The sequence below is a fragment of the Xenopus laevis genome, chromosome 5S (genome assembly GCF_017654675.1).
Source record: "Xenopus laevis strain J_2021 chromosome 5S, Xenopus_laevis_v10.1, whole genome shotgun sequence".
NCBI classification, from domain to species: domain Eukaryota; kingdom Metazoa; phylum Chordata; class Amphibia; order Anura; family Pipidae; genus Xenopus; species Xenopus laevis.
Genome location: NC_054380.1, coordinates 111477232 through 111549320, shown reverse-complemented (window position 1 = coordinate 111549320; position 72089 = coordinate 111477232). Strand labels below are relative to the sequence as shown.

The 72089-nt window shown below is 41.1% G+C and overlaps 1 protein-coding gene across 7 annotated transcripts; it reads right to left on the bottom strand.

Moving 5' to 3' along the window:
- Positions 1 to 22765: 22765 nt before the first annotated feature.
- On the bottom strand, positions 22766 to 59142 carry serpine2.S (serpin peptidase inhibitor, clade E (nexin, plasminogen activator inhibitor type 1), member 2 S homeolog). 7 transcript variants are annotated; one of them, XM_018264481.1, is made up of 10 exons: positions 59122 to 59138; positions 47446 to 47532; positions 41447 to 41736; positions 40264 to 40491; positions 37223 to 37420; positions 35511 to 35706; positions 34503 to 34603; positions 32769 to 32855; positions 32591 to 32674; positions 22766 to 23656 (listed from the first exon to the last, which is right to left on the bottom strand). In XM_018264481.1, exons 3-10 carry the CDS (start codon positions 41700 to 41702, stop codon positions 23619 to 23621), a joined length of 1188 nt encoding a protein of 395 aa, XP_018119970.1. In that variant the 5' UTR covers positions 41703 to 41736; positions 47446 to 47532; positions 59122 to 59138; the 3' UTR covers positions 22766 to 23618.
- Positions 59143 to 72089: the final 12947 nt, after the last annotated feature.

The window sequence follows — 72089 nt, the reverse complement described above, 5'->3', positions numbered from 1 at the left end:
TCTCTTGCTGAGTCCTCCAAGTTTTTACAAGACATCAATAAATATGTGTAATTGTGGAAAATACTTCAAAACACGTTTAGATGTCCCATTGGCCTCAGCTCTAAAGCAGTCTGAGCCGCCCCAGCTTTTTTATTACCACTCGAATAAATCAAAGAAAGAAACCTGCTGTTGCAAAATCAGACTTGTTCTTCAGCAACTTGCCTCCTGACAGTTGAAAAGCATGTAGTGAAAAAATTATTCTCTCTTAACATCTCCTCTCTGACAGCCACAAAGGCAGCCTGACAGGCCTGATGTCTTTGTTTTACACTGGTGCATTTATCATGGAAGAGAGAGAAATGCTTCTTCAGCTTTTGGGCCCTCCTCAGACACCTATTTAAAAGCTGCATTAATTGGAGATGCAGAGGATACAGTGTTCTCATTAGGTAAAGTCTGCAGTGAAAGCTGAATACACTTTGTTTTACCCAGCATTGTTTTCCGACATGCTGAGCAGACAGAGCTTGGTTTTTAACAAGATGCTCACGTTTTTTAACGCTTCCAAGGTATTGTCTGTACTACCGTGGGCTTCTTTTTAACTTAGAAACTAGCCAGAAAAAGGTAATAAAAGGTAATAATGCAGAAGTATGAATATATATATACTATAGAGTCTGAAAATACCAGCATTGGTTAAATTCCCACACATTGATTTGCTCATGTAACTCTGTAGATACAAAGGGCTACTTCCTAAGGTAGAGCATTCCTTTAGCTGGGCCCTTGAAGGTAAATGGAAGAAAGGAGCTGAATTATAATTCTCACATATAACCTTTCACAAAGAATCTTGGCTGCCAGTGGTTCGTGAAAGGAACAATAGATTTATTGAAGAATAACACAGATCAGGGATCCCCAACCTTTTTTACCTGTGAGCGACATGAAGATGTAAAAAGAGTTGGGGAGTACAAAAAAAGTGCCAAATAAGGCTCTTCCCTTGTACACAGAATATTCATGGCAAGGTCACCACAAAGTTCCACAAGGGTATTACCAGCATACCTGGATCTAACAGTGTGCCTCAATGGATTTCAAGGTGGCTTACCAATTTTATGATCACAACAATGTAACTTAAAAAAAAACCTGTTTTTAAAAATACAAGCACTTGCAAAGATACTAAATTATTAAAGGAACAGGACACCAAGCATGTAGCTAATTTGGCCACTCCCTTCCATTGTATTTATATATTTTTTACTAAGCCTTGGAGTGCTCCCATGATCCCCTCTTTTTGTATTTCAGTCACTCTCCCTGAGTCCTACCAGCTTGACTCTCTACAGTCTGGTGTGTGTCACCTGGGAAACAGAATGGTCTTATGCCTAAAAATGGGTCTGAGCAATCTCTCTCTCTCTCTCTTAAAAGCTGCAGGGGGGAGGTATTAAAGCCTGTAGAACCAATGCTGTGGTCTTGGCAATCTCTGTCCTATAAATGCTAAGGAAGGGGAGGACTAAGCCCTCTGAATGAAACCAATGCCCATGTCAGGAGACACTTATCCCAAGAAATGCTACCATGCAGGGAAGTGCCAGCCTTTGAATACTATGACTATTAACTGCTCTTACCTGTCTGCCTCTTGCCCCTATGCCCATAAAGGGGTTGTTCACCTTCCACACCAGAAATAAATAACTTTCATTTTTTTTACCCTTTCTCCAATATTGAAGTATAAAGTTCCTGTTTCTGGTGTTTCATTTCTGGAATATTAGCACCTATTGTATCAATTCCAACAGTTGTATTTAATGAAACTCAGAGATTCAGCTCAGCAGGGACAAAGGTAAGACATATATCAGCTAACATCTCAGTTTAGAACAGTTACAGAGTCAGAGACTGCTCCCAGAGCTGTTTAGAAAGACATAAGAGAGTGAAGAATGAAACTTTAAACTTCAATATTAGAAAAAGAAATAAAAACGGATAGAAAATAAAAATATATTGAAAACAAATTAATAATCACAGTAATAGGAGTCACTACCAATCACTACCTGAAGTCCTTATTTACATGGTTCTCTTTCCCAATTTCTACCTTAGGTTCCTGGCTTCTTCTTACTGAGGCTTCCAACCTCAGGCCTTCCAGCACATCCCCCACACCCTACTAAGCCCCTGCATTTTTCTAGACCAGGGTACAGGAACTTCCCATACTACCCCATGGCCAACTGGGAACACCTTCTTCACAGGGGATATATATGGGGAAGGATAATTCTCTTAAAATTACAAAAGTCTACTGTAAGTATATGTGCACATTTCTACCTAAATGAGTCATGTGGCAGTTTTGCCACATTTTGCCGGACAAGAACTCTACAGCTCTAAAGTGTAAGATTTTAGAATCCTCCTCTTGAGAACTGGTTTCTCACCCATAGTGAATTAACCCCAAAGTAAAGATGAAAGCCAGGGAAGAAACATATATTGATAATGTCAGATATTTGCTCTCAAACAGCAGACTAGATTTCTAAGGATTACAAACATTTGCTCCAGTAATTACATTACTCCCATACATTTACCATTATATTTATTTTTTTGTCAGTTGGCTGTTATTAATGTGTAGAAAACGCTTTTTCTAAGCGCGTCCACTTAATCCCTATATATGACCAATATTTTGCTTTTATTAGTAGGGATGTAGCGAACTGCCGATTTGGTGTTCGCGAACGCCGTTCGCGAACACCGGCAAAAAATGCGAACGTTCGCGAACAGTTCGCGAAGTTGAACACCCGCTAAAATCGTTAGATTCGAACGATCGAAGGATTTTAATCGTTCGATCGAAGGATTTTCATTTGAATCGAACGATCGAAGCCATTCAATCGAATGATTTTCATTCGATCGAATGCTTACAATCGTTCGAACGAATGGAAATCGTTCGATTTTTAGCGGTCGAAGGAATTCGAATGGTCGAATGGTCGAACGATCGAACGCGAACTCAAAATGCGAACGGTCCCAAACGTTCGCGAACATTCGGCGGACGCGAACGGTCGAAGTTCGCGCGAACTAGTTCGCGGGCGAACAGTTCGCTACATCCCTATTTATTAGCTCTGATTAAAATGTTCCACAAGTATACAAATACATGCATTAAGATAATTTTTATCTTTTCATTAAATTATGAAAAATACATGAAAAGCTGTCATTGCCAGATTATTTAAGAGAGGTTGATGGCTAGTACCTGGAGATCACATGTCAGTAAGATCAAAGCAGGATATGTATCAGACAAGACAACTGCCTCCTTTCACATGGAACACAGAATTTGTTCTAGACTGAATAGTTCTCACGACAGATTCCTGCAGGTTTTTTAATTGACTTTTCGCTGCTTAAAATCGCAGGCGTCACGTTCGGATGCTACGGAAACAAGGTAAGTAATTCAATTGTCGCATTGTGTCGCATTGTTGATGCAACACGACTGTTGGATGCAGATGCTGCACGCTGCATCTGCATCCAACAGTCGTGTCGGGTTGCATCAACAATGCAACACGATCCGACACTGCCATTACTAACCTTGTTTCCGTTGCATCCGACGTGACACCTGCGATTTTGCGCAGCGCGTCCGATCACTGTGAAATCAGCCGTGTAGCCGAAGTAATGTTTGTTCCTGCCCAATGTGTGTTGCTGGAGGGAAACCAAATAGTTGGTCCCCAACAGCACAGTGTTGTGAGAAAGCCTACCGTCTTCTACAGGGTTGTGTAGAGTTCGGTAGGGGATCCCTAGGGTTTGAAGTGAATATACTTTATTACCGACGACACAGGAATGGAGTGATCAAGAACCTGACCCACCAATCACAGTGATGGGATAGTCCATGAGACCTTACTTTCTTCCATTATTTGCATCTCAACCTGACTTTGAGGCTGGTTCTAGAAATTAATATAACAGGCAAAATCACTTTAAATATGCGTATTCTTTAAGGACAGTAAAATAACACAAAACAAAAACTGTGGTACCATGCTAGCCAGTAGCAAAAATAACAAATAAAAATAAAAATAAAATAATAATTCATTTTAGTATCTGTACAATTAATCTCTATCTATCTGTAACATCCTACCGAAGGGGTCTTGGTGCTCCGAAAGCTTGCAATGTATTTTTATTGTTAGCCAATATAGGTATCACTTCTACAATACTTTTTGTATTTGTTAGTTTTTTTTATTTATTTTTAGTAAAATAACAAAAACTATTAGCCTGGGGAACCTGCTTAAACAGACAGTATCCCAATCAACCGGTTTATGAAATAAATAATTTCAATGACAGCTGACAATTTTGATAATGGCTGTGAAAATAATACAAAAATTGCCTTATGAATGATACCTTAGACTTTAGCCTAAGATAACAATGATTTTGCCATGGAGACTGGGAAATAGATATAAGGGGGTTCTATGTGCACTGCTATGATCACTGCTATGATCTTCAAGAACATGATTATGTATTCATGAATAAAGTTCCTTTGCAATATATTTTTGGGGCATTGGATGCAGTTTTTGCATGGGGTCCTTTGTATTGCTCCCCAGTAAATCCTACATTATAGTTTATAGCTTAACAATCATAGAAGTGCATAAAGGGATAGGCACACCGACAATCCACAAAAGTCAGGTCATCAAAAAGAATCAGTTAAAGGTAAAAATATTTAATCATACCATCATTATTGCAGCCTTACGTGTTTCAGACCTACAGGTCACTTAATCATAAGCTTACGTGGGGCTGGGGCTGGAGAACCTGGACCAAATTATGATACTGGTGAGTCAAGTAACTACTGAATGTATCATGGTTAGTGCTTTCCTTTTTATTTTCTGAATTTGAGATTCTGCAATCACACAATTAACAAAAGCAGCAATACAGAAGTATAAATACTAGATCTGACAATATACTTTGTGGGTTTCTACGTGTCAGCTAAACATCTAGGCTATGACTAAGTGTCCTAGTGACACGAAACGCGTTAGGCATCAGATGTTTATATAAATACAATTTCTTATTTTTACCTACTATCAGTCTGATCCATGCGTGACCTACTAGAGTGCCTTGCTTCAATATTTGTTTATCTACATAGGGATTGTCCGCTCTCTTGAGCTGAGGGCCTGGGGCAGGAGCACCTGGGCCACCCATTTAATTTGGTGGGTTACTCTACTGGTGAAGTGTTATGCTTAAATATATTCGGTTTGCAGTATTTCTAGGGGTCAGCTGCCATAGCAACCAGGGAGCACGTCAACAGGGTTAGCCTTTGGCAGCCAACATAAACCAGATAAAATGGTATGTAAAAGGGAAATAGAGCAAAAATAAATAAAAAGAAAGATGACATGAAATAAGCTCTGTATTATTGACTGAGGATGTGGAAATTACATACAGACTGAACAGTAGGGTTTATTGTGCCAGCGCCATGGTATATAAACACCACTTTAGTAATAATGGTACAGGGCCCATATGATCCAAACTACACAATCATGACTAATTAGCCACCATCATGAGGAAAACTGAATCATCTGTACATTCCAGGATCATAATTATGGCTCTTTTGAATGAAATTAGAAAAGAACGCTGAACTTTAACTTATCACGTCTAGAAAATCTAGCGAAGCTCTTCATAACAAACAATGCCCATAAAAGATATAAACAGAGAATCTCCCTGAGTAATTGTATGGGTGTGAGCTTGAATTAGATTGGTCAAACACCTTGTTGCTCATCGTTTGGTTTATTAGCGTAAAAGGGATGCTTTACAGAGACTAAACCAGCTGTCTAGACTTGTAGTATCATTACATTGTATTGAGATGCTTAGCTTTGTACATCGAGTTCACAAGGGCCACCAACATACAATAACCATGACTTATTTAAATGATCAAATATATGAACTCATAAGAACTTTGCTTGCTTATTAGAGCAGCCTAGGAATGGTTCAAGGGAGAATTTGGGTACTTCCACAAGCCCCCTACAAGGCATACAGTAGGTACCAGGCTGGAGTATGCCACCATATTTTCCAAGATTTTTTTCTTATAAATTTGAGTTTGAAAAACCCATTTTAATAAACTTGCTCCTACTTCTTACAAATAAATAGTGATATCTATAACTCAACACTCAAGGCAAGGTATGGAATCCATTACCTGGAAATCTGTTATACAGAAAACCCCAAATTACAGAAAGGCTGTCTCCCATAGATATTTTATTTTAATCAAATAATTCAGATTTTTTTCAAATTATTTCCCCTTTTCTGTAATAATAAAATAGTATCTTGTACTTGGTCTCAACTCTGATTTTAATGCTTCTTGGAAGCAAAACAAAACTATTTAGTTTATTTATTTTGTAGTGATTTTAGTAGACTTAAGGCATGGAGATGCAAATTACAGAAAGATCCCTTAACTTGAAAGCCCAGGTCCCGAGCATTCTGGAAAACACCAATAATAATACATGTACAAGCGCACTGTCTTACTGTATATGAAGAATACAACAGATTTGTGATATGTATATTTGGTCTCTCTATACTTATCTGATATTATTGTGTAAAGAGGTTTTTGTACACATCCAGATGTTACAGAAAGTCTTGTTAGTGGCGCTTTGTATCCAATTCATTCTAAACAAAAATAACAGCTCTGTGTTTTGTGAATTTTATTTTGGGGAGTTTGGGCTTAGAGAATAATTCTGCAGCCAGCAGCTGTTAGATACATGAACAGGGTTTTATTGCATTTTTATTGTTTCTGTCTTTCAGGGTTGAAGTTCGCTCATTCAGCTGTTTATCTTGAGGTGTAAACTGTAAAAAACAGAAGTTCTTTAATTTCCTAAGCTTCTTTATTTCCTTAATTATCATATGTTGCCAAAAGCAATGGAAAATATCTGCTGTGGTTTTGCACATTTGAGGCCTGTAACCCGGAGTATGAGAGCTGCAGCAGTCACAGGTTATTATTTGATGTGGCTCACAGCTTCCACGGCTACTGCACCTTATGGTTCCAAGAAAGTTTCAAGTTTAGCCCCAAAAATGTTGTTGTATGGGGCCCCACGATTTCTGAAGCTGGCACTGTCCTTACCACCAAAAGAGCTTTTACAACAGACCAAAAGTATCTGCCAGAGGTGTTTAGCTTTTATACTTGACTTTGAGTAGCTACTTAGAATCAATAATACCACTGGTTGGCTCTAGTATAGAAGGAATATCACCAAGGAAATCACCACAATCAAAAGTACATATATTTGTGGAAAGCTGCATTGTCAGGACCACTGTGTCATTCTGTCTGAGTGTGCATGTTCTTGGTTGTAACTCGGTTTCTGTAATTTGGATCTCCATACCTTAAGTCTACCAAAAATCCTTTAAACATTAAATAAACCCAGTAGGATTGTTTTGCCACCAATATGGATTCATGCAGCTTAATTAGCATCAAGTACAAGGTACTGTTTTTTTATTACAGAGAAAAGGGAAATCATTTTTAAAAACTATAATTAATTGTTTAAAATGGACTCTATGGGAGATGGCCTTCCTGTTATCCAGAACTGTCTGGATAAGGGATCTCATAGACACTAAATCCAAAAGGAAGAATGTGAGGATCTCCAATAATCAAGAGCTAAATATTTTTTAGAAAAAGTAGAAAATTTATTAGGACATAAAGCAGGTTTTATGTCCTAATAAATTTTCTACTTTTTTTAAAAAAAATATTAAGCTCTTGATTATTGGAGATCCTCACATTCTTCCTTTTGGATTTAGTGTCTTGGATTTTGCACCTTGGGACTGAGGTGAACTGTGAGGGGATCTCCTTGCTATTTACTTAAAAACGACATTTTTTGGTTTATTAGAGTGGGACCATTTACATTATATATTTTTTCTTGTGGCAGCACACACTTTATTTTTCTCATAAGGCATCTCATACCTTAATTCAGTTAATTTACTAATACCTGTAAAGCATATATAGGTATAATTTTTCTCCATTTAGACTCACTAATAAGCACTGGTCTAAAATCACAACCTACGCACTACAATTTTTGGCATATTTTACATCTTATTTTACATAAAATAACATAACAATATAACAATATTGTTATACATTTATATATATATCAACTTAGTTAGTAACATTGTATTTATCCAATTGTTACGTGTCCTAGATAGTTTAGATGGTAATATGTTTACATTTATCTGCAATATTTTGTAGGTATTTTAGATGGTAACACTGTATGCACTTGAAAGAGACACCATGTATACAAATGTTTTTTTAACCTTTACACTAGTCTTTCCAGCTTTTCTACACTCAAGATTTTAAGATGTTTAGGCACTAAATGCCGCACAGATGGATATTTGATATATGTCAGTGAATAGTGGTTATTTAACCTGTGTTAAACGATTATAATCACTTGTAGAAATATACCCGAATGGTCCACCTATATGTGATTAGGGATTTACCCTGATTGGTTGAGGGGGTTATTTAATGATGTGTTGCACTTCCTGTCATTATCCTGAAAGCCAAAACGCGTTGATATACCATGCACCAATAAATGACTATTTGATACACGCTTGATGGCGACTGCTGTGAATGCTTTCGTGGACTGATATATATGTATATATATATATTTATATACCCGCCACCAGGTATTTATTCCCTTTGTTTGATCCGTTTTTCACTTTGAGAAAGGCTGTTGTTTCAGCGGAAACGTCAGCGATTGTCATCCTGTGAATAAAAATATAAGGATATAATACATCAAAATATGTATAAGGTGTATTCCGGGGGAGGTGGTAGAGGCTGACATTGGGTGAGATGGAAGGTGGCGGGAGCCCCAGGGGTTGCAGCCCTGGTGTTCCTTGCATACCCCAGTCTGACCCTGGCTGTTAGTAAATACTTGGGACACCACCTGAAAGTCAGGATTGGAAAACTCACACTGCCAGGGCTGATCCTATCAAATGTGGGGCCCAATTGGGACCATGTTGGCGGGGCCCCTAGACAAAGTGTTGCTGGCTACTGACACACCAAGTATTTAGGAAAATAAGGGCATACAGGCACAAAATAGAAAGGGGTAGACAAGGTAAGAGAGTGAGAGGGATGAAATAGGGGCACATAATAGGGGCACACAGGGTAAGAGAGAGAGGGAGGAAATAGGAGAGTGGACTGGGCCAATTAGTTTGGCACAGGCTGGGCCGATTCAGCTTGGGAGCAGGCTTGGTTGGATTGGGGGCAGGCAGGGCCTATCAAGGTTGGAGGAAAGCTGGGCCTATGAGAGTTGGGGGCAGGCTAGACCTATGGAGTTGGGGGATAGGCTGGCTTATCAAAGTTGGGGGTTGGCTGGACCTATGGATTTGGGGATGGGCTGGACTCTCAAAGTTGGGGGCAGGCCAGGCAGCATCATGTGCTGAGGGAAATATTATCTGTGCTGCCCTGTGGTGCGGGGCCCCCAGAGGTGCGGGGCCCTATTGGGCCCAATTGGTCCAATAGGCCTAAGGCCGGCCCTGCACACTGCGAGTCAATTGGGATAAACTTAGGGTGATAAATCATTAGCATTCCTTGACACTAGTAACTATTTTCTTCCAACTTTGTCCAGTTAGCTAAAAGGAAGAACGGGTGGTCCTTGTGTTCAAAATGAATTATATAAGCAGTGCATAAAACTGCTAATATCTTGAACACAAAAATAATTTTAATTGCAAATGCGCTGAGAAGAGCACTATGAACAGTTTCCCATCCATTTGTTGTAAGGGTTTACATTTCCTTTAAAAATGATTTTGGTAAGAATAACAAGACAAATGTACAGACAGGCGTGCCTTAAAAGCATGTACTGCATTTGTCCACCATGATAAATGGTAACCCCAGCTTTTGGGAAATGTGCCATTATTGATCTTTCAAGGTTTCATAAAACGATAAAATATTAGGTATTCGCCGAATCCACTATTTTGGATTCGGCCAAACCCTCGAATACGAACCGAATCTGAATCCCAATTTGCATTTTTTACTTCCTTGTTTTGTGACAAAAAGTCATGCGATTTCCCTCCCCGCCACTAATTTGCATATGCAAATTCAGATTCGGTTTGGCCAGAAGAAGGATTTGGCCGAATCCTGGTCGAATCCAGAACCAAATCCTGGATTCGGTGCATCCCTATAAAATATACTGTAATTCCCTCTTCCTCATGCATATATACCCACCCATAAGTACAGGGATATCTCGACTGAATGTAATCATTTACAGAATTATGCAAATGGTCATCTATATGAACCGAGGGAAGGGGATTTAAACAAGATCACTAAACTTGAAGAATTCTGAGTTGCTTGATGTGCATATTTAATGCCAATTATTTACTGCCGATAATTTAATGGATTATATAATTAAGTTTAGCAAAGAAGGGGGAGGTTTATGAAGCAGGAAATCTGATTGCTTTGTTAGAATATAAATGTTATTTATTCTTCAACTTAGGGCACGAGTTGCTACAGTTCCAGAGGTGAAGTTTGTCCTTTAGATCATTATAACATGGACTAAACTAAGGATGGAGGCACAATCGTTTTTGTAGTCCCTTATGCTGTTTTACTATGTAACTAGGGATGCAGAATGAATGCAGGCAATGAAATATTAGAGAGAGAACTGCTCTGTAGCCTCATAGAAAGTGAGTCGATATATTTCATTCTTATAGTTATAGAATGTTAAGCATTAACAAAAAAACACACACATTATTTCTGACCATAGAAATGATATTTCTGCCACAAACACCTGTGAAGAGTTACTCCTGCCTGTTTGATTCAAAACACAAATATCTGCTTTTAATTGACAAAAAGAAATATGGAAAAACCTAATGCACATAAAGTACCTTCATAAGGAGGTTTGTAAGTATTCATTTAAGGCGTTTCATCAATTTTCTTTACATTTCATCTCTGGAATGTGAAGTGGGGCCTTTATAGATGAATTGCAATTAATCCCGTCCATATGGAATGTGGGAATGCGCCGGCCGTGATCATTTAACACAGGGTGTGGCTGGACTAAGTGTGAGCAGGATCATATTGTATATTCCTAGTTTCACTCTGATTGTGTGGGGCAAATTCCCATTTCTGTTACTGAAGAAATATTTCCAAAAGGATGAAACCTCTGATCCTATTCTGCCACCTAGTGGGACATTTATGGGACTACATACAAGGATCTTATTCTATGATAAACTACAGTTCTTAGTACCTTTAGCCTAAGAGCATTAAATATTATTATATAAGCACTGGGCAGATAATTGTGATTTTTATTCCTTTTTTACCCTTATTGTTCAATCATAGCTGCATGACTTTTACTTTTTTGTTGTTGGATAGAATGAATCATCTTCTATCATTGCAATCAAATTTCACTTATCAATTACACCTTTTTGTATAAACTGTCAGAAATTTTTATATTTTACATATGTTAATCCAAAGGCTCAGTTTGCCAATTTATTAAACTACATTTATTATTTAGTGTATGTACCTACATCCCACTCATGTGCCGCCCCGTCTGCATGTTGCCCTGACAGTTGCAAGCATATTATTATTATTAATATATTAGCTCAGGTGGTGCCTAATAGTGATGTGACGGTAGAGATTTTACCTGACCAGCAGCCGCCAGCCATCCGCCCTCCCTCCACACGGTCCCGCCCGAGCCCGACTTCCCGTGCCGACCCGCCGATGACGTTACATAAGGGGGGCACGCGTCTATGAAAGTTCAACACGGAAGTCGGAAGCCAGCATTTCGAGGAAAGAGGGATGAGAGGTCGAGAGGGGTGAGAGGTAAACCCATGGGTCCCGCAGGTATCGGGCCGGCCCACACATCACTAGTGCCTAATATTCAAAAGGGGGGAACAATGAGAACATTTAGAGGACTGCATCCAAAATTGGTTGAAGGGCCTACCCTGAATGCTATGTGGGGTAGAATGTAGCGAACATATTAATTTGCTCACTTAAATAGTCATGGACGGACGCCTATATTGAAGGGAGGCTTGATTCTTTGTTGGGCCTCAAAGATGGGTTTTAAAGGACAAGGAAAGGCAAAAAAACAAAATCCCATTTTTACTTTCTTTAATGAAAAAGAAACCTATTTCCAATATACTTTAATTAAAAAATGTGTACCATTTTTATAAGAAACCTGACTGTATGCAGTGAAATTCTCCCTTCATTTACTACTGTGGATAGGAATTGTCAGATGGTCCCTAACTGCTGAGCCGGGAAACAATCATACTTATGAACAGCAGGGGGAGCCCCCGCCTTACTTCCCAGCCATGCAGAACTCAAGCAGCTTTGTTTATGATGATCCCTAAGCAGCCCAGACCACACTGAGCATGTGCAGGGTCAGGGTCAGGCAAAGACGTTTAACAAAGTTACAAGATGACAGCCCCCTGTGGCCAACTTTGAAAGCATAAATCATTTGTTTGATTAGTCTTTGTGGTGCAGTAAGTTCATGCTTATGTTTAGTATACAACATACAGCATTTCTAGCCTTATTCTATTTTAGATTTTCCTTGTCCTTTAACAAGTCTGAAAATCACAGTTTTCAAGAGTAGTACCCTATCTAGAGATATTGTCAGGAATACTTTAGGGCATCACTTTTTATAATGTTGGAAACCATGTAGTGATTGGTTGGTGAGTTTCGAACTGCAAATTGTCCGTGCATATATCCACATGCCAGAGGTAGCATTAACTTAATCGTTAGGAAGCTTAATGATGGATGCTGCCACTTTGCAGAGTGATTTGTCTTAGTTGGAAAACTGGGCAGCAAACTGGAAAATGAGGTTCAATGTTGATAAATGCAGGTTATGCACTTTGGCAAAAATAACATAAATGCAAGTTATACACTAAATGGCAGTGTGTTGGGAGTTTCCTTAAATGAGAAGGATCTAGGGGTTTTTGTAGATAACAAGTTGTCTAATTCTGGGCAGTGTCATTCTGTGGCTACTAAAGCAAATAAAGTTCTGTCTTGCATAAAAAAGGGCATTAACTCAAGGGATGAAAACATAATTCTGCCTCTTTATAGGTCCCTGGTGAGGCCTCATCTGGAGTATGCAGTGCAGCTTTGGACTCCAGTCCTTAAGAGGGATATAAATGAGCTGGAGAGAGTGCAGAGACGTGCAACTAAATTGGTTAGAGGGACGGAAGACTTAAATTATGAGGGTAGACTGTCAAGGTTGGGGTTGTTTTCTCTGGAAAAAAGGCGCTTGCGAGGGGACATGATTACACTTTACAAGTACATTAGAGGACATTATAGACAAATAGCAGGGGACCTTTTTACCCATAAAGTGGATCACCGTACCAGAGGCCACCCCTTTAGACTAGAAGAAAAGAACTTTCATTTGAAGCAACGTAGGGGGTTCTTCACAGTCAGGACAGAGAGGTTGTGGAATGCACTGCCGGGTGATGTTGTGATGGCTGATTCAGTTAATGCCTTTAAGAATGGCTTGGATGATTTCTTGGACAACCATAATATCCAAGGCTATTGTGATACTAAAATCTACAATTAATATAGATATGGGAATATATTGTTTATATGAGTGTATGGAGAGGTCAGTGTGAGTGTATGTATTTATGTGCACTGGGTTTCATTTGAAGGGGTTGAACTTGATGGACATTAGTCTTTTTTCAATTTTCAAGATCAGTGTCAGCACAGTACTCCCTGGTATATTGGTGCATGTTCTGTTGTGGCCACCGTTCACTGCAAGACATCCAATAGCGCAACAAAATGCACCTTTTAGTGAAATTAAAAAGTCTTTATTTGTACATGGCTCAGACCAAACACAGCAAAGTTTCAAGCCGTTCCCCGGCTTTTTTTCAAGCTCAACACACACGGCCTCTTGGACTTGCTTTTAAATCTATTAAAACTGCGCCATCTATTGAACATACAAACACAAAGTATCAAAATAGCAATAACCATTTATATATACATAAACTTGTATCCGTTTAGGAAGTAAATATGGCCACTTGAGAAAGTAACTTATTACCTTTTCTTCATTATTGTGCGCTTGTCAATTTTATCTGTAAAAACATAATACTTAATATCAGAGTAAAACCCAGATCAATTAAAAAATAGTGTGTAAATCATACTCTCTGTTCAGGCCATTTGGGACTAGGGTTTCCAGGCGGCGGATCCAAAAGGCTTCCTTTTTAAGAGCCTCTTCACTCTGTCTCCTCCCCACCAGGAAAGAGGGAACTGGTCCACCACCTGGAATTTGAGTTGTTGCACTCCATACAATGAATAAATAATGTAGTGTTGCCTTGCACTGGTAAAACTGGTGCATTTGCTTCATCTGCTGTGTAGCCATGGGGATATCCATTCAAGCACAGGACACTTGATAGATAATAGCTAAGCTATATAGAACCCCACTGTATACTACATGATTTATGTGTTATCTGCTGTGTATCCTGTGCCTTTTTCAGCTTTAAATGCTTGTCCCCACAGCTACCCAGCTGCTTGGTTATTTAAACCGTAGTAGAGTTTCTGAATCAAACAAACCAGTTTTGCCATTGCAGGGCAACAGTACATTATATTATAATGACTTTAAAACACTCTCATTTTTTGGAGTTTCTGTTCCTTTAACTATGTAACTATGTAGATTCCTCAGATGGTGTTTAAGAAAGCCACTTCTGTCTCATTGCATGTGTGACACCTCTTAAAGGGGACCCGTCACCCAAAAAAATTATTCAAAATCCTATTTTATCACATTAGTCAAGCAAAATGAACTTTAATTACACTGTATAAATTATTTGAATCTTGTTTCCTTCAGTCTGGGAATTCATAATCATAGCAAGCAGGCAGCAGCCATTTTGTGGACACTGTTATTAAGACAAGTCTTGTATCATCTCAGAATCTTGTTAGTGCACCAGAATGGGGGACCTGATGTCCATCCCCATGCCCTGGCTACACAATTAATTGATAAAAAGAACGGGGGAATGTGGGGAGAGGAGTGACATGTAGGAAGTGCTGAATGGAAAGTGAAAGTAATTGTCTGCCCCGCCTCTATGCCCATGGCATGGCAGACAATATTTGATTGACATCTGAGATTTTTAAATGAGCCTACAACAGCTATAAATCCTTTAATAAAAAATAGAAATTGGATTTCATGTTTAATTTGAAAAGGACTTTTATTATACAGATTTTTGTGTCTGGGTGACAGGTCCACTTTAAGGTGTATAAAATGAATTATATTCCATTCTATAACCAACTAAAAATAACTCCTATTTCAAGAGAACAGAACATTTCTCAAAAAAGTAAAAATCAAAGCTAACCGAGGATACGGGAGAAAAAAACTGTACGGTCAGTAATTTAGTCTGGCACATTATATGCATTCCTTTATTAAGACTTTCTTTTATAGGTTGGTGAAGGAATTACATTAAATGAAAATTCCCACTGATTTTGAAGAAAATGCTGCGCCTTAAAAAGAAAAATGAAAAGCTATCCATTATTGTTGAGAAAATGGTAAGAAAAATGAAATATTTGAGATCAAAGCAAATGGGATTAGGTATTATTCAGCATCAAAGCTCACTGTACGTAATAGCACAGGAGACATTGCGGTAACGTGCTGTCGGTAACAGTATAAGGACACGATGGAACAGAGTAATATACAAACACATAAGCAGGCCTGGACTGGGAGTCAAAATAGGCCTTGCCATTCCAAGTACGCAGAGGCCCAAACAGCCCCCAACCAGCCCACTCGATGGTAACTTTCTATGGGACCATACAGCAGCCACTCTGGCATTTGCCAGAACCCACAGATTGCCAGTCTGGGCCTGCACATAAGAAATCCAACGTGGGTATAATAACTTGTACTGAGCGCCAGGCTACTTCTAACACACACGGTCGTGCAACTGCAACAATGGCATGAACTACCCTTTAAAAACAACATATAGGGGGAAAAGGGAAGCACTAGGGAACTGAGAAGTTAACCACTAAAAGACACACTTTTATGAAGCATTGGTAAAGCTAAAGCATTCGTATTTTAGCCTCCCACCATAGTCCTGTTTGAGCTCTACCAGCCAACCTCCTGTCCATCATGACTCTAGCTTCTCTTCATATTCTTAAATGTTTTGTAAACAAAAGTTACCAATCAGGTATTTGTATGAACTGTAGCAGGATTATCAAAGAAAACTGCTGACTGGTTACTACTCTATTTCAAACTGGCACCTTAGAAGGCCTATTGCTCACGGAAATGGTAGAATTGAGTTGATGAGGTCACTCTGTACCTCCCTGATACTGGGAGGAGGAACAACTGTTAGGGCTTTATGGCCTGTTGTATATTTTAATGCTTTTTTTAGTTGTTCCCATTCCCCACTGGATAAAAACCCCAAAACAACCCCAAGACTTTTTCTGGAACAATGGCTCAAGCAAGCCAATCAAATTGCTACAATAGAAGGAAGAACTACTGCAGAAGCCCTTGAAATTAATTTAATTTACCCCAAAAGGAATGCACGTGGTCCAAAGACAGTTTTTTTGCAGGTTCTCACATTCTTCTCACTATAGGGCAGACTAACTGAAGGGTGAAGTGGCCATCAATAGCGAAAATTTGCCAGAAATCCAATATGCAGGAACGTCGGCAATTTACTAAAAGGCGTAGAGGACAATTAGCTAGCGGAAGAGACTGTCGGTAGCGCAGTTTCGAACCCTATCGCCAGGCGAATTCTCTCTCAGGCGATCGTTAAGCAAATTCACTTAAGTCCGAATTTTACAGAACGTTGCCTCTTTCGCAGGAGTTTCCTCCACCACCTTAGACGTGACGAACTGATAAGACGAAGCTACATCCTCCTCAAGCTTATGTCAGTGACATCATATCCTGTATGCAGAAAAGTCATAAAAAATCTAAAAAAAAAAATGCTGGCGGTTTTTGATATTTTAAAGCGGGATTGCCTTAAGAAGTTCGAACTATTAAAAATGTTTGTGTTAACATTTTTTTCAACCATTTGAGGGGACATGCCACATTTGTTTTACGGTGGGCTCATGTCTAGGACATTAGAGGATCTCTTTTGTCTTTATTTTGCTTCCATGGACATTGGTGATAATAAGTGGCCACTTCAAGCATTTTAACCAACATCACTAATAAAGACGTATATTTGACCTATATGTATCTGCCCTATTCAAATTACTAGTGTACTAACGAAGTTTCATTATCCAGAAATGAATGTTAGCTATGAAATGCTCGCCCTGACGAATTAACACTAGCGAAACTTCACCAGCAGTCGGCTGCTGAGATGCAAATGTGCATCTTAATGAATTAGCGTAGTGGTAACGAATTTACTCGCGGATGTGGGTGAAGCCTTCTAAGGCGAAAATGTGCCCGTATATGTTTAGAATTATATGCTTACATTATTGGTTTCTTATAGGGGATCTACTGCAAAAATGAACATTTATCATAAGCTTCATTTCACTGCAATAAGACACTTACTAAATATGCTGTACCGTTATAATCAAGTTGCTCTTCAGTATCTCACTCTCCGCAACATGTCACTCTTCATGCTGAGGTCTGGGTCCGATTTTGATTGACAGGGAGGACGAATGTCTTTTAGGGGGGCTCCATTTCTTAGCTAGAGCTAACCCAAATAACCAACTCCAGCACAAACAAATGTAGGGACCTATAGGTTCTGCTAGTCCCTGTAGAGTTAATCCCCTACCTTTCCTTGTAGTTTCTCTTATCCTTTGTTATTGGGCAAAGCCCTTGCGACCGGTTAATTGTAAGAGCTACACCTATTGGACAAAGAGTGTAATGACACTCCCCTGTCACACTGCTATATAGTGTTGTGTAGGGAGTGGCCTCTTCCTCTTTGGCTCCAGGTCTCTGTGCTGCTATGTGTTTACCATTGAGCCTGGGATCACCAAGGCCCCAGTAAAGCCATCTACCCCAAAGGGACCTGTACCTTTGGTGCTGAAGTCAGAAACCAGGCAATCCCGTGAATGAGGTTAGCTATCATTAGGCAGACCTGTAATAGTCTCTCTAGGAGAGTGAGATAGTCAGCGTTGTGTAGCATGAGCAGCTGTGTGCTCCATCAAGGATAATAGCAGGGAGTAGCTTCCCAAAGACTTCTTGTTTGCCTTTACAGCAGGGAACTCAGTTGACAGGCATCTAGGTTAGCAAAGGACTACCTGTACCCTACCTGATTGATCCCGATCCCCTCACTGGTATATCGGTCTTGACTATTTGACTATGGGAGTGACAGTCACTATCATGCTGCATCATCATCCCGCTATCCTTCCTCCTCTGTGATATGCTATACCTACTACAACTCCTGCGTGAGTAAACCTGTGGTCACTTGCATTTGCAAATTTGTACAATAAATACAACTCTTTTGTTTCACTAAGAACCTCCTGTGTCCAATTTATCTACTTTTGCACTAAATAGCCTGTGGGTTGTAGTTTTACAACATCTTAAAAGAGAAGCTTCCATTTGATGAAGGCTCTGCCCTGGGTGTAGATTCACATGTAACCCATGCTCACTCCGCTAGCTGGACACCCTTAACTCCTCATTGGCAGGATAGCCCAAGAAAGCGTTACACAAAGTAACAGACCCTGGCAAACACCCTGCATGAAGAGAAACAGGATTTCCATCCAGGCATTTAGAATGTTTCTAATTTCAGCAAGATGAAGCTTATATTAAATTTCAATTTTTACAATTGATCCCCTTAAGTCTTATGTAATGTACATTGCTTGGGGATGTGAGAATATTGAATATGCACGGAAATGGAATCAATGTGTTTCTCTACATTGATTTTTTTTTTCTTTCCATTTCCTTTCCATTTGTTTTGGACCAAGTTTCTTGGTGAAATCTATACTTGCAGAGTGTTAGTGCGCAGTTCTTAACAATGAGCTGAGGACAAGGGCAGTTTGGGTTTTTAAGTTATGATTATATTCCTATCTTTACTAGCATTGTATTTCCGCCATCTACATCAAACTTTAGCTTCATTTTTTTCCCGCTATGTCTAATAGAAAAGGGTGTGTTTGCTTTTTCCTAGCTTCTATCAAAACTTTTTACTGATCCTGAATTTGCAATTTCAGACTTCCATCACACGCCTCTGTTTTCAGGCTCTCGGGACACAACCTTCCTTAGCATTCCCACAGTCCACTTGCAGTGATTTAACCCAAGCAATAAGCCAGAAGTGACATGGCATAGCAGCTCTATATTATAGTTATTATAACCAAAACAGGCCACTAAAAAAATTATTGAACAGCCACAACACTTGCAGGAATGAGACTCCAGGTTTGCACTTTACAGAGAGAGTTTCCATTGAAGCAAGAGAAGCAGGAATATATTAGTATTTAGTGGCCCTTTAATAACATACAGTATATATGATGCTACTTAAGGTCATTTTAACACTGAACATTATTGGTTGCATCTCCTTTTAGCTTTGGGATCTTCCGTGGAAATCCAAGTGTTTACAGCATTCAGGGTGAGGGCACACAGGCAGATTCGGGGAGATTAGTCGCCCGGCGACAAATCTTCTCTTCTTCGGGGCGACTGATCTCCCTGAACTGCCTCCCTGCCTGCTAAAATGTAAATGGCCAGCTGGATGGCACTCTGAGTGATTTGTTTTCCAAAGGGGCCTGAAGTTGCCTCACAAGGAAACTTTGGGAGACTTTGTAAAACGAATCGCTCCGAGTGCCATCCCACCTGCGATTTACATTCTAGCCGGCGGGAAGGCAATTCGGGGAGATTAGTTGCCCCGAAGAAGAGGATATTTGTCGCCAGGCGACTAATCTCCCCGTATCTGCCTGTGTGCCCTGACCCTAACTGTATATTTAGCTCTGCTCTCGCAGCAGGGAAAGAATCCTTAGGGCTGCAGATGCTGGTCTTCCAACATCTCTCTTAGGGGCAGATTCACTAAAAGTGAAGTGGCCGTCACTAGCGAGACTTCACCAGAAATCCCTTCCGCAGGGACATTGCCAATTCACTAACAGGCGTAAAGGCAATTCACTAGCGAACACTAGCCACATTTGCTTTAGGGTGGGCTCATGTCTAGGGCATTAGAGGATCTTTTATGTTCTTATTATGGTTCCTTGGACATTTGTAATAAAAAGTGGCCACTTCAAGCATTTGCACCAACATCTCTAATAAAGACGTCTATTATGTACCTGCCCTATTCAAATTGACCTACGCGTAAGAGTGCGAACGATTGGTAGAAATGAATGCTAGTGAAAATTTGCTATGAAATGCTCGTAACACCAAAGTAACGCTAGAGAAAATTCGCCAGCGTTCGACTGCTGAGAAGCAACTTCACACTTTAGTGAATTAGCCTAGTAATTTGTGCCTGGCGAAGATACATTTGCATGAAAGGAAGATTCGTACGATTTTCAGATCTTGTGTGGAGTGTCCCAACATTTTTTGTACTACAGCAATCGCTTTAGTCGATTGGACAGGTTAAAAGATTTATATGGGCTATCAATACAATCTCTACCAATCAATGGGTGACTGTCACTACTATTTGTTGGGCTTGACTTTTGTACAACTGCTGTCGGTCAATTAATGGTCAGAACATTGTCTGATTTCATATATTTCCTACTTATTTAATATGAATGGTTAAAGGTAGATAGTTAGACTGAAACGAAGAGCGTTTGTCGCACAAAGAATAAAATCTGCACGTCTATGGCCAGCTTTACCTGCATCCTCATCTCAAATATCAGTGCCTGAGCTATGCACAACAGCATCGAGACAAATCAGATGCCTCTGGAAACAAGTGCTGCACGACTGACACAGGAAAAATATTAGTTCTTTTTGCCACAATTTCTCTTCTTTTTCTGCAGACTGGAATCATGGCTAAAAATAACCGACCAGCAGGTGGAGCTTTTGATACACAATTCATTATCAGTATGCATTTGCTTAATATGCTGAAAACTTTTTTTTAAAGAACAAGCAACATAAATAGCAAAGTGCTTGGAATAGCAATCTGAGTATTTTTACATTAATTTTAAAAGGTTGACATTTAACACTTGCAAATACAGCAGGTTGGTTTTTTTTTAACCCACTGATTCCTGCAGTCGTTGTTGCTACTTGTTTACTTAATTAACTAGATGTGTAATTCGGCAAGTGCAGCCAAACTTTTGCTTTCAACTTTAACAACAGGGACATCATATCATTTTGTAGTGCCACAACAGCTGTGATCTCATTCCAACTGGCAGAAATACAGAAAATGCTGTGAGGCTTTAAATGGAAATTAATAGCTATTCCCACTTTTTACAATGATGGTTAGCCATCCAAGTTTAAAAAGGGTCATATCAGACTCATGTTTGTTTCATTAAAATAGTTTGTCCATTGCTGAAGAACCCGTATAAGGGAAAAAAGCCTGTGCACATAGTAGGACAATGAAAGACATTGCAGAGGCTGCTATAGCATTCCCAACCCCATACCAGGTGATACACCAGAAAATAGAGGTTATAAAAGGTCCAAAATGCTCAGATAAAAGTTTTTAGGGTACTGGGCATCTTCATAAAGCATGGCAACAAAATATGGCATATTATGCACACCTCTCTCCATTGGCATAGTACAAATTCATAACTATCCTGCACAGTGAAGCACAATAGTCCTACTTAAAGAGGGTAGTTCAATGGCCAATTTGAAGAAACTTTTCAATTGGTCTTCATTATTTTTTTAATAGTTTTTGAATTATTTTCTTTATTTTTTTACTCTTTCCAGCTTTTAATGGGGGTCACTGACCCCATCTAAAAACAAATGCTCTGTAAGGCTACAAATGTATTGTTTTATTTCCTTTCAGGCCCTCTCCTATCCGTATTCCAGTATCTTAGTCAAATCAATGCATGGTTGCTAGGGTAATTTGCAGAGAGCTGCTGAATAAAAATAACTCAAAAACTACAAATAAAATTTGTGTGCGAATTGTCCATCTCTCATGATACGAATTTATCAAAATATGAGTTCAGATTTTAATAAACATAAACGAACCCACATTCTATTTAGTCCTATTTTCACCTATTGATAAATATCCTTCAGAAATCCCACAGAAATGAATAGAACGTGGGCGAGTTTTTAATTATTAAAATCTGAACTCCCATTTTGATAAATCTGTCAGCCCTGTACACCCACCGCTGCAACCCTCACCTGTGTGTTTGTTGAAATAAAGCCGAAAAATTCTAGACGAACGCTGTTGTCCTCATTTGGTATCCTGGATCGGCGCCGAATATGCGAGAGTACTGTTTGTCCAACCCCTGTATAGCTCCACAAATGTATGTGGGTGCTACAGACTTTAAGGGGGTTATTTATCAAAGTCCGAATTTATCTCAATATTCTCTGCTACAAACTGCGATCAAATCAGCTCGGGTTTTTTACGGTTATTTATTATTACGTTTTCCTGAAAATTTGCTTTGCGGGAGAAAATCAGATTTTCATGATTTTTTCTTAATTAATAAAACTTCGGGGTATTCCCCGAAACCCAGCGCACATCTCTGGGACTTCTCCCATTGACTTATATGCAACCTCGACAGGTCTGAGATGCCGGATGTTCAGATAGAGACTTTTCCCATCCTCTGGGTTTAACAAATTCCGAAAAATTCGTGATTTTTTAAAAGTCAGATTTTATAAAAAAAAAATCACTATTTTTTTTGTGATTTTTGCATTCGGAGTTTAGTAAATAACCCCCTAATAGTCCAGCCAAGCTAAGCTCAGTGAACACTTAGTACAACAATTTATAAAGTTGAACATTTTTTTGGGGGGGGGGTATTTGCCTCATATTTTGGATCTGTGTTATATTGTAATAGCACCATACGTTATTCTTACAATAATAACATTTCACGGAACCTCCCTTTGTATAAAGTTAAAGAATGTTCACTGACAAACATTTAACAGAGTTAGCTGTGCTCATAGAGAGTAAAAAGAGAGTGTGAGTGTAACACATACAGATGCTAAAAGAATTACAATCCAATAGTTTTATTTGAAATGCCCCTCGGAGCTAGAGCTGCCATCTTTAATGCCATACAAATGTTAATTTAGTTTGCTTATTTCACTAAACACATGCATGGTGTTACACACGATATAAAAACTGGACAATATCATCTCATGTAAAACAAGGGCAGCGACTCAAATGGAAATTGGCTTCGCTTGTGTCTCCAAGTTTGGCAGAAATGCTGAAAATACTTGATACAGATAAGGAAATCAGCATTTTAGAAGAGTATATCCTTTCAATACCCCATATGAAGGATCAGGTCACATCACTGCAAGTTTGTTCTACAGCAAACAGACAAGCACACCTTAACTGAGTCTACTGTTAAGGTGGCCATAGACGCACAGATAATATCCTACAAATCGAATTTTTGTACCATATTCGGTGCGTGAATGGTGGGAAACGAGCAGTATTTCTCAAGTTCAAAGAGACTAATGTAGTAATATTGACCATAAAGAAATATCATCTCCTGCCACGGATGTTGCTTTGCCAAGGAGCAGCCGGGCTACCCAATATGGCACTTTAATATACAACTGCTTACCAAAATAATTAGAAACTTCTGGGAATAATTACATATATTAAAAAATGTAAAACAAAACCAAATGAATAAAAAAAAATGATTAAAGCCACAAACATTCAGTAGTTAAAATGAACCCCCTTAGCAAGTGTACCATTGATCTGCGTTATCAAAACAAAGTTAGAAAATATTACAAATACAGTGAAACGTTCGGTTTAAAAATGATATGAATTTACACAAAAAAACAGGGCAATATAGAAATATCAAGCACTGGAATCAGGATACAGGACAACGGAGCATCTTCCCCTCAAGGCTTGTTGATTTGCCCTGTGAAGAGCACAGCACCTGGGAGAGAGACATAGAAGAGAGTGAGATTACAGCACTGCCACCCCAGAACGTAACTGCTCCCCATACTTCATACTAATAGGCAGAATGCAGTAGGTAGTGATAGTGCAGTAGAATTGGTGCTCACCATCTTTGCTTAATTGATTTCATCTCCTAAGCTCTTTGGAGGAGTGGGGAGTTTGCGTATACTGTCAGCCAAGAATACATCAATGTCCAGTATAGTCTTTTGATGATGATCTACACAGCCTCATCAACATCTGAAGACAAGGACCAAATTGTTTTGGATCCATGCACACAGACCAGTGATTGTGGGCTCAAAAAGTTTTTAAGTCAGCCACCAATATCTGTCAGCATGTTTTAGGCATATGCGGCAATGTAATACATAACATTGCACCTTTTACTATTCTTGTCTCCCGCAGCAACCAATCAAAATTAAGCATTTACCAGTAGGGATGTAGCGAACGTCGGAAAAAAAGTTTGCGAACATATTCGCGAACTTGCGCAAAAACGCGAGCGGTTCGCGAACGGTTCGCGAACCCCATAGACTTCAATGGGAAGGCGAACTTTAACATCTAAAAAAAAAATTTCTGGCCAGAAAAATGATTTTAAAGTTGTTTAAAGGGTGCAACGACCTGGACAGTGGCATGCCAGAGGGGGATCAAGGGCAAAAATGTATCTGAAAAATCTGCCTGTGTGTGCTTGGAAGAGATAGTGTAGGGGGAGAGCTGTTAGTGATTTCAGGGACAGATGATAGTAAGTTTGCTGGCTAGTAATCTGCTTGATACTGCTCTGTATTGGAGGGACAGAAGTCTGCAGGGATTTGAGGGACATTTTAGCTTAGGTAGCTTTGCTGGCTAGTAATCTACTGTTCTCTTTAAACAACTGCCATACGTTGACCTTGTAGGCATTGTTTGCCCAGTTTTTTTGGACGCAGCCACTGAAGCACAGTTGCCAGAAAAAAATATGCCATATAAATGCTGAAAATAGTCATTTTTCGCCATACGTTGACCTTGTAGACATTGTTTGCCCAGTTTTTTTGGTTGCAGCCACTGAAGCACAGTTGCCAGAAAAAATATGCCATATAAATGCTGAAAATAGTCATTTTTCGCCATACGTTGACCTTGTAGACATTGTTTGCCCAGTTTTTTTGGTTGCAGCCACTGAAGCACAGTTGCCAGAAAAAATATGCCATATAAATGCTGAAAATAGTCATTTTTTGCCATATACGTTGAGTCAACGTATGGCAAAAAATGACTATTTTCAGCATTTATATGGCATATTTTTTCTGGCCTCTGTGCTTCAGTGGCTGCGGCCAAAAAAACTGGGCAAACAATGCCTACAAGGTCAACGTCGTTGACCTTGTAGGCATTGTTTGCCCAGTTTTTTTGGCCGCAGCCACTGAAGCACAGAGGCCAGAAAAAATATGCCATATAAATGCTGAAAATAGTCATTTTTTTGGTCGCAGCCACTGAAGCACAGTTGCCAGAAAAATTATGCCATATAAATGCTGAAAATATGCATTTTTTTGGTTGCAGCCACTGAAGCACAGAGGCCAGAAAAATTATGCCATATAAATGCTGAAAATATGCATTTTTTTGGTTGCAGCCACTGAAGCACAGAGGCCAGAAAAATTATGCCATATAAATGCTGAAAATATAAATTTTTTTGGTTGCAGCCACTGAAGCACAGAGGCCAGAAAAATTATGCCATATAAATGCTGAAAATATGCATTTTTTTGGTTGCAGCCACTGAAGCACAGAGGCCAGAAAAATTATGCCATATAAATGCAGAAAATATGCATTTTTTTGGACGCAGCCACTGAAGCACAGTTGCCAGAAAAAATATGCCATATAAATGCTGAAAATAGTCATTTTTTGCCATACGTTGACCTTGTAGACATTGTTTGCCCAGTTTTTTTGGTTGCAGCCACTGAAGCACAGAGGCCAGAAAAAATTAAACCAGTAGGGTTTGCACCCTAGTTTGTAACGGTGGCGGAGGGAGGAGGAGGACGCTAAAGGACAGCTGTGTGTGGAGTCATGAGGCTTGAAGAGAAGGACAGCTGCATAGAAGTCAGAACAAGTCTTCCGGCGTGCAGTAACCCTCCGAGATCCACCCCTCATTCATTTTAATAAAGGTCAGGTAATCCACACTTTTGTGACCTAGGCGAGTTCTCTTCTCAGTTACAATCCCTCCTGCTGCACTGAAGGTCCTTTCTGAGAGCACACTTGAGGCTGGGCAAGACAAGAGGTTCATGGCAAATTGTGACAGCTCTGGCCACAGATCAAGCCTGCGCACCCAGTAGTCCAGGGGTTCATCGCTCCTCAGAGTGTCGATATCTGCAGTTAATGCCAGGTAGTCCGCTACCTGCCGGTCGAGGCGTTCTTTGAGGGTGGATCCAGAAGGGTTGTGGCGCTGCCTTGGACAGAAAAACATTTGCATGTCTGACGTTACAGACTGGCCAAAGGGCTTTGTCCTTGCAGGTGTGCTCGTGGCAGGATTACTGGCACCTCTGCCCCTGGAATGTTGATGAGTTCCTGAAGTGACATCACCCTTAAAAGCATTGTACAACATGTTTTGCAGGCTGGTTTGTAAATGCCGCATCTTTTCGGACTTGTGGTATGTTGGTAACATTTCTGACACTTTATGCTTGTACCGAGGGTCTAGTAGCGTTGCGACCCAGTACAGGTCCTTCTCCTTAAGCCTCTTGATACGGGGGTCCTTCAACAGGCATGACAGCATGAAAGACCCCATTCTCACAAGGTTGGATGCAGAGCTATCCATCTCCGCTTCCTCATTATCAAGGACTGCATCATCCACGGTCTCCTCCCCCCAGCCACGTACAAGACCAGGGGTCCCCAAAAGGTCACCACTAGCCCCCTGGGAAGCCTGCTCCTGTTGGTCCTCCTCCTCCTCCTCCACAAAGCCACCTTCCTCCTCTGACTCCACTTCTGGCACCTCTCCCTGCGTTGCAGCAGGTGCCTGGGTTCGTTCTGGTGATTCCGACCAGAAATCGTGCGCTTCCAGCTCCTCGTCACGCTGGTCTACAGCCTCATCTGTCACTCGTCGCACGGCACGCTCCAGGAATAAAGCGAAGGGTATTAGGTCGCTGATGGTGCCTTCGGTGCGACTGACCATATTTGTCACCTCTTCAAAAGGTCGCATGAGCCTGCAGGCATCGCGCATAAGCACCCAGTAACGGGGGAAAAAAATCCCCAGCTGTGCAGATCCAGTCCTACCACCCAGTTCAAAAAGGTACTCGTTGACGGCCCTTTGTTGTTGCAGCAGACGTTCCAACATAAGGAGCGTTGAATTCCAGCGAGTCTGGCTGTCAGAAATCAAACGCCTGACTGGCATGTTGTAGCGCTGCTGAATGTCAGCAAGGCGTGCCATGGCTGTGTAGGAACGTCTGAAATGGGCCGACACCTTTCTGGACTGGGTGAGAACGTCCTGGAATCCTGGGTACTTGGAGACAAAACGTTGGACTATTAAATTTAACACATGTGCCATGCAGGGCACATGTGTTAAATTGCCTAGTCTCAACGCTGCCAACAGATTGCTTCCATTGTCACACACCACTTTTCCGATCTGCAGTTGGTGTGGGGTCAGCCACCGATCGGCCTGTGACTGCAGAGATGACAGGAGTACAGATCCGGTATGGTTTTTGCTTTCCAGGCACGTCATCCCCAAGACAGCGTGACAACGGCGTACCTGGCACGTCGAATAGCCTAGGGGGAGCTGGGGGTGCACAGGTGTGGAGGAGGAGAAGGAGGACCCAGCAGCAGAGTAAGAAGAAGAAGAAGACGAGGTAGAGAGCGATGGAGGAGTAGAGGTGGTGGCAGAACCGCGTGCAATCCGTGGCGGTGACACCAACTCCACTGTTGTTGTTGAGCTACCCATTCCCTGCTTCCCAGCCATTACCAAGTTCACCCAGTGGGCAGTGTAGGTGACATACCTGCCCTGACCATGCTTGGAGGACCATGCGTCAGTAGTCATATGGACCTTTGGCCCAACACTAAGTGACAGAGATGCGGTAACTTGGCTCTGCACATGTTGGTACAGGTGTGGTATTCCCTTTTTAGAAAAAAAATTGTGGCTGGGTACCTTCCACTGCGGTGTCCCAATTGCTACAAATTTGCGGAAGGCCTCAGAGTCCACCAGCTGGTATGGTAAAAGCTGGCGGGCTAAGAGTGCAGACAAGCCAGCTGTCAGACGCCGGGCAAGGGGGTGACAGTCAGACATTGGCTTCTTACGCTCAAACATGGCCTTCACAGAAACTTGGCTGGTGGCAGATGACTGGGAATGGGAACAGGTGGTCAAGGTGGAAGGCGGAGTGGAGGGTGGTTCAGACGGGTCAAGGAGAGCAGAGGTAGAGCAGTAAGATGCTGGACCAGAAGGAGTGTGGCTTTTAGTTTGCCTGTTGCCTTTGAGGTGTTGCTCCCAAAGTGCTTTGTGCTTGCCGCTCATGTGCCTTCGCATAGAAGTTGTACCTATGTGGCTGTTGGGCTTACCAAGGCTCAGTTTCTGACTGCACTCATTGCAAATTACAATGCTTTTGTCAGAGGCACACACATTAAAAAAATCCCACACTGCTGACTTTTTGGAAGTGTGCGATCTGGCGGTAACAGTAGAAGTTGGCGGCATTGGCGGCAATGGCGGGTGCGTTGGCCGGCTGAACACAGGTGCCGATACATGTTGTTGCCCTACTGATCCCTGCGGGCTGTCCTCCCTGCTTCTTCTAAGTCTTATTCTCCTACTGCCTCTCTGACTCTCCGTCTCTCCATCTGAACTACCCTCCTCTTGCTCTCTTCTACTAGGCACCCACAAAACATCAATCTCCTCATCATCATTCTCCTCAGATGCATCAATTTCTTCTGACACATCACAGAAGGAAGCAGCAGCGGGGACCTCCTCCTCATCACTCATTATGTCCATCTCTGTCGTGTTCTCTGCCAGAATTAAATCTGGTGTAAGGTCCTCATCTCCTTCATCTTCTTCTGGCAATAATGGTTGCGCATTACTCAGTTCAAGAAACTCATGGGAAAATAACTCCTCTGACCCCAGTGAAGAAGGGGCACCGGTGGTGGAGGAAGTGTTACGTGGGGTGGCCATAGCAGTGGAGGATGAGGAGGATGTTGTGGTAAAGTTAGAAACGGTAGAGGATGGGGTGTGCTGTGTAAGCCAGTCAACTACCTCTTCAGCATTTTGGGAGTTCAGGGTCATTGGCTTTTTAAAACTGGGCAATTTGCTAGGGCCACAGGATTGCATAGCAGCACGGCCCCTAGCACGGCCTCTGCGTGGCGGCCTGCCTTTGCCTGGCATTATTTTTTAAAAAACAACAACAACAACAAAAACTCAGTTGGTTTTTCTGGAAACGATAATACACACAGCTAGATGGCGGGTTGAAGAAAACAGTGTGCAAATAATGCCTACAAGGTCAACGTATACACTACTACAGCGGTGGATACGGATTACGTAAAATATATTATGGCTGCTTGAAAAAAGTCACTCCGGTGTTTTTTCTGGAGACGGTAATATTATGGATATTTAGACAGAATGTGAACAAGGTCACACAGCTAGATGGCGGGTTGAAGAAAACAGTGTGCAAATAATGCCTACAAGGTCAACGTATACACTACTACAGCGGTGGATACGGATTACGTAAAATATATTATGGCTGCTTGAAAAAAAGTCACTCCGGTGTTTTTTCTGGAGACGGTAATATTATGGATATTTAGACAGAATGTGAACAAGGTCACACAGCTAGATGGCGGGTTGAAGAAAACAGTGTGCAAATAATGCCTACAAGGTCAACGTATACACTACTACAGCGGTGGATACGGATTACGTAAAATATATTATGGCTGCTTGAAAAAAGTCACTCTGGTGTTTTTTCTGGAGACGGTAATATTATGGATATTTAGACAGAATGTGAACAAGGTCACACAGCTAGATGGCGGGTTGAAGAAAACACTGTGCAAATAATGCCTACAAGGTCAACGTATACATTACTACAGCGGTGGATACGGATTACGTAAAATATATTATGGCTGCTTGAAAAAAGTCACTCCGGTGTTTTTTCTGGAGACGGTAATATTATGGATATTTAGACAGAATGTGAACAAGGTCACACAGCTAGATGGCGGGTTGAAGAAAACACTGTGCAAATAATGCCTACAAGGTCAACGTATACACTACTACAGCGGTGGATACGGATTACGTAAAATATATTATGGCTGCTTGAAAAAAGTCACTCCGGTGTTTTTTCTGGAGACGGTAATATTATGGATATTTAGACAGAATGTGAACAAGGTCACACAGCTAGATGGCGGGTTGAAGAAAACAGTGTGCAAATAATGCCTACAAGGTCAACGTATACACTACTACAGCGGTGGATACGGATTACGTAAAATATATTATGGCTGCTTGAAAAAAGTCACTCCGGTGTTTTTTCTGGAGACGGTAATATTATGGATATTTAGACAGAATGTGAACAAGGTCACACAGCTAGATGGCGGGTTGAAGAAAACAGTGTGCAAATAATGCCTACAAGGTCAACGTATACACTACTACAGCGGTGGATACGGATTACGTAAAATATATTATGGCTGCTTGAAAAAAGTCACTCCGGTGTTTTTTCTGGAGACGGTAATATTATGGATATTTAGACAGAATGTGAACAAGGTCACACAGCTAGATGGCGGGTTGAAGAAAACAGTGTGCAAATAATGCCTACAAGGTCAACGTATACACTACTACAGCGGTGGATACGGATTACGTAAAATATATTATGGCTGCTTGAAAAAAGTCACTCCGGTGTTTTTTCTGGAGACGGTAATATTATGGATATTTAGACAGAATGTGAACAAGGTCACACAGCTAGATGGCGGGTTGAAGAAAACAGTGTGCAAATAATGCCTACAAGGTCAACGTATACACTACTACAGCGGTGGATACGGATTACGTAAAATATATTATGGCTGCTTGAAAAAAGTCACTCCGGTGTTTTTTCTGGAGACGGTAATATTATGGATATTTAGACAGAATGTGAACAAGGTCACACAGCTAGATGGCGGGTTGAAGAAAACAGTGTGCAAATAATGCCTACAGGGCAAATAATGCCTAAAAGGTCAACTTATACACTACTACAGCGGTAGTAAAATAAAAAAAAGTAAAATAAAAAAAAAATGAATATTAAAAAAAAAAATTAAAGTTGGTGCTGCTGAACTACTAGGAGCAGCAGATTAGCACACCAGTCCCACTCCCCAACACTGCTAGACTAATAGCACTGGGCTCTTATAGTAGTAGTAGTAGTAGTAGTAAAACAACAAAAAAATAAATAAAAGCAGTCCTTACAAGGACTACTGTTATTGCAGCAGTCAGCAGATGAGATCAGAAGCAGGACAGCTGCCCACTGCAGCTACATACAGAGCACTGCAGTAGAAGGTAGATTACTAGCCAGCAAAGCTACCTAAGCTAAAATGTCCCTCAAACCCCTGCAGACTTCTGTCCCTCCAATAACAGAGCAGTATCAAAACGATTACTAGCCAGCAAACTTTCAACTGTCCCTGAAATCACTAACAGGCAGCAGCTCTCTCCCTACACTATCTCTTCAGCACACACAGGCAGAGTGAAAAAACGCTGCAGGGCTTCGGTTTTTATAGGGAAGGGGAGTGGTCCAGGGGAGAGCTTCCTGATTGGCTGCCATGTACCTGCTGGTCTGGGGTGAGAGGGCAAAAAAAAGCGCCAACAATGGCGAACCCAAAATGGCGAACGTCGCGCGACGTTCGCGAACTTCCGGCGAGCGCGAACACCCGATGTTCGCGCGAACAAGTTCGCCGGCGAACAGTTCGCGACATCTCTATTTACCAGTCAGTTATTTAAAAACAAACATCTAATTTGTACACTAAAGGGCCCCTGGGTCAACTTATGACCCCCATAGATTCCCAGTTTAGCCACTAGGTGGCAGTATGCTGATAAATATATTATTATTATTATTATGATGATTAAAATGTATTTATATAGCGCCTAAATATTTTGCAGTGCTGAGTGTGGAAGGGTCGGTAAGGAACTGGAATCTTCACAAGAATAGGTGCATTGGTTGTTATACCTTAACCAGAGTTTGTTTATTGAGAACAAATCCATAAAGGAGATCGCTGAGATAACACAGATAACACATACTGTATATTGATAAGCCGTGCAGTTCTAAACTTCCCTGAGGAACGAAGTCAAGGGTGGAACCCCAACCTAGTGCAGAATTTAGTAAGTGGTGAGCCATCTCCTGTTATAGGTCTCTCTAGAAGAGACAGTTAGGCACAGAGTTATTTATATGGGCAGCTTTTGGGCTCCACCAAGGAGTGTTTGAGGGCTAAATCCCCATTGGCATTGTTGCCTAGAGAGGGAACCAGTGTGCAGGTTCTAGGTCCTCACCTGGGATCCACTCAAAGATGAATCCTCAGTGGAAGAAGGGAAACGCTGGGTGGACTGGATGATATTCACTAGTATATGATATATTCAAGGGAATGCTCTGCTCACAGTACTGTTCATACTGTTTGTTCAGTGAATGAAATCTGTGTTATCTCAGAGATCTCCTTTATGGATTTGTTCTCAATAAACAAGTTCTGGTTAAGGTATAACCACCCAATTGCTTTCATTCTTGTGAAGATTACACAGTTCCTTAACACCCTGCCTCCACACTTTTGTGAAGGCCCACCCTGGAGTACATTGAGTCACATCCAGAGAAACAGAGTAATGCTGATAGTTTTGAGTAAAGGTGCCACTCCATTTACTATATCCTTACATACTTAAGGGATTTCCACAGCTTCTTCCATCAGCTGTATGACAGCTCTTAGTTTAAAACGTGGATATGTACAGGGTAAGAAACCAAGTCCGCTACCTAGTTCTGGTCTTAGTTACTAGTTATGGGCACTCTCTCACCTGTAGGGTTATGCCGGATAAAAAACAAAAATGGCCTGTCGACTGTAAACCAACGGGGCGATGATCTTGCTATCAAAACTGCAGCTGAAGACAAGAGGGAAAAATAATACAATAATGAGACATGCGGCTGCCTGAATAAGTCCAAAAGCAGCCATGTCACAAACAATGTTATGCTTACTTGTGGCTCCAGATGCTTTTGTACCCTCCTCATTTACTTCTATCTTGGCTTTCTGGAGCAGGTGTGACACATGAAGGCTCTCTGATCCTGAGATTAAAGGGAGAATGCGTGTTATCAACACAAGAGAGACGCCAGTAAATATCAGCATTACCGAAGTGCATCCTGCCAACCACTCTGGAAATCCTTCCCCAAACAACTTTTAGCTATTAACGTCCCACTAATAATTTCCCGGCCAAAAAAGGAGGGAAACTGGATTAGTGGAATGTTAAGTAAAGGTCAGTTTGCTAAATCTGGTATTTGTGTAGCGGCAGTGAAGATTAACAGGCATAAGGGGGCAGCAGCATTCAGATATTTTAAAAAGAATTACTTGAACATGATGATGATAAATAGATAGAAATATGAAAGTCGATTACTTTTCAGTGTTTTCAGTAGGTGCCCTTAATATAGTAAAGTATAGCATAAATACATGTGCATTCAAACATTGCTACTGCACAAAGAAAGGAAATAAATTTCAAAATCAATTTTAGAAATGTAGTTTTCTACAAAAAACACTATTAACCACACATGAAAGAAGTGCTTGCATAAGCTTCAACACATAAGTGCTTTGACTTTTGCACCAAGAGGAGCAAAGAAAGGGGCTAGAGCAGGGATCCCCAACCTTTTGAACCCGTGAGCAACATTCAGAAGTAAAAGGGGTTGGAGAGCAACACTAGCATGAAAAATGTTCTTGGGGTGCCAAATGTTGCACTGCCCACATTGAGGCTCTGTTTGGCAGTACACCTGGTTTTTATGAAATCAAAACCAAACACGGGCCAATAAAAGCTGCCGACAGACCGTGTCGGCAGCTTATTGGCTAGTGTGTGGGGCCATCCGACAGGCTTCCCTATCGATATCTGATCGAAAGTCGGGCAGATCTCGATCAGGCGGGTTGAAAAATCCCGTTGGATCGCGGCCACCTCTCTTCGTGTATGCGTCCCCTTGATCTGACCGCCCGTTCAATGTGGGCATATCGGGCAGAGATCCGCTCATTTGGCGACATCACCAAACAAGTGGATCTCCACATCTATGGCCACATTAAGTTTAGAATTTAAAAATAAGCAGTTGCTTTGAGGCAACTGGGAACAACATCCAAGAGGTTAGAGAGCAACATGTTGCTCATGAGCTACTGGTTGGGGATCACTGGGTTATAGGATTACTAAGAGCAGAGGACAAAGAAGAGCTCCCATATAGTGCAGTAAATAATATGACAAACTCACAGCTAAAAGGAAATGACAAATGAAGGACTCACAGGCCTAGTCCTCTTGTAAGTACATTTATGTGGTTAGAAATTCCCATTATTCCATCCCAATGTTACATCCAAATTTGCCAATTGTTTGCACTAATAAAGCTGAGCACAAGAAGATGTGGCACTTTCCTGCACACGTTTATTAATCCAACGCAAAGTGGAGTGCACCCATAGCCTCAGACGTGGCGGTTCTCTTCATGGGCGCTAAGGAGTACAATTTTTTTGTAGTTCTATGTTTAGCTTTCTTGTGATGACCCCCTAAATGAGCCCCAGAGACCTTAAAGCTCTGCAAGAAAACTTTGTTCCTTTCTTTTTATTTTTCCCATGTTAATGATGTTAATAATCATTCAAATGTAGTCACATTTTCTATAGGGAATCTGCTGAATCGAAAAATGCTAAATTCAGTGAATGGCTAGAATCTTACAGACTTGTTTGTTTTGGAGACCTACTTGATATCTTTGCAAAGTTGGCTTTTGATACATCAAACATCTCTGTGATACCCAAGTTTCTTAGCGGCTCCTTCAGATCAGCTTCGGCTTCCACACTGAACCTGTAGCGATACAAAATGAATTTTCCATAGCCCATCTATAACGAAACCATCAATATATTTGGGAAAACATTGTTTAAAGGGTTATGGTCACTAAAGGGAAAATAGCCCTTCTGTCTAGCTTTATTGTAGATATAGTATAGATATATTCTAGATTAAGTGTAAAAAAAATGTTCCTTATATCATTCTTTTCCATTGCAAAAATCGAATCTCTTAGAAAAGAGATTCTCAGTAACATAAAAACTTTTTCATCATAGTTAATAAAGTCTTGCATGTTTTTGGTTTTTTTGTGCATTGACTAAAATGCATCTCCAGCTTGGCCATATTTCTTTATAGGTATCCGAGGGCCTGTGCCTAGGGTGAAAAAAATGCCAATACTGGATACTTGTTAAATCCGGTGGCAGGGGAGGGGGGTACCCCTCAATTCCATGAATGGCACAGACTGCCTTATGTATGCAATACTCCCAAGGGAAGGGGGCAGGTGGTGTTCTGTTGCATATAGGTGGCACCACACCTAAACAGAGTCCTGACCATTGGGGAATGCGAGAATACGTTTTTCCAAAAAATTGAGCCAGTTTAAGATTCTTACAAGATGAGAAAACATTTCAAGCATAACATCATGAAATCATAAATAAATAAAAAAAATCAAGCTGTGGCAAATATGTAAAAAAGCTGCCCTAGTTGCTGATTCAGATAAGATGTATTTAAAGTACCAATTAAAGTTCATACACTGATGGATAGGAAAGCTTAGCAAAACCATTGGATTTTAAAATTTAAACTTTTCCAATTCATGTAAGTTTTTATGCACAATTTTTAAAATACTGAAAACATGACTCATATCTCCAACATCCTACATGTATTTGCAATATGGCCTTTCTACTACCCTGAACAATGCTGCTCATACACTTACTTTGGCAAGATGAGCTGAACTCTCTTAGGACTCATAGTCATCCAGCTCTGCAGGGTTTTTGTACTAATGTGGGGAATGATGGCAGATAAAGGGGTGCTCTTCTCTGTGGGCAATGCCACTAGCATGCTGATGCTTCCTCCATGGTAAGGGAGTTCGATGACATTGTACCAAAGACCATTGGGTGTACTTGCAGAGCCTGGAAAAGGAAACACATGGTGGCTTTAATTACAGACCCAACCTCATGATCAACAGAAAAAAACTAAATAAAGAAAGACAATCCCAGCATCACTTCTCCCACTGTGATGTCTAATCTTTGCAGCTATAAACCCAATATTTCTCTGTGTTCCACAACTGATCAGATGCTTTTAATGCCTCTCAAAACCTGCTCTTTGCCCCAACTGCACCATACTGCTTCAGTTTTGGAATTTATCTTTTTGCATCATATGTTCCCATTAAATCTACAATACACAAAGCCATTAACATATAAAAGCCACAATGAAAGGAGAAAAGACACTTAGGGGCAGATTTATCAAAGTGTGAATTTAGAACTCGCTACAGAAAAACTCACTCACTTTCTATTCATTCCTATGGAATTTTTAAAAGCATATTTATCATATTTTTCAAAGGAGTTTTACGATTTATTAAAGGTCAAATAGTAAATTTGAATTTTCAAATTTTTTTTTTGTTGTCAGAATTCACGTATTCCAATTTTAATCCCCCTATTCGAATGTAAGATTTATCAAACCTCGACCATGGAAACAATCCTAATTCGAATATTCGCCACCTAAAACATGTACAAGTCAAGGTCCGTTGAGCCATTTGAAGATGTTAATAGCCTTCCTGGCGTTCAAGATTTTTTCTGAGGGAAAACTCTAATTGAATACGAATTGAATATGAATTTCATTTTTGGGTCGTTCCTATTCGATCAAATATTAGACAGTAACGTTTTTTTCTTAAATAACCTCCCATTTGAGTTGTGAGTATATTTGAATTTTTTTAGAGTAAAAAAAAAAAATCACATGAATTCAAAATTCTTTTGATAAATAACCCCCTTAGATGTTTTCCAGTCATTTTGGTAGAGATATATTGTAGATGAGTTTCAACCAACTGCTCAGTATATCAGTTATCAGATCTATCAAAAATGCTTGGAACCTTGGGTTTTCCCAGATTTTATCTTCCATTACTTGGAGCACTGAGCATAAAATGTAGTAATAGACATTTAAGCATAAAGAAACTCAATGTTTTTATTATTATTAATAATAAGTAATAAACATGGACTGAGGCTGGTTTAGTAAACATCAATAAGAAGTCATTATGGCTCATTTCTCATTTTTGTAGGGTAGGCACAATCTTCAACTTTGGCCCATCTTATCTCTTTACGGTGCAAGAGCAAGGCACTTGATTTCCATGGGCACTGGTCACTGTTGTGTTGGGCATTTAGCTGCACATTAGATATAAATTTGGTGCAATTGGTTAGATTTTCAACTTGTTTAAAAAAAAAAAAAAAGTTATTGGATTAAGAATAATTTACTGTGCAGAACTAGACCAAAGAGCTCAAGGGGGGCTCTAGGTTGTTATGGCCTAGAATATAAACCACATAAAATATGTGCCTGCTGATCATGAATATTAGGAATGATTTGGGAGTGTCAGTATAATCTCTAATTGGATTACTAAACAAACTATTATAATCTGTAGCACATGGCTGCTCTTACCACTTCTGAAGAGAGACAGCTGGGCTAACATTGGCACTTGACGGTCTTTTCCATCTAGTCCATGAAAGGTGCGTTTTTTTGTGTTTTCTGGATGGAAGCGAGATTTCCAGAGCCCCTTGAAATACAGAGCATTAACCAGCACCAGTCGTGTAACAGAGCTGTCCAATAGCTCTGGCGAAATCAGTCCTTCTATCATCCCTAAAAGGCAACCGGAAATAATGTCACTCAGCTTGTAAGTCTCCTTCTGTATATCTAGATATCAGTAACAGCTGGAGAGGTGCAAAGTTCCTAGCCTCTCTGTCATACACACGTTACATATTGTGACTATGCAATAGATTACAAACACACACACAATAATATTTATGTAAAAGTTGGCTCTACAAAACATTAACGCATCAGTTAATAGTGCTGCTCCAGCAGAATTCTGCATTGAATCAGTTTCTCAAAAGAGCAAACAGATTTTTTTATATTTAATTTTGAAATCTGACATGGGATTAGACATATTGTCAGTTTCCCAGCTGCCCCCAGCCATGTGACTTGTGCTCTGATAAACTTCAGTCACTCTTTACTGCTGTACTGCAAGTTGGAGTGATATCATCCCCCCCCCATTCAATGTAACCAGATCGCAGCTCCCTGACACAAGATAACAGCTCTCTGGTAGATATAAGAACAGCACAACGTGTCGCAGTGGGAACATAGTAAAAATCCAGTTCCCACTGCGACACATTCAGTTACATTGAGTAGGAGAAACAACAGCTTGCCAGAAAGCAGTTTCATCCTAAAGTGCTGGCTCTTTCTGAAAGCACATGACCAAGCAAAATGACCTCAGATGATTTTTCAGTAATCTTACATTTGGATAATGCAACCAAATGTTCCTTTTGAACTCAATGCACGTATATTCCTTTACTACCTGTAATATTTGTAATCCTCTTTTCTCTATAAGAACAAGTAAAAAAAAAAAAAACAGGGGTTGCATGAGTTGACCAAAGGGCTAACCTTTCACCAGTGCATGACACACCCCATCCTTATAAAACTAACCATTGTTAGTTCAAAGAAAGTCTGTACCCAGGGGTGCTGCTCCCATGACACAATGTGAGAATTTTGCCTCAGGCAGCAGCTCCCAGTGCCTTACCAGAGGCAGAAAAAAGGCGCTCCTGGCAGCTTTTAGGGCAGGACTCTACGGACAATTCCGCCGCGATCCGATGCGCAAAAATGCAGGCGTCACGTCGGATGCGACAGAAATAAGGTAAGTAATTCTATTGTTGGATCGTGTCACAGCATCGATGCGACGCAACACACCTGTCGGATGCAGACACTGCACGCTGCATCCGACAGTCGTGTTGCTTAAACAATGCAACATGATCCGTCAATGGTATTACTTTCCATTGCATCCGATGAGACGCCTGCGTTTTTGCACAGCTTGATAAACAAATTACACTATTGGAGTGCTGGGGTCAAACTTTGTGTAATTTGTTTATCAAGCCTCACCCACGTGCACCCAATAAAAAGGGATGAGCTGCAGTTTATTGTGTTTTATTTTATAGTATGGGGAGGTGGCTCTCTCCTTAATGCTTGCTCTCCCAACCCCCATTCAATGGTGTTTTTGGAAGAGATCATGCTAAATAAAGAGAAAAGCAGGTATGGTCTTTCTCCCCCCAAAAATAACACTTTTTTCACTAAGGTAGGACTGACGCATGGACACTGCCTTGACGGGGCGCGTCAGCTTATGCATATTTTGTACAAACTTTGTAACTAAAAGTGTCTTTTTTACTAGTTACAGTTCAGCTGTGCAAAAATAGGTTTCTCTTGGGGTTTTATATTGGAATGCTGGGGTCAAACTTTTTGTAATTTGTTTATCAAGCCTCACCCACGTGCACCCAATAAAAAGGGATGAGCTGCAGTTTATTGTGTTATATATATATATATATATATATATATATATATATATATATATATATATATATATATATATATATATATATATATATATATATATATATATATATATATATATATATATATATATATATATATATATACACACACATACACACACACATACACACAGTGGTTGCAAAGTACTTGCAGGGTCAATATCAATTATGTAGTTGATCAAAAAACAAACAATTCCAGGACCAGCACTTCCCCTCGTGATTCAGTGTTTTAATTTATACACACATATAGCCACTCCAACGTTTCAGTCCACTTTGGGACCTTTATCAAAGAAAAAGTTGATGGTGCAAAAAGAGAGATCTGTGTAACAACCAAACATAGCGAAAGAGAGAGGAACAATTGAACTGTATTTACTGCAAAATAAATAACCAGGGAGGAGGGGGTGCAGGCTATGACGGCAAAAATAAAGAAGAATGCCTAATACCCACTGCAGCCATTGAATTTCGAACATTCCTCTACTCATGATTAAGTTTGTGCTTGGGATGCTGGGAAGTAAAGAAAAATGTACGCTAGCAATACGTAAAAATAAATGGTGGAATGCCTTATCATTAAGGGAAGCAATATGGCAACTTGAATTCTATTAAGTGAGAAGCTGTTTCCTCGTGCTTAACCAGATATTACTTAAAGGGCACCTGTTGTTAAATATATTATCCCCAACCAAAGGTGCAGGCTAAAAGAGCCCACACTCCAGTTGGGGGTAACAGTGGTTTTTTTTTTTTTTTTAAAAATGCCCCCCACCAGCGCTAAGACACTTCCACCAGTGCAATAGGCCAGTTAGAGCACATGCGCAAATGCACTTCCAACGACATGCGCATAATGTGCAACTTGCAGCATTCACTCGTTATGTGCATGAGTGTGCTCAACATGGCTGTTTGCCCCGGGAGCTCCCTCCAGGTGCGGGTGGTCTATCACTGGTGGTGCCAATTTTTATTTAAAAAAAAAAAATAGTTACCCCCAACTGAAGTGCTGGCTCTATTAGCCCTTTAAGGAAAAATGGTTCCTCTCTATACTTGTAAGCATAGTGTCATTTTAATCTAAATGGACAAAGTAGCACATCCGGTATTCACGTATGCCTAATAAATGCTCACCTTTAGTCTGGTTTTTTACCCACTGGTTGATAATGGAAGCAGCTGTGTTCTTCTCCTGAAAGTCAACACTTCGGACATCACTGTGAAAGATATCTTTATTCTTGTAGACAAAGGAGCCCTCCATTTTGAATGCACTGCTGGCAAACACTCCATTTGCAGTCGTCACAATATCCTTATTCTTCTTTGCAACGATAGCCCTGTTAGTCTTCTTTAGGTTTTTGGCAACCTCTTAAAAAACACAGGGAACCAATTATAATCTTACTTAGCATTTTGAAGACAATACATACATGATCCAGGTGCAAGATCTGCTCTTTGCTGGTCATCCCTCTGCCATTGATACCAGTAGAGCCATGTGCTCTGTTCTTTCTGCTTACTGACACCAGAAACAGAATGTTTTGGTACCATGTGAATGTGTCACACAGCTTAATGTTACAGCTCAATTGTAGCTATGAAGGCTCTTGTTTTTAGCTTCTCTGTTCTTGCTTTTGGGTCTCTGCAAGGGCTTCAGCTGTTGATGATGGAACAGTATGAGGCATATTTATCAAGGGTCGAATTTCAAATTTATGTGAGTTTTCTTTAACTCACAAGAATTCGATTTTACTCTAAATTAGATTGGGGGGGTCATTTATTAAAAAAAATCGAATATGCCAAACTCGGACTAATTTTAACGATACGAAAACTCGAATTGAATTAGATTTGAATTGGACCAAATCTGATTCGAGTTTTTTCTCAGAAAAAAACTCAAATTTGAGGAAGGTTGCACGCACCTCCAAATTGGTCACTAGATCTCTCTCGTTGATTTATACAGGTTTTAGGTGGCGAACAGTCAAATTTGAATGATAAATTTCAAAAATCCAATTACATTTTTTTAAAAAAAAACTCGAATCGAGTTTAGATAATTCCCTAGTCAATTTTGTTTTGACCATAAAAAAAACCCTTAATAAATCTGCCCCTATGTGTCCAGGCCAAAGAGGAGGCATCACTTACTATGCCTCTGGCAAGCAAGAAATCTATCCTTGCAAAGTAGTTAGCATTGCTTTAAGACTCTGATGGCCCACACTAGTAATGTATTTATGCCTATAAGCTACTAAATAATGTAAACACTCTAAATCTATGTCTATATACACCAAGAGATACAGTTTTACTTGTTGTGGCAGTACAAGTAATAGGAGCTATTACTGACCATTAATTTTATACTGCATGACGGTCATCAATTGCTTTTTAGTCCTCCCATCTGCCCCGAGCTGCAGCATGCCCAATACTGATGAGATTCCATGTGGTGACATTACAATATTTTCATGCGGCCTGGTCCTGGCCACCTGGTTAAAGACCTGAATTCCAATGTCTGAGCCCAGTTCCTCCAGGGATAGTGGATCGAGTTCAGGTTGCACAGATGCCAGGAATGCCACAAGAAATGGAAAGATGACTAGTCTCCTCATGATCGTAGAACTGGATAGAAGTTGAGTAAGAATACTGGAAAAAAAAAAAAAAAAAGAGAGAAGAACACTACTATAGTTTATATAAATAAGCTGCTGTTAAACACCGGGGGGGTGGGGGCAGCCTTTAAGATGGACAGTGCAAAAAGACACATTTCTACACAGTATAAAACAGAGAAGCTCTGTAAAATATAATGGGTTTAAGTTTTAAGATGGCTATAGATGTAAAGCCCTGGCCCGCTCGCACCCCCTGCTCCCCCGGTAGTTCCGCCACTGTGTTTGGCCCTGCAAACATTGATACATTTCACTGTGACCGATGAAAATTTTTTAACCTGGCCGATCAACTTTCAGACACGTCAGACGAAAAATCGTTAGATGCACAATCGTTCGATTCCCACTAATCTCACGATAATTTGACGGATTGGCTGGATTGCACTAAAATCGGTCGTTCACCAAAGAAAAATCTTTGCGTCTATGGGGACCTTTACACAGGAATGTCAATGGGTGAAATGCCATTTATGGCTCCCAACAGAACCGCAAAATGGAGACCTGTCTCTTGAAATGTATTTCTAGGTGCTCTATCAACACACACAAACTTTAAATAGAACAAAACAACAGAGACAGCTTGTCAATAATACGCTGCAATGTTGTGTCCACTCCCACATGGTTTTTATAGCCGAAGGCTCGAGCATTCTTAAATCTGACCTCAGATGCATCCATTTGACAAAGATGGAAAGCAAAGAAACAAAATAAATAAATAAAATAGCAATAAAGTATCAGCATTCTCTAGTGCAGAGACAATAGTGGTATTTTTTGCACTTTGGCAGCCTCTATTGCTCATGGTACATGAAAAGCCAATACTAACAATACAATTTCATTTATTGTTGGATTCATTGATGGCGTGTGGCAAGGCCAGTGCAAATACATGCATCCCCTTCTGCCTAACTTCTGTTCTATTGCTCATGGCACACATATTATGCTCTGGGTGAAAACTGGCAATTTCCTTTTAAATGGCACAGAGACTGTAATGTAGCAACTCTTAAATTACAAAACAAGACTATTTGTCTCTCTACTGGAAATGTTGTTAGCTCATTATTTATGGCATAAGTGAATTAACATTAATTAATCGGTAACTTAAAGGTCATGCAGTCACCAATTAAAGCTGCTCTAAAAAGTCTAATAAAACTAGATAGATTGTACATTGGTTGATATTTAGTGAAAAATGTGTATATAGCAACACAGCCAACGAGGAAAGGGTAAAGTACTCAATACACTGATCATTGTGGAGGAATCCAATTAATTTGACACTTGGTTGAGCAAGGAACAAAATCACCTTTTAATTGGTGATACCATTATGGGGTACAAGGAAAAAAAGAGCAAAATTCTGGGGGACAGTAAAATAATAATTCAGTAAATCCTGGTGGGTATGGGAACACGCCAGTGGTAAGGTGATGTATTGTAATGTGTAAGAGGTCATTTAATTATTCCAGAGACATAACCAAACACACATTTTTATATATTCAGCTGCAAATACAGTAGATGCAAAAAAAAGCAAAGGGTCTTATACAGGAAGATGTGCAAACGCAAAGATAAGACATTTTTATTGTTACTCTGTTTACTCCAATGTTCCTTCTTGGGAAAACATCTGATTCACAGGTCATACGTATAAACAGTATAGCAAAATATGTTTATTTAGTTAATGTAAGCACTGTACTCCCTATATTAGTGGATTGTTGGGGAATCAGCTTTTGTCCATCCCCTTTCTGATGTTCCAATGTCTGCTAGCAAATCATACCAAATGCTTTCACTTGGGCCACTGTGGTTGGCAACCACCAAATATTATCTACAGTCTTTCATTCAGTCCTGCCAGTCTCTTGGGCTATTGCAACATGGAGAACGATATCTCAGTATTTGCCCAGTAACACAAGAGTGACGAGAAACATTGTTATAGCATTAACAAAAGTGTCTCAGCTGGAATTGACCCATCTATATTCATAGACTATAAGCAAAGATTAAATCTGCAAAGGCACCAGTTCACAGGGAAGGCATGATTTTTGTTGAGTATCCCATGACACCGGTCTTTTGACCGCATCAAAGTCCAGTTTACAAACAAAGTCAGTGTCTAACTTTCCATCTGGATCAGACTGGCTCAATTGGCCTAGCCTAACGTTGGCTCCAGAACTACGACACTCAACAGTAACCTGCAAAGGGAATACTGGAAAAAGAAGATCCGCAAAGAAGGCGTTCTACCATTGTTTACCTGTTCCACGTACTTTGCACCTAGAGTGCATTTCATCAAAGTCTGACTGTGGTGTTAGAGCTTGGGCTTGTGTTCCTAAAAGTATTAGCGACCATAAAAGTTATTCTATTGTGCCAACAGGTTCTGCTCTAAATGAGAGAAAGCAAATATTAAACCTCAAAAAGCTTCAGAACATCCCATTGTAAGTATTCCCATCAATGTATCTCATGATGTATTTCACCTAAAGCACTTTATCTACTTTTTTGAGTGCAACACTTGCCATCACAGCTATGTCATTTTACTATAGTTTACCCCAGGAAGATTTCTGTGGTCTCTAATTGTTCCAGAGTCACAAAATGATGTCCAATTAGCAACTCTGCAACAAAGTTTCAAAACTGAATGATCAATCAGAGCCATGTTTTTTTTAAGTAGGCACTGAAGGCACATGCCTAGGCAGCTTCAGGGTGCTTTTATTAAAAATACTCCCCAGCTTGCCAATGTTTATTGTACTGTACCTGCACCAGTTTTCTTTCATTGAACAAAAAAATGTGGGTGGTGTTCCCCTTTAAGTTTGCTCTTAGTATGCAAAATGTTATATAAATGGATTTACAATTCCTTTAAGGTAAATCAATGCAGGTTTTTGCAGATTGTATGGAATGTGCTGAACGGGCAAAGCAGAATGCAATGTGCCAAATGTAGCCATAGAGCTTGGAGAAGGATAAAAACGAGTCTGTTAGTTCCCCCTGATGCATTTTAATCAAGTCAGAATTAAGTCAGAAGCCACAGTAGTTGAGTGTGCCACAGGGTACTGCGGTTTCTGCTATTTTATATAATCACACCCTTTCCATTTATCAGAACCCCAGGAAAAACAGTGAATGTTGTCAGGAATGTGCTGTATTCTACAGCTTTCATATTATTTTTTGCTTCCTTTTCTTCAACTCGGCAGATGTAGACACTGATGTAAAGGGCTGGATGTAAAGGACACGGAGTTATAGGATTGAAGCCCAATAAATAATGTTTATTGCTGACAGCAACACAAAATGTTTATAGACCCTGGGAATACAACAGAAGTTTTCTGCCTACAAAAAAATCCCCTATTACTACTCTCAGACTGAAAAGTGCTGGACTGGATTCATTTAGCTTTAGAAACCTAACTGCTGGCTTTCTTACCAAGATAGAATACCTCATACTGTATTATTCCAGGGGGGCTCATATAAGTATATAATAAAAAAAATTGATTTTAAAGATACGAAGGGCATAAGTACTTTAGGACACTGATAGCACATTCTGCAGAAAAATCTACAAAGCAGGTCTTAAAAGTAAAGATTGTACAAGAGGTAGAAATATCACTTTCCATTTCAAATATGTCTCATCCAGAGCAATGTCTACCCCAACACGAAACGGTCATACATTTTCTGTGCTTTGGAACCTCACCCCCAGAACCTAGATCTCTAGTCGTTGAAAATTACCACCTACACATTAAAATTCTCAGTAACTACAGTCATATCAAAAAATTGGGGAAGCCCTCTTAATTCTTTGGAGTGTTTATCATTTGTTGAGCTTTCAAAGTAACAACTTCCTTTTAATATATAACATGCCTTATGGAAACAGTAGTATTTCAGCAGTGACATACATTTTTTGGGATTAACAGAAAATATGTAATATGCATCATAACAAAATTAGACAGGTGCATAAATTTGGACACTCCAACAGAGATATTACATCAATACTTAGTTGAGCCTCCTTTTGCAAATGTAACAGCCTCTAGACGCCTCCTATAGCCTTTGATGAGTGTCTGGACACTGGTATTGACGGTATTTTTGACCATTCGCTCATACAAAATCTCTCCAGTTCAGTTAAATTTGATGGCTGCCGAGCATGGACAGTCTGCTTCAAATCAGCCCATAGATTTCCGATAATATTCAAGTTGGGGGACTGTGACGGCCATTCCAGAATTTTGGACTTCTCCCTCTGCATAAATGCCTTTGTAGATTTCCAAGTGTGTTTAGGGTTATTGTCTTGTTGGAATATCCAACCCCTGCGTAACTTCAACTTTGTGACTGATGCTTGAACATTATCCTGAAGAATTTGTAGATGACTTTAACAAGGGCCCTTGTCCCTTGTTCAGAAAACACCACAGTACTCAGATGTTCCTTGGGAATAAAATACATACTATCTTTTTTGTTGAAAGTGGAGTAAATTATTATGCAGGCTGAAAGGGATTCCCAAACTTTTTCATATGACTGTATTACATCAGCAAATAACATCATTGTGTCCAACTTCTTACAATTAGTGGGCTACACATGAAAGAGGCCTTGTTCAGTCATTCAGGTTTATAAAATGGGTCTCCAGCTGACCAACTAACTTGTGCAAAAATATAAATTCCATGGAGGATGCTGCAACTTTGCAGAATGATTTGACTAAACTGGAAAACTGGGCATCAAACTGGAAAATGAAGGTCAATGTTCCTTAAAGTTCACCAACTAAAGGTGCAGGCCATTAGAGCCCACACTCCAGTTGGGGGAACAGTAGGTTTTTTTTTTAAATGCCTTGTCAGCGCTAGGCCCCCTGCACAAGAAGAGCTCCCAGTTCAATCGGCCATGTTGGGGCACACACGTGCATTATAATGCTCATTATGCTTATGCGCGTGATGTCAGAAGCGCGTTATGCGCTTGCACTCTGACCGACATGGCCGCTCGCACAGGGAGCTCTCTCTTGGTGCAAGTGCCCTAGAGCTAGTTAAAAAACGACAGTTACCCCCAATCTGAGTACGGGCTCTATTAGCCCACACCTTTGGTTGGGGATAATATATTGGCAATAGGTGCCCTTGAAAGGGATGCTTCACCTTTAAGATAACTTTTAGTGTGTTATAGAATGGCCAATTGTGAGCAACTTTTCAATTGGTCTTCATCATTTATTTTCTATAGTTTTTGAATTATTTGCCTTCTGCTTCTGACTCTTTCACTGACCCCATCTAAAAACTAGATGCTCTGTAAAACTACACATGTATTATTGTTATTGATAATTTGTAGTACTCATTTTTCTATTCAGACCCTCTCCTATTCATATTCCTGTCTCTTATTCAAATCAATGCATGGTTGCTAGGGTAATTTGGACCCTAGTTACCAGATTGCTGAAATTGCAAACTGGAAAGCTGCTGAATAAAAAATCTAAATAACTCAAAAAACACTAATAAAAACCAATTGCAAACTGTCTCAGAATATCATTCTTTACATCATACTAAAAGTTAACTCAGCCCCTTTAAGTCCTGAAATTTTTGTGGATAACTGACAATTTTCCACTAATGTTTAAAAAAATTATTTTCTTTTGAGGGGCACTGCCTCTTTTTAGATTTTTTGGGTTATGTCATGGCAATCAGACACTGAGGTACATCCCAAGGTTGAAAGTGGCATGAGAAAAGCTGTGCTGGGCTACAAACAAGATACATAGCACGTTTAGTTTAGGAATGCAGAGGAAAAGAGTGCTCAACATGCAAAGTGTGCTTACTAGAGAAGCTGCTTGCATTCCCAATAAAACCCCAGGCTGCTGGCAATGGAGCCCCCTCGGAATTTTGTCGTATCAGGAGGCAGCACCCTGAAAAAAAAACAAAAGTAGGGAACACTCGGGAGTGGGATGCACAGGAGCACATAGTTTACAATGCCTACTAAAACCATGACCTTCAAATGTCCTATTTTAGTAGAACAGTTCCAATTTCAGCAGCCAACAGATGTATGGGCTATCCAAGAGTGGTAGAAGGGATAAGGATGTGTCTTAGGTAAATTAGGGACATCACCAAAAAAAGCTACTTCTTCTATAGTCTGTAGCTATGGTATACTGTCATCTCTGGAAAACTCCTGTTCAGATGCAGGTATAGTCACAAGTTCAACCTACTATGTGGCACATGGACATGATGCACAGCACATTAATAGTGATGCTTTATTTCTGTAAGGAAATGCAGCTTCTGCCTGGAAAGCACTGAACTGGAATTACAGCCCCACTTTCTATTCCCAGTGTTACAGAGACGTGCCTGAAATCTGAATTAGCATTAGTGGAGAATTAGTAGAGACAAAACATACCGTTCTCTGTGGTTTCTCCGTAAGAGAAGAATGAAATTCTTGCTCAGACTCAATCCAAGTGCAAGTCTTAATGAAGAAATCAACCTCCAGACCATGCAAAAGGAATAACCACCAATATTTAAAAGATATCTGCTTATCCTTATATTTATTTTTGTGTTCTACAGGCATGAAAACCCATTATCCAGAATGATCAGGACCTGGGGTTTTCTGAATCTATCTAAAATAAATCATATAAACCCAATAGGCTTGTTTTGCCTTCAGTAAATAGTAATGATATCTTAGTTTGGATCAAGTACAAGGTACAGAGAAAATGGGAACCACTTTTAAAGATCTGAATTATTTAATTTTAATGGAGTCTATGGGAGACAGCCATCCCGAAATTCTGAACTTTCTGGATAACGGGTTTCCAGATAACGGATCCCATACCTGTACTATTATTTAACATAAGTTTGCTCTCTAGCTAATTTCCTTCAGATCAACTGACCTTGTTGAGAGCTTTAGGATGATGGTTGTCCTGTAGTGCTTCCCTTTGGTAGAAATGGAAAATGTATCTGGAGAAATGTCACCCAGTTACAAGCACCTTTTTGCAGGGGACAATTAGAAATAATCTCTGTAACAATAAAACCCTGTTCTTGATAACAAGGTCATTAGGGGACCATAACTAAATGTTGGTGGCAAAACTATCTTACTGGCTCTTTTTAACGTATAAATACAGTCTAATAGCCTTAAAGGAGTGGTTCACTTTTAACTTTTGGTTATATACTTTTATGTTATAAAATGGCTAATTCCAAGCAACCTTTCAATTGGTTTGAATTTCTTCTTTGTTATAGTTTTAGAATTACTAGCCTTAAGCTGGCCATAGATGCAAAGATCCGATCGTTCGAATCCTTAAACAATCGGACTTCCCCCATCTCCCGACCTACCACTAACCATTCAGATCAAAAATCAAGTAGTAAAAGAACAGATCAGCCCCTGACAGCAATCGTACGAAAGTTATGTCCAACAAAGCTGGTGACAGTCTCCCACTGAAAATCGTCAGATCAGCAATACACACAGAGATATTATCGGCAGCCGACAGAAATCTTTTAACCTGTCCGATCGTCCAAATGACTGATCTCCGCCGGACGAAAAATGTCTGGACGCTTTGCGTCTGTGGCCAGCTTTATTCTTATGACTCTTTCCAACTTTCCAATAGGGGTCACTGACTCCATCTAAAAAACAATATGCTAAGGCTAAAAATCTATTGTTATTGCTACTTTGTATTAATCCTCTTTCTATTCAGGCCCTCTCCTTCATATTCCTGTCTCTTATTCAAATCAAGACGTGGTTGCTAGGCTAATTTGGACCCTAGCAACCACATTGCTGAGGAGAGCTGCCAGGTAAAAAGCTAAATAACTCAAAAACCACAATTAATAAAAAAAAATTAAAACAACTGCAAATTATTTATTAACATGTATTTATATAGTGCCAACATATTGCGTAGCACTTTATTGTCTTATAATATCACTCTGTACATCATACTAAATGGGGAATTTAGGAAGGTGAGTTTTATTTTACACCATGGGAACCCCAGATTTGCACCTGTTATTTTGATTCAGGCTGTTTTTTACTTTGCGATGCCTGATGATATGTGGAGAATTATTCCTCCGTTTTTTTAAACCACATAATAAATCTGCTCATAAAAGTTACAGACGAACAATAGTGATGTGTGGGCCGGCTCAATACCCGCGGGATGAGTCGGGTTGGGCTGACCTCACACCCCCCTGTGTGTGTAGCTGGCGGGTCTGGCTCAAGCTCTTCCTCCTGCTCTCCCCGCCCGCCACCTTCAACTGCCAGCTTTATAGGCACGCTCCCTGCTCGCCCCGCCCCTTTTGTGATGTCATCGAAGGGGCAGGGTATAGCAGGTCTATAAAGGGAAGGCGGGAGGGTCGGGAAAAACCCATCACTAATGAATAACCCCTTTCATGCATGGTGTTCCACATAACTTAAGGACCCCAGGTAGCAAGCATTCCAGATAAAGTACCAGTAACATCATTATTGTCCTCTGGGGTCCTGGTATAAAATTGCAAAACTAGCAGTGGGTTCATGATTCTGCTGTGTTAGTTCAGGTGAAGCAACCAGATAAGCACAGTACATTTATTACAACATGGCAGGTGAGTCTGGCCTGCTCCACACTTGCTTTCAGCTAAAACAGGAAGAGGAACATGAATCATTACACATTGGCAAAACAGCAGGAATGCCCTTAACCAAAATGCCCGCAGGTTACTAGACTTTCCCCTAGGAATTACATCCATTGATTGTAGATACAGATCTGAAATGTGTAGATGTTATGTTGTGTATCTAGAGCTGTGCACCAGTGTCATGTAAATGCTAAAGGATTATGTGTGTGCACTTAGGTGTTAGTGGTTCTTAACCATTAAATAAAGAGTTAATTATACAGCAGAAGAATTCAAATTCAATAACAGGTTTCTACCTATAACACATGGTTGGTAGTAGAACTATGGAACACACATGCTTCAAGCTTTATGGCACATCTTACACATATAACCTCTACCCTCAGTCTATGCACTTGGCTGGCAGATGACTTACTGTGGTATCAACCTAACTCATTGTGAGCTCACCATCTTGTATTCTAGACTACCTAAATGTAGGAACCCTCACACTAGCTAGTTCTTCATAAGCAAATCCCATGCTACTACCTGAGCTCCTTCTGAGGTCTCCAGCATCAGTATCCCACCCTAGGCTTCATAGTCCCTCCTCATTGAGGGGTTCTAACAAGGTATGATTATGATTTATACACCAGGGGAGGTACATCTAATAAAACAGGTAGGTCATGCAGGTATCTATTACATAAACATTAGCACTACCGTCCTACGGGTCCAGCAGATTTGTGCACAATTCAGCAACCAATTTAGTGGGCTAAATCAGGCTGATCTGGTCATATGACACTGGGCAAATTATCAAAATCTAATATTAACTATCCAATAGGGGCAGGAATACCAGACCACTTGAAAATTCATGGATAATGCATGTTAAAGAGCTACACTGATTACCCAGAATGTACAGGTGATCTAGTAACCCCCAGATTACCTATTGTGTTTTATTATCTTACTTCTGTCCCATTTTACTACACGACTTCTCTCATTCACTCCCCTTCCCTCTGAGTTAGTGGCAAGTACAAAGCATGGGGCAGGTGGCTTGGCAACATTGTGATAGGTCTGAGCTGGGAAAGTAAACAGAAGTCTCACTGGGCTGAACATCATTCACTGGTAACTTTTCTTTCCTTGGAGATGCAGTACAATGCACAATAATGAGACAGCAGAATCCATATAAAACACTGACAGGAGCTGGAAGCATGTTATACTTTGGGAGCCGGAAGAGCCGGCATTTCAAGACATTCACAAAAGAATCTGTTGGCTTCTCTGGCCAATGTAGCGATTAAAAGACTTCCTAGGTTAATTAAACCATTCCTAGGAAATAAGCTGTTCAAAACAAAGAAAGAAATAAACGTCAATAAAAGTCATATGCAATCCATAGTGAAGGTCAGATCTCCCTCTCTCATCCCTCTGATGGTAGCAGAACAGTGGCAGTCAGGGCCGCCATTAGAAATGACAGGGCAACAAAATTTCCGGGGCCCCCTGGGCCCCGCCCACACTACGACCCAAGCCCCACCCCAGATCCCACCCACTCCACCCAAGCCACACTCCATCCCACCCAAAGACCACACAGACATCAGCGCTAAAAAAGTAACCCCCCACACACAAGTTATATGAAGTTATTGATGGTCAGGGCCCCCTTATAAGTTAAAAAAAAAAAAAACACATTGGTGCCACGGCTCCCCTTACAAGTTAAAAAAAAATTGGGGCCTCAAAAAAATTATAAAAAAAAAAAAAAAAAAACATCGGCGCCAGGGCTCCCCTTACAAGTAAAAAAAATTGGGGCCCCAAAAAATATTTTTTTTTTAAAAAAAACATTGGTGGCAGGGCCCCCCTTACAAGTTAAAAAAAATTGGGGACCCAAAAATTTTTTTTTTAAAACAAAAACATTGGTGGCAGGGGACTATAGAATATTAAAATAATACATTGGTGCCAGGGGATTAAAAAAAACAAAAAACCCACACCATTTCAGGCGATAATGCCAGCAAAACTGAAGGGTAGCTGCCTGCTTGGCCCTGCAGACATAGATAGATTGCACTGGGACCAATAAAGATTTTTTAACCTGGCCGATCAATTTTCCGACAGATGTCGGCCGAAAACTCGTAAGATGTACGATCGTTCGAATCCCACTAACCGCACGATAATTGCAAAGGATTGGTCGGACTTCGCTAAAATCATTCGGCAAGAAAAATCTTTGCGTCTATGGGGAGCTGGACTGTACACATTTACACCATGTAATGAAGCTATTCAACTGACCAAACTGCACAGAAAACAACTTTCTTTATTTCCCACACACAGATAGAGATCAGCAGCTTGTACATTTTGCATATTTGGCTCATGATCCCTCAGACTGATCATGTCAAAAACACACACACATAGTGATGCTTGGTCAAATACATGGCTAAAGAGACAGCTAAAGAGACAGCTGGCAGGCCATATTGCTCTGTATTTGTGGTCATCTTCACTCACTCAGCATGACATTTTCAGCATCTTGATAAATATAAGGTTCTGATGGCACAGAATCACACACAGAGTATATATAGCCCCACAAATGCATCTCACAGCAATAAACAGGCCATAATTCTGCCCGCATATCGTCTATATGCATGTACCCAAAAAGATAGGTTTCTGACTCCTACAAAATGAAATGCGTTCCACATACACTAACATACAATATTTAGTATGCTATACTAAATAAGTGGGTTGAATTATCTATACCTATATCTATATATCAAATAACCAAGGAGGGACACAAGAGCAATATAAATAGCCCCAGTCCAGGAAGTCCAGTCCCTAAGCATTCCAAGCATTTATAAATGGAGAGAGTGCAGAGACGTGCAACTGGGGTAAGGGATGGAAAATTTAAATTATTGTGTCAATGTTGGGGTTATTTTCACTGGAAAAAAAACTTGCAAGGGAACGTGATTACACTTTATAAGTTCATTAGAGGACATTATAGACAAATAGCAGGGGACCTTTTTACCCATAAAGTGGATCACTGTACCAGAGGCCACCCCTTCAGACTAGAAGAAAAGAACTTTCATTTGAAGCAACGTAGGGGGTTCTTCACAGTCAGGACAGTGAGGTTGTGGAATGCACTGCCGGGTGATGTTGTGATGGCTGATTCAGTTAATGCCTTTAAGAGAAGCGTGTATGATTTCTTGGACAAGTATATTATCCAAGGCTAAAGTGATACTTAACTCTACAATTAGAAAAAAGAGTCTGTTCCCCATCCGACACTTTTTTCAGTTCAGTTGGTTTCAGATAGGCCACCAGAAATAAAGACTTTTCCCATTTACGTTATGTTTTCTATGTGTGAAAGTTTTTCTAATATTGAAGTGTAAAGTGAAATTTTTCACTTTCTAAAGCAGCTCTGGAAGGGGGCAGCCAACCCTGTAAACTGTTCTAAATTGATACATTTAATTATATTTCTTGTTGTTGTCCCTGCTGAGCAACTGTTTCATTACAGGCAGCTGTTAGAATTGATACAATAGTTGCTAATACTCCAGAGATGCTGCTGAGAAATGGATCAACTAAGGGGCACATTTACTAAAGGTCGAATTTCAAAGTGGTAAAACTTCGTAATTCAATCATCGAAATTCGATAGTCAAAGTTTTTTTTTTATTAAAGGTAGCAATTTTCGATCAAATTCAAATCGTGTGATCGGACATGGAGATTTGAATGTTTTTATCAATCGAACGATTTTCCAAAAAAAAACAAAACTTTGACTTCTAAAAACTTAGCCAAATACTGGCTATAGGTTCTAGGAGGTCCCCTTTGGCTAATATAACAATTCGGCAGATTTAAGGTGGCGAAGTGTCGAACTCAAAGTTTTTTAAAGAGACAGTACTTTGGTTTTCGAATGGTCGAATATTCGAAGTTTTTTAAATTCAAATCGAATTTTGGCCTATTCGATGGTCGATGTACCCAAAAATTACTTCGAAAATTCACTTTGAATTCACTTCGACCCTTAGTAAATGGGCCCCTCAATGTTGCAAAATTATAACAGTTCAGAATCTGCACCTGAATTACTGAGCTGCCAGACTTGGAAAAACTGTAAAAAATAAAAAATGGAAAGTAATTGAAAAAAGTCTATTTCTGAAGAACAATCTGAAAACAACTCAACTGAAAAAGTGTTTGGAAGGTGAACAGCCCATTTAATATAGATATTGGTATGTGATTGTGATGTACAGCGTATGCCCTGGGTTACATTTGGAGGGGTTGAGGGACTTTGGTCTTTTTTGACCCAACTTAACTATGTAACTATATAGATAAAGAAATAAGTTACAGCAATGGATCATTTTTTGACTCTTGAAAGTTTAAATATTGCCCTGTTTTATGCAACCAGAGGCCTGGCTCTTTGCACTGCTACAATGAAGTGCATTGTTCTGAATCCAGCACTGTTAATGTTTTTGGTGGTGCTGCATTATTAGATGAATAAGCTAAGGAGCACTGATGGCCAATGGACACCCGAGAGCCCTGTAATTACAGCCTGACTAATGCCTATGGTAGATGTTAAGAAAAGTGCTGCCTTGTGACAGACAGCATTGATTTTAAAGCACAATGCTGCGCCTGAAACTGTAAAAATGAAATTAAGTGAAATAGATGTTTACATACAGTACCACACAGAAGTTTACTGATTGAATTAAAGAATATTGGCTTGGAACATACTAATTGTACTTGAATACAAAACTGACTAAAATAATGTTTTTGAGACCATCAGTTGAGAAGGAATTTGGGTTATTGTAGATAACAGACTGTTGCATCCCTAAGCAGTGTCTGCTAATAACACTGGCCAAGTTCTTAAGGAGCCCAAGACTTGACATGCAGCCATCATGCACACATCTGACATTTACCTGCAAACACTCCTTCAACTAAGTAGATAAAAAACAAAAAAACACCCAGCTCCAGCTCACCACTCTTCCCTTGACCCAGGTGCTCAGTCAACAGTGTCCCCACTGTAAATACATCAAAAACTCAACAGGCAGACGGCACTTCTGGATTTGGTTTATTGGGATTACTGTTGTTAACAGCCCAACGCGTTTCGGGAATGTATCCCTTAATCATAGGCTAACCGTTAGGCTGTTAACAGCAGTAATCCCAATAAACCAAATCCAGAAACTCCTTCAACTAACTTTCACTCACTCGCTCACTCAGATTCTGAGTAGTCACCAGTGACTAACCTCCTCCAGCCCTTTCTGTTGACTCCTATGCAGTCTCCTATCCATCCCAGTTTCCTGGGGACAAGCCCCATCTCAGAATCTTGGTAAACTATTCCATGGAAACATCCCTGCCCACTAGCCATAACCAATTTAAGTTCCCGCCAAACTGATCCTCCTGCCCACTCTATCTAAAACCAATAATGTTAAGAAAGGTTTCCTGTGCAGCAGTTTTAGTCTCTGCATTTCTTTACATACAACACTGAGCAGAGGAGAGGGAACGGAAACAAGGGATTATTAAACCATCTTGCGAATCTCCAAGTCCAATCAAAGTCCCTGTCCTCTGTGTTATGGGATAGCGACACACTCTGTATAAGAGACACCGGCTGCCGAATAAGGACGTTCAGGATTGAATCTGCACGGCGCATGTCTTCTCTTTGCATATCTTTCGATCCGATTGGCTGAATATTGCCAGACAATCTGATCGAACTTCCTTACTTGGCAGCTTGCATCTCTTACTTGGAGTGTTTTGCCGATCCCGTAACAGAAGAAAAAACGAGAGTTTTAGCAGCGCTGATCCACAGCTTCTATGGTATGTATCTCTCAAAGGAAACATTTAAAGTAATAAAGATAAATTACAAAAAAGGCTATTATAACATGTTAAATTAGCTCTATTGTCCAAAAGGTGAACCTCCCCTTTAAGAAGTTTCCTCATACTCTCTGAATTAGTAAACTGATCGAATCAATAGTCCAGATCCAAAAAATTAACCTGCATAGAACCCAAACAAAGTATTTCTATATATCTCACTAATTGCTGAAGAAGAGTGACCAGAGATTTGCACAAATCTTAACAAAATGGGTAGGGGCAATGTTCCACAAGTCACAAGAACAGGACGGGGAACTGGGAGTCGTTTTTAGGCCTTGTGATGAGATGTGCAAGAATGAAAGCTCTGTGTTTCCTTTAAAGCAGGTACAGTCGAAGCAAATGAGTTGTGGAGAAAATAATAAAAGGAAAAGTGAGAGAAGTGATTGTAGAAGATCAAACAAAGTAAAGATTAAAACAGAAAGAATGAAACCCACAATAAAAAGTTATATTATAAGAAATAAGGAGTAAGAAAAAGGGTATAAAAAACAGAAAAGCAGAAGGCAGAATATACAAATTAGAAGAAAAGTAAAGAAGAGGACACAAGGAAAGGGAGAGTAGAAAGGAAAAACAGAAAGAAGAAAAGATGGCATAAAGACAAGAGAAAAGATGGATGTAGAGAAAGGGAAAGAAAATCAGTAGAAAACATAACAGAAGTTTGGGGACAAGGGTGAGTGATCAAAGGTGAGAGAAGGGGTAAAAATGGGAAATGGGTGGATAAGAGCAACAATGCTGGGAGAAGGAATAGTGTATATACACACAGTGACTGGTGAGTGCAGGGGAATAGAGTGTATATACATACAGTGACTGGTGAGTGCAGGGGAATAGAGTGTATATATACACACAGTGACTGGTGAGTGCAGGGGAATAGAGTGTATATACACACAGTGACTGGTGAGTGCAGGGGAATATATATGATATGTGCAATAAATGATGAATATTTCATGTAAAGCCAACACATGAAGCAGTAGACTGCACATATAAAACATACAAACCCATAAGCAAAGTTAATATATTTAGTATTTAAGAAGAACTCAACACACCAACTTCCAGCACATTTCTTTTTCTGTGGGCAAAAAGGTGCATGTGCATTCACGGGTCATTGTCCAGGGTCCAGCAGATAATGGGTTAATGGGGGCTGTGCAGTGACTGCTGCTGTTTATAACCCCAAGACAAACAAGCAGCCTTTGTTAGGATCCCAGTGATAATATGAGCAGCTCCCAGCTAGTGCAAAGCAACTTGTCCATCCCAGCCTGGTGGAACTTTCCCAAGGAGCAGCCACTGTGCAGCTCTAGAGCCAATCAGTGTGTCCCTGCTGTGAATCAGTGACTTACCCCAGTCGCCAGCGCAGCTCTATAGAAAGGACTCACCTCCTGGGTGCACACTCCTTCCTCTCCCCGCTCTGCCTTTAGAGAGACTAGTGCATCTACACTCTATTCTCTGTCTCGAAAGGAGGGTCGGCCGATTTACCTCCTCCCACACTGTTCATTGGCAGATGCTGCATCAAGTTGCCCGCCCCCCATGCTCAGTCTCCACCTTCCCCCAGTGACTACAGCAGGGGAATATATTGTTTATACACACAGTGGGCTCATTTATAAACATTGGGCAATTTTGCACCTGGGCAGTAACCCAGCCCCATAGCAACCAATCAGCGATTAGCTTTTTTCAGCCAGTTGCAGACTCAACACTGAAAGCAATCATTTGATTGGTTGAAATGGGTTACTGCCCAGGTGCAAATGCGCCCAGTGTTTATCAATAAACCTCAGTGACTGGTGGGGGCAGAAGTGCAGAGGAATAGAGTATATATACATACAGTGACTGGTGAGTGCAGGGGAATAGAGTGTATATACACACAGTGACTGGTGAGTGCAGGGGAATAGAGTGTATATACACACAGTGACTGGTGAGTGCAGGGGAATAGAGTGTATATACACACAGTGACTGGTGAGTGCAGGGGAATAGAGTGTATATACACACAGTGACTGGTGAGTGCGGAGGAATAGTGTGTATATACACACAGTGACTGGTGAGTGCGGGGGAATAGAGTGTATATACACACAGTGACTTTTGAGTGCAGGGGAATAGAGTGTATATACACACAGTGACTGGTGAGTGCAGGGGAATAGAGTGTATATACACACAGTGACTGGTGAGTGCAGGGGAATAGAGTGTATATACACACAGTGACTGGTGAGTGCGGGGGAATAGAGTGTATATACACACAGTGACTGGTGAGTGCAGGGAAATAGAGTGTATATACACAAAGTGACTGGTGAGTGCAGGGGAATAGAGTGTATATACACACAGTGACTGGTGAGTGCAGGGGAATAGAGTGTATATACACACAGTGACTGGTGAGTGCAGGGGAATAGAGTGTATATACACACAGTGACTGGTGAGTGCAGGGGAATAGAGTGTATATACACACAGTGACTGGTGAGTGCGGGGGAATAGAGTGTATATACACACAGTGACTGGTGAGTGCAGGGGAATAGAGGGTATATACACACAGTGACTGGTGAGTGCGGGGGAATAGAGTGTATATACACACAGTGACTGGTGAGTGCAGAAGTGCAGGTGTTGCTCCTGACTGCACAGTATTCAGCCAACACTAACACACTGCACAGGGGGCACTGCACTGTCCAATCATAGATAATAATCATATATATATATTTGGCCTGGCTTGTGAGTACCATAATGTTCTCTGCAATAAATGATAAATATTTCATGTTAAGCCAACACATGAAGCAGTAGATATAAAACATAAAAACCCATAAGCAAAGTTAATATATTTAGTATTTCAGAAGAACTCTTAACACACCAACTTCCAGCACATTTGTTTTTCTGTGGGCAAAAAGGTGCATGTCCACACACGGGTCATTGTCCAGGGTCCAGCAGCTAATGGGTTAATGGGGGCTGTGCAGTGACTGCTGCTGTTTATAACCCCAAGACAAACAAGCAGCCTTTGTTAGGATCCCAGTGATAATATGAGCAGCTCCCAGCTAGTGCAAAGCAACTTGTTCCATCCCAGCCTGGTGGAACTTTCCCAAGGAGCAGCCACTGTGCAGCTCTAGAGCCAATCAGTGTGTCCCTGCTGTGAATCAGTGACTTACCCCAGTCGCCAGCGCAGCTCTATAGAAAGGACTCACCTCCTGGGTGCACACTCCTTCCTCTCCCCGCTCTGCCTTTAGCTCTATAGAGAGACTAGTGCATCTAGTGCATCCCTTAAATTATGTTGCTGTGGGGCCCAGACCCAGTAACATCTAGTTATGCCTCCTCCCCCACTGTTCATTGGCAGATCTTTCTTTCATATAGCTAGCAATTCAATTCTCCTTCCTGACTGGTTGCTATGGGTTACTAGGTGTGGACGATACACACGGGCACATACCCTCTTAACCAAAGCTCATACCCTTTTAAACTTTACCCAAATGAAAAATAGATTGTAATGACCCCCTTACACCCTTATAGTTATTTGTGAATGTATTCAGTATGTAAAGCATTATATGCCCCATATATGTTCTGTACTGTTGGTTTGGAGTCTTGACACAAGGTAGCTGAAGGGAACTGGAGTCTTCGCTGCAGAAGAACTGACTTCTTATGTGTTCATGAGTTAAAACCAACAGTGCAGAAAAGGAAAAAGAAATAGCACCTGCCCCCCACCCCTCATAAACATTTTTGGGAAAAAGGGGTGGCATAGGATAAAGGTTATTTTTGTGTTTGGGTATGCAAATTAAGTACTTCTACAGTGATCTCTTTATAGTTTCCCAGTATCCCAATAGAGTTCCTTTCTAAGATGGACCCTCTACTGATAATTAACAGTTAAGCAGTAGATTTTTAAATTTCCTTCAGTATGGAGATAATTAAAATACCCCTTAATTATGACTTGCCTCTGTACTCTTTGTGAACTTTGATCTTTTTAGTGGTTTTTTTAATGGCCTATATTATTTATCTATTATCCAAAGATCTGCTTAGCTCCCTTCTTCCTTCTGTCTTTGACTTTGCTGTTCCTTTTTTTTGCTTTCTCACATTAGTCCTATTTTGATTCCACATTTGAAATGCAGATTTCATTAATTTAGCAGGCAGCATTTACTGGTCAACTGTTTAAAAGCAAACATTTTATTGGTTGCTATGGGTTACTGCTCCTGGGTAAACTTAGTGCCTTTTATTAGATATGGGAGCAAATCTCATAACTCCCAGAAAAAGGTGCATCAAATGAGATGGCAGCAGAGAGGACTTTGCGGCTGGGAGGCCCGGGGGATGGTGCGGGGGGCCCCTGAGGCTGCAGGCCTGGTAGGTCCTGGGCCCCCCAGTATGACACTATGTATTTTTTTAAACCTACTTCAGATATCAGTCCTGCCCAACATCTTCTATATAGTGGTCTGATCAGTGAGTATTCATCAAATTTATGCAATAAATGGACAATGTCACAAAAATAAATCGGTGGATTGATGTAGCAGGCTGGAGCTATATAAGGTCCCTTGAAAGGGGAGCATCTGGCCTACACAAATACATATAATACCCAAAAAGCAATTCCTGCAACCGGTGCTTAGTTGTATCACATGACATTCAAGGATCAATAAAAGAAACTAAATAAAAATAAATATTAAACGTCCTGCTTTATAATATAAGGTTATTAAAAGTAACCCCAGATTTCTATGAGACCAAACAATGTTAACCTGTGCTGGAAAACAGCTGCAACTGCAGCAAAATAAATATGAAAATGGATGGAAAAGCAAAAAGCCATAAGAAAATGTCAGTGGCAAAAATAGTCCTGCTTCTGAAGCTGCTGACCTAGGGTGCCCTTGGGTGCCTATATAGAAAACATGGCCCTGTGTCAATGAAAATGAATCATGCATGTTAGAACCTTGTCAGGGCATGATGATCCACTCTAAACAGCATGGCATGTACTCTTAAAAGTCATCCATTCAATTAACCCTTGGATGGGTTTTTCCAATTACTATTACATTACAAGGCAGTGTCAGGGCTCTCCCTGCATTCCTACAGCACAATGATATTGCATTTTTATTTAGTGAATACTACTATGCGGCTTGTATAAAGCCAATGGTAATCATGTTTGTCCTTGGGAAAGCAACATGGGGTGGATAATGCCAACAGTTTTATAATGCTGTAACCTACAGTATGTAACACATCAATGCTGTACATCTTTAGGGTCACGGCACACGCTCCAATTCGGGGAGATTAGTCGCCAGGCGACAAATCTCCTCTTCTTCGAGGTGACTAATCTCCCTGAACTGCCTCCCGCCGGCTCATATGGAAAACGAAGCGATCCGAGTGCCATCCCACCAACGATTTACATTCTAGCCGGCAGGAGGCAGTTCAGGGAGATTAGTCACCTCGAAGAAGAGGAGATTTGTCGCCTGGCGACTAATCTCCCTGAATCTGAGCGTGTCCCCTGACCCTAAAGATGTACAGCATTGATCTGTTGGCATTATCCACCCCACTGCCTACCGCCAACTAGAATGTAAATTGCTGGTGGGATGGCACTCAGAGCACTTCGTTTTCCGAAATCGCCCGAAGTTGCCTCACACGTAAAACGAAGCACTCCCAATGCTATCCCACCAGCGATTTACATTCTAGCTGGCGGGAGGCAATTCAGGGAGATTAGTCACCCCGAAGAAGAGGAGATTTGTCGCCGGGCGACTAATCTTCCTGAATCTAAGCGTGTGCCCTGACCCTAAAAGTTCAGACTGGATGCAAGGTTAGAAAAACAAAGCATGGCTTGGATGATATGAGAAACATATAGACTTGACACAATCGTCTGGTTAACATTTCCAGCCTTCCCGACCTTTACTTAGGGGATCACAAATAAACACTGTGGGTGGATGTTCCAACTATTGAAGGGAAATGAGTCATAGAAACAAGAGAGCTAAACGAGTCCACACATGCCAGTATCTGATAACATGAATACCAGTAGCCATTCTCACTGGGCCGCTCTTAACCCTTTAACCCTATTTTTGGAGAGCTTTGTGCACCACTCCCATGCAAGAGCTTAAGCATGTAGTCCCCTGATGCCTGTATTGGATCAATGATCTCTGTTGGCAAAATGTTCAGTAAAAAAATTATTGAAAGTTTCTTGTTTTATCAGAAAGAATAAAAATGGAACAAAGCATCTCTTAAAGGGGAACTATCCCGAAAATGAAAATGTAATATAAGCTTCATCATACTAAAATAATAAACTTTCTAAATACAATCAATTAAAAATTCTGTACAGTTTCTGAAATAATCAAGTTTATCTTCACTATCCCTCTCTCGGCATCTGTTTCTCCTCATTCTGTCTTTATTCTGGAGTTGGGTGTCAGATGAATGATCCAATATATCTTATAGGGGGGCTCCTTTTACCTAGAAGATATATTAGAGCTCACTCTATTAAAATCACCAGACATCATGTCTCTCTACATGCAGAATTTGTGCCAAGGGCAGTAATATTGTTAGGTTTTGTTTGTACTGGAATCAGTTATTTGAGTGAGCTCTGATACATCTGCTAAGAAAGGGAGCCCCCCCCCCCTTTAAGATATATTGGATCATTCATCTGACACCCAACTGCTGCATGAAGACAGAATGAAAAGAAACAGATGCTGAAAGAGGAATAGCGAATATAAACTTGATTATTTCAGAAACAATGCTGCATTTTTAGTTGATTGCATTTGCAAGTTTCTTACTTCCGTATGAGGAAGCTTACAGTATATTACATTTTAATTTTTGCAATAGTTCCCCTTTAAGCACAGGCAATTCATTGTTCCACTCAATAGGAAACACCCTGCAAAATGGGTTGTTCTCTAAATCTATATCTGCTCCATACCTTATAATTGGTTCTTTCAGCTGGAACTTCCTAAAGAATAGTATAAAAAAAACTGCAACAACCTGATGTTTGCATAGACATTCAGTTATGTGCATTATTTATACTTTATAAGATGTCAAGTTGCTTCAATATACATTTGCTGTTTGTCTACAATAGGGGATTAGCTGTGTATTCATTGTGAGATGTTTAAATCCTTCTTCAAACAATGACAAATGATCCGGCACTGCCAAAAAGAACACCAAATATCTAGTGTAAAAAGTACCTCGCTATCAACAGTAAGAATGAGCAGGGCACAACATAATTACATAGAAAGTCTGGATTGTAAGGGTGGAACTCCATGAGCATTTTTTGTCGGATTGACGCCCAGCGACAAAACGCACGCAACAAGTCGGATGGCATCGCACACGTCAAGATATAATTGACTGAATGAAAAGTCGGCGTTAACAACTACACGGTCCAACTGCAGGATTGTCACGATCGCCGCCCGGTGCAGGTCCAAGAGCTCCGGGCGGCGCGTCCCTCCTTGCCGGCGTCGCTCCCAAAATGGCGGCGCCCATGGCCGCCACGTGGGTAGCGGCGCCGGCGCGATGACGTCAGCGCGCCGGCGTCAGCGCAAGGGCATCAATGACGTCACAATGGCGCCAAATTCAAAATAAAAACGCCAACTAGATGCCAGAATGGCGCCCAAGTATAGGACTACTTTCCTTATAGTATCCTGGGTTTCCTGTGAAGCTTTATTTGCTAAAATCTTGTTCCTGATTGATTTCCTGACCCTTTGCCTGGACTTTGGACTTTGCTGAATTCTGCCTGCCTGTGAACTCTTGCCTGGATCCTGACTACTCTTTGAATTAACCCATTGGACACCGCGACCTTGCTCCCTCAAGAGGGCTTCCTCCTCGATCCTGACTACCTCCCTGGAGGGAGCTCCCGGCTCCCTGACATTATACTTGGGCCATGGATCCTACTGAGGAAGCTACGCATGATGTTGGTCGAGCGCTCCGTGGACTGGCATCCCGCATGGAGGAATATGAAGCCCAGCAGTACCGCATAGGACAGGCACTCGATACCCTTCTCTCCCGAGTGCCTCCAGCGCCTCCTGCTTCCCAAGCGGCTGCAAATCCTCCCATGGCGGACGTCTCGTCTAGCACAGGTTTCTCGTCTGGTGAGCCTCGTATTCCGCCTCCTCCTCGCTTCAGTGGGGACCCACAGGCCTGCAGAGGTTTCGCTACTCAGTGCCAGATCCAGTTCGAGTTTCAACCCTCGCACTTCCCCAATGAACGTTCCAAGGTGGGGTATGTGATGTCTCGTTTGGTGGGCAAACCGCTTGAGTGGGCAACATCTCTCTGGGAGAAGAATTCTCCACTGACTTTTGATGCCAAGGCTTTTCTTCAAGCATTTCGTACTGTGTTTGATGCCCCGGGTCGGGTCACTAATGCCCCTTCTCGTCTTCTGCAACTTCGACAGGGTAACCGCAGTGTCAGTGACTATGCTATTGACTTTAGAACTTTGATGGCTGAAACTTCCTGGAATGACGATGCCTATAAGGCCGTATTCTATCAAGGTTTGTCTATTCGCATTAAAGATGATCTTGTCTCCAGGGAGTTCCCTGATCTGCTGGAAGATCTGATTGCACTATCCATCAAGGTGGACACATCGTCTTAGAGAGCATCAAGTAGAGAGGGAGTGTTGTAAACGATTTCAACCCGTGTTGGCACCTCGCTTCCAGAGACCTCTCTTGCAAACTCCGGCTGCTCAAGCTTCTCCTTCCCCTCCGGAGGAACCGATGCAAGTTGGAAGGGCTCGTCTTTCCGAACAAGAAAGACTCCGTAGACTCTACCTTCCTTCTACAGGGAATTCTCTGATGTATTCTGTAAGAAATCCGCAGAATTCCTTCCTCCACATCGGCCATACGATTGTCCTGTCGATCTCCTGCCAGGAACCATGCCTCCTAGAGGTCGCACTTATCCTCTCTCCCCAGCAGAGACTGCTGCCATGAAGGAATATATCCAAGAAAATCTCCAGCAGGGGTTTATTCGCCCTTCTACTTCTCCTGCCGGGGCAGGTTTCTTCTTCGTGGAAAAGAAGGATGGAGGCCTACGTCCTTGCATTGACTACCGGGGCCTTAATAAAATCACTGTTAAAAACCGGTACCCCTTACCTTTGATTGCTGAACTCTTTGACCAATTGAAAGGGGCTAAGATTTTCACTAAGTTAGATCTCCGTGGGGCGTACAACCTCATCCGCATCCGTGAAGGGGATGAATGGAAAACGGCATTCAACACTCGGGATGGGCACTATGAATATCTCGTGATGCCCTTTGGCCTCTGTAATGCCCCCGCTGTCTTTCAGGAGCTTGTGAATGACATTTTCCGGGACCTCTTGGGAAAGTCTTTGGTCGTGTACCTGGATGACATCCTAATCTTCTCGAAAGACCTCGAATCTCACCGCTCCCAGGTGAAAGAAGTACTCTCTCGTTTGAGGAAGAACTCTCTCTTCGCCAAGTTGGAGAAATGTGTCTTTGAAGTGTCTAAGATTCCTTTCTTGGGTTATATCATCTCCCCAGAAGGTTTCGAGATGGATCCCGTTAAGGTGTCAGCAATCCAAGAATGGCCCCTTCCCTTGAGCACCAAGGCTATACAAAGGTTCATCGGATTTGCCAACTACTACCGGCAATTCATCAGGGGGTTTTCTTCCCGCATTGCACCTATCCTTACTCTCATCCGTAAAGGGGGCAATCCCAGGTCCTGGCCTCCAGTTGCCGTAGAAGCTTTTCAGTCCCTAAAAGACGCATTTTCTTCTGCCCCAGTTCTCCGTCATCCGGATCCTAAGTTGCCCTTTTGCATTGAGGTGGATGCATCTGAGGTAGGTGCAGGGGCTATCCTATCCCAGAGACATTCTACCGATGGGAAATTGCACCCCTGTGCCTTTTTCTCCAGAAAGTTTTCTCCTGCTGAGCAGAATTACGATGTAGGAAATCGAGAACTCCTGGCTGTCAAACTTGCTCTCGAAGAGTGGCGTCACCTCCTAGAGGGTTCTTCAATTCCGGTCACGATTTACACTGATCATAAGAACTTGGAGTTCATACATTCTCTCAAGAGACTGAATCCTCGTTAGGCCAGGTGGGCTCTGTTCTTCTCCCGCTTCAACTTTGTCTTGACCTTTCGTCCTGGCTCCAAAAATCGGAAAGCCGACGCTCTGTCTCGAAGTTTCACTCCGGTGGATCCTACTCCTGAAAGACAAGAGCCTATTATTCCTCCTGTCAAGATCATCGCTTCACTGTACCCTCAGTTTGCTGATCAAATCCTGGCTGGTCAATCTTCTGCCCCTCCTGATACCCCCATCGGATTGGCTTTTGTACCTCCTGAGCTTCGTCTGCCTATTCTGCAACAGACTCATAGTTCCAAACAAGCGGGACATCCTGGTCCTGTTAAAACTCTTGAACTTTTACGGCGTCTTGTCTGGTGGCCGACAATCCGTAAAGATGTCAAAGACTTTGTTTCTGCTTGTACTGTTTGTGCCACTTCCAAGTCCAGCCATTCTCGCCCCAGTGGGTTACTACAGCCGTTGCCTGTTCCCTCTCGTCCTTGGACGCATTTGGCAATGGACTTCATTGTTGAACTTCCTCCCTCCTGTGGGAACACCGTGATTTGGGTTGTCATTGACCGCTTCAGCAAGATGGCCCACTTCATTCCTCTACGGAAGCTTCCATCTGCAGTGGAGTTGTCACAGTTGTTCATCCAGTTCATTTTTTGCCTGCATGGCTTCCCGGCTGAGATCGTTTCTGACAGAGGGTCCCAATTCACGGCAAAGTTCTGGCGTTCCCTGTGCAAAGATCTGGGTATTAATCTTCAGTTCTCCTCAGCTTATCATCCCCAGACCAATGGAGCGGCTGAGCGAGTGAACCAAGCCTTGGAACAGTTCTTGAGGAACCACGTTTCCCTTTGTCAAGATGATTGGTCTGATCTCCTCCCGTGGGCGGAATTTGCTCATAACAATGCCTGCCACACTTCTACTGGAAGGTCCCCTTTTATGTCAGTGTATGGTCAACATCCTCAAGCCTTCCCACAAGACTTTGTGTTGTCTGATGTTCCGGCCGCTGATGACCATGCAGCCCACATGTCTGCTATTTGGGCTGCAACCAAGTCAAACCTGGAGAAGAGTGCTCTGGTTCATAAGACGTTTGCAGATCGTAGATGTAGACCCTCTCCTCCCTACAAGGTCGGTGATAAAGTCTGGTTGTCTTCCAGGAACATTCGGTTGAAGGTACCATCTCCTAAGTTGGGTCCGAGGTTCGTAGGTCCGTTCTCCATCTCGGAGGTGATCAACCCTGTGGCTGTCAGACTTCAGCTTCCCCCTGAGATGCGAATTCCTAACGTGTTTCATGTCTCCTTGGTGAAACCCGCTACCTCCAACCGCTTTTCCGTTGTCCAGCCTCCCCCTCCTACCATCTCTGTGGATGGTCAACAAGAATATGAGGTGGAGAAGATCCTTGACTCCAGGATCTCCAGGGGCTCTCTTCAGTACCTCATCAAGTGGAAAGGCTTCGGCCCTGAAGAATGCTCCTGGGAAGGACGCTCTGATGTCCATGCTCCTCGTCTGGTGAGGGAGTTCCACTCCAAATTTCCCCAGAAGCCAAGTCCTGGTGGTCCAGAGGCCCCCCGGAGCAGGTCCAAGAGCTCCGGGCGGCGCGTCCCTCCTTGCCGGCGTCGCTCCCAAAATGGCGGCGCCCATGGCCGCCACGTGGGTAGCGGCGCCGGCGCGATGACGTCAGCGCGCCGACGTCGGCGCAAGGGTGTCAATGACGTCACAATGGCGCCAAATTCAAAATAAAAACGCCAACTAGACGCCAGAATGGCGCCCAAGTATAGGACTACTTTCCTTATAGTATCCTGGGTTTCCTGTGAAGCTTTATTTGCTAAAATCTTGTTCCTGATTGATTTCCTGACCCTTTGCCTGGACTTTGGACTTTGCTGAATTCTGCCTGCCTGTGAACTCTTGCCTGGATCCTGACTACTCTTTGAATTAACCCATTGGACACCGCGACCTTGCTCCCTCAAGAGGGCTTCCTCCTCGATCCTGACTACCTCCCTGGAGGGAGCTCCCGGCTCCCTGACAAGGATGAAGACTCTGCTTTCTGTGTCCACATCCGATAGTCGCGTCGGGTGTAATGTAGTTTTTACCTGCGACTTTACATTCAGTCCAATTACAATCTTTTTTTTTTTCATTGGGTTTACCAAAGCATAAAAGATTTACGTTTTAACAGATCGTATTAGACATGATAAGATTAAATAAATACATATGTCATGCAGCTTATAACACAAACGTATATAAGAATTCTATAAATATAAGCACGATAACTATATTATATAAGGATAATAGGGATGCACAGAATCCTTCTGCCTAGCCGAACCGAATTGGAAGCATAATTTGCATATGCAAATTAGGGGCAGGGACGAAAATCATGTGACTTTTTGTCACAAAACAAGGAAGTAAAAAATGATCTTCCCTTCCCAGGTTTTGGTTCGGTATTCGGCCAAATCTTTCACGAAGGATTCGGGGGTTCAGCCGAATCCAAAATAGTGGTTTCGGTGCATCCCTAAAGGATAATGAGCCAAAAAAACAAACATAAATTATATCATAAAACTTTTATGATAACACAGAGCTACTGAAGTTGCCAAAAAAAAATAAAAGTTAAATCTGTAATAACTCCAAAATTTTAGATTTGTGGCCTCTTGCCAGCATAGCTGGTTTAATTGTGCCAATTAGAATCTTGATGCCTGCGTCTCCATCCGACTTGTCACGTGCATTTTGTCGGTGGGCATTGATCCAATGAAAAACGCTCGTGGAGTTCTACCCTAAGAGTAAAGACACTAAGCAGCACAGGAGACAAGGCCTTACCCCAATAAAACCCAGTTTTTTTGGCAATTTGTGGACAGCAGCTCCAATGACCATTATATAGGAAGTACAGGTATGGGACCTGTTATCCAGAATGCTCAGGACCTGGGGTTTTCCGTATAATGGATCTTTCCGTAATTTGGGTCTTCATGCCTTAAGTCTACTAGAAATTCATTTAAACATTAAATAAACCCAATAGGCTGGTTTTGCTTCCAATAAGGATCAAGTACAAGCTACTGTTTTATTATAACAGAGAAAAAGGAAATCATTTTTAAAATTTTGGATTATTTGGATAAAATGGAGTCTATGGGAGACAGCCATTCCGTAATTTCGGAGCTTTCTGGATATCGGGTTTCCGGATAAGGGATCCTATACCTGTAGTTTGAGACTAGTCTAGAATACAGTACTATACAAACAGGGACATAAGATAGAAGTATATGAACATTTACGCTATACATACACACACACTACTAAAGTGCACATGTGTCACAGAAAGCTAAACTCAACAATTTACACATTTTAGAGAAATATATAAGAAGAGCTGAAGGTAAAGGATTCTTTTAGAACTGAGCCATGTCATTCATTCTCTGCAAAGATTGACAGAGTTTGAATATGGAATATTTATCATTCTACCTACTCCAGCCAATCCATTATGGGGGGGCCAGTTAGGAAGGACTGATTTGTGGCAAAACCACATTTCTTGCCTAGGGTGGAGAGATTTTAGGGGTTGCATGCCATCCAGATGCATTCTAAGGAGCACTGTGTGTGTATAATCCCTAGTGCTCTTGTGCATGCGCTCATGGGGGGGGCACGCTCATTAGGACGGGCACCCACAAGGACCCTGTGAGCTCGGGGCACCCAGAGTGGAAATCCAGGCCTGTAGGTAAGTACAAAGGATAGGACTATGATTATGTGCCCACCAACCCCCTGCACTGGTAGGGGCCATAGTACTGCTAATGCCGATATGGAAAGCAAATGCCTTTTCCCCACTTATCGAGTGGGTTTCAAAAGTGGCCTAGTGAGTTATATTAGCACAGTACATTTTATATATAAGTGCAGATGGCAGATTGTATCTGTTTTGCAAGTTAATCATTCCCATTATGTTGGTTAGACCTGAGAACTAGTGATGAGCAAATCTGTCCCCTTTCGCTTTGCCGAATAATTTGCAAAACTGATAATTTAATACAAAAAATTTACACACAACAATTTTTCACGTGCACAACTTTTTTTCTCACTCCAAATGCATTAAAATCAATGGGCATTTTTTCTTATGGTGAGTTTTTTGTCTCTGCAACATTTTTGTGTTGTGTTCCTGTTTACATTTCATGAATATTATTTCCCCCTATACAGTTGTCGAAAATTCTCCTACTATTTTTTTCCATTCTCTATATGTTTATAGCACTAACATATTCATAAGCCCTTAACAGATATACAATATTTAATAAGAAAAATGTGGTATTGAAGTGCTGAGCTTTCAAAGCTTGACCTAGCTTTGCTCTATTCTGAAAATACATCCCTCGCATAGAAAAAAAAATCAGCATATTTCAAGTGTCAGAAATGGAAACAGCAAAAAAAAAAAAAGGGAGCAGATGGTGTTTCTTATTCAGAGTGTGAAAAGTACATAGTTTGCCCTTCTGCTCCTAAAGGGAAAATAAGGTGATGCTTTGCATATTCCTAAGAACAAAATGAGGAAATCTGCATAGTGACAGAGTGTCCCATCTTATATAAATGTTTTCTTTTTACTGAACCAAAACCATGTCTCAGTGAGGCATCTTCGGCGACTATAGAAAACGCATTGCCACGTGTGCATTAGCGCAGGCGACTTTTCATTGTAGTCTATGGGGAAAAACGCTGAGGCAGTTCGGGGAGATAGTCGCTCAAAAGACGAGGCGATTAGTCTCCCCGAATCTCCTTGTGTGGCCATACCCTTACTCTCTAGTGAATTAGTTTCCCATCTTTACACTCTAGTGAATGTTTTTAGCAAGTGCTCAGAACCCTGCCAACATTTCCCCACCAACCATATATAGAATTTCCAGTTACATAGTAACTCCATTATTTGTAGCACCAAAACCTGCTATAGCCTGCAATTGACCAGCAAGGAGGTGTGCAATGTTGTTTATTCAAACTGAAGGTTGGAAAAGAAACCACCAGAAATTTCCAAGATCCCCTTTAAATGGGGAGGCCCTGCCTTTGCCCTTCTTCCCCCTGCCCAGTGGCATTAGAAATAGGTATGTATGTATATTTTTATTTAAACACACAACACTACTTGTGTACACATCACTGTACATTAAAACAATACATAAATAGAAAAGATGGAGACAAATACAATAATATATGATAATCCAAATATAGTACATCACATTCAAGATTATGTGCTAAGTGTGAAGAGACAAGGAAAAAGAGGTCTCTGCCCCATTGAGCTTACAATCTAAGTGGGTAGGTAACAGGCAAATGCTGCACTTTACAGAGATCAAGTCATTACCTTCCATTCTGAATTGAGCACTGCTATGTCTACTGATGCAGGGGGACCAAGAGCCAACACCTTCTTACCAGGCAATAGCTCTAGGGTTCCCTTAGCACTCGGCCTCAATAGGCACAGTTGTCACTCACAGGCAGAACACCCGAAATGATGCCAAACAGATTTCCATAAAATTGCATCTTATTTGCGCAAAATGCATGTGCTGTTGTGGCAAATTGGACACAATGGCATCAAGTACATGCAATGGCATCAGATCCAACACCCCCTTTAAACCACAATAATCCTGTAACCTTTGTGTTAAAATGCAGAGAATCCACTTCCCCGCTGCTTCTCGCTCCTGCACTGCCTGCCCCTAAAAGCATAATTTCCATTCTGGTGCAGGCAGATGCTGCGGATTTCAGCACTGAAACACAAGTATTGCCCCTTCTATACTAGGAGGTAGGACCTCTATCATATTAATCAAAATACAGGAAATTTTTATACATACCATAATTTCTGTTTCTTGGTCACTACCATGGCAGCATTCACCAATGGGTTAACTTCCACCTGCTGGCCAGCGGACAGGACCTCCCACTAACAATTAAAAGTTCCACCTCCTCCCTTACCCCTAGTCTCAGTATTAAAGCTGTCCCCTATACAGGGTGGGAAACTCACTGGTGAATGCTGCTGGTTTTTTACTGGCCTGGCCAGTAAAAAACAAGCCCATAACCATACCCATGGCCACTTTTTCAAATCTTCTGGACACCACGGTGTGTAAGAACCCTTAAGCAGACGTCCCGTAAGGCTGGACAATATCCAAAAAGGAAGTAAAAAAACCTCACAGGTAACAATGTGGAAATCCCACACCTGTATCGCTTCCCAATAAACACTAGATTGAATCTTGTGCGTCACTGGGCATATGGCAGGGGACTATTTTCATACAG

Coding starts and splice junctions, on each gene's coding strand:
- serpine2.S (XM_018264481.1), bottom strand. CDS start 41,702: ATGAGGAGACTAGTCATCTTTCCATTTCTTGTGGCATTCCTGGCATCT. Junction 35,707..37,222: donor GCTGTCTCTCTTCAGAAGTG/GTAAGAGCAGCC, acceptor TTCCTTTTCCAG/GCTCTGCAAGTACACCCAAT. Junction 34,604..35,510: donor GTTCAGCTCATCTTGCCAAA/GTAAGTGTATGA, acceptor GTATCGCTACAG/GTTCAGTGTGGAAGCCGAAG.